Source organism: Hibiscus syriacus, unplaced genomic scaffold (assembly GCF_006381635.1).
Source record: "Hibiscus syriacus cultivar Baekdansim isolate YM2019G1 unplaced genomic scaffold, ASM638163v2 tig00110963_pilon, whole genome shotgun sequence".
Taxonomy (NCBI): Eukaryota; Viridiplantae; Streptophyta; class Magnoliopsida; order Malvales; family Malvaceae; genus Hibiscus; species Hibiscus syriacus.
The window spans coordinates 1-67,086 of record NW_024062936.1 but is presented as its reverse complement, the minus strand read 5'-3'; the positions used below and the strand labels follow the sequence as shown (position 1 = coordinate 67,086).

Sequence of the window (67,086 nt, the reverse complement as noted above, 5' to 3'; positions counted from 1 at the left end):
CTGTGGTTCGACTAACAACAGTTCGAGTAGTTTTGGAAATGTGTGCTACATTGAACTTACATCTAGAGCAACTAGATGTTAAAACAGCTTTTCTTCATGGAAATCTTTAAGAAGAGATTTATATGCTCCAGCCTGAAGGTTTTGAAGAAGAAGAAAAGAAGAACTTGGTTTGCAGGTTGAACAAATCTCTGTACGGTCTAAAGCAGGCGCCGAGGTGTTGGTATAAGAGATTTGATTCCTTCATTATGTGCCTTGGATACAACAGACTTAATGCTGACCCTTGTGCTTATTTCAAGAGGTCTGGTGATAACGATTTTGTTATATTGCTGTTGTACGTGGATGACATGTTGGTTGCAGGACCCAACAAAGATCATATTGAAGAATTGAAGGCACAACTGGCTAGGGAATTTGAAATGAAGGACTTGGGATCAGCAAACAAGATTCTAGGGATGCAAATTCACCGAGACAGAAGTAATAGGAAGATTTGGCTTTCACAAAAGAATTACTTGAAGAAAATCTTGTCACGATTTAGCATGCAAGATTGTAAGCCAATTTCTACCCATCTTCCTATTAACTTCAAATTATCCTCCAGTATGAGTCCTAGCAGTGAAGAAGAGAGGATGGAGATGTCTCGAGTACCGTATGCATCAGCAGTGGGAAGCTTAATGTTCGCTATGGTATGCACAAGACCAGACATTGCACAAGCAGTGGGAGTGGTTAGTCGGTACATGGCGAATCCAGACAAAGAGCATTGGAATACAGTAAAGAGGATCCTGAGATACATCAAAGGGACCTCAAATGTTGCATTATGTTACGGAGGATCAAACTTACTAATCAATGGGTATGTAGATTCTGACTATGCAGGGGATTTGGATAAAAGCAAATCTACTACAGGATATGTGTTCAAAGTTGCTGGTGGAGCTGTAAGCTGGGTTTCAAAATTACAGTCAGTTGTGGCTACATCCACAATAGAGGCAGAATATATAGCAGCTACACAAGCCAGTAAAGAAGCAATTTGGTTGAAGATGCTATTGGAGGAGCTTGGGCACAATCAAGAGTATGTCTCTCTATTTTGTGACAGTCAAAGCGTCTTGCATTTAGCAAGGAATCCAGCATTTCATTCAAGAACAAAGCACATACGAGTTCAGTACCATTTCATTCGTGAAAAGGTGGAAGAAGATACATAAGCAACATGATGGTACAAGGTAGAAAGAATGGTGTGAAGATATGATTGTTCCAATCAAATCTTCAAGTGGGAGATTGTAGAAAGTCAAAAATAATAAATGGGTTGGCACCGAAAATTAGGTGCATAATTTTTTATTATTTTTTATATGATCAAATTACAAACTCTAGTCACTAAAATTTAGGGTATTTACAAGATTAAGTCCTTAAGATTTAGCTATAAATACCCTATCTCATTTAGCTTCAAAACTATCCCAAAGCATTCTAGCTTTTTTCCAATACTAGAGATAATTTAGAGAGTTGTTTTCTCCTTTTTTATCAAGAGAGAATTATCATTGTTTTCTCCTTGGTAGATCGAGAGAGGTTGTAATTCCTATTTTCTCATAGTGAAATTCTTCTACCGTTGCCCGTGGTTTTTACCCTAAATTTTTTAGGGGTTTTCCACGTAAATTTTGTGTCTCTTTTATCTTCACTTTTTTTTTTCAAATTATCAGTTGCGATTTTGCTCTTTTACTCTATCCGATAGTCGTCTTCCGCAACATCTTATATATATTTAATCAATGGATCAATCATTTCACTGTAAATGTGAAAAAGGTCTACTACCCCATGATCATGATGTCAATATATATAAGATAACAAGGATGGGCATGGGTCGGGTTTCGGTCAATCCGACATTACTCAAAAGTTTTACATCCTTCACCTGATTCGACTCGACCCGAAAAATATATACTCTCTACCCGATCTGAATTCGACCCGACTTTTTGAGATAAAATCTGAATCCGATTCGATCCAAAATAATAAAAATATTATTTTTATTCAATAAAAACATTGATTTAATTAAAAAAATTAATATATAGAGGGATATTATTGTAATTATTCCTAAATATATAAGATAAAATTATATTTTTTTGGGTTGGGTTGGGTAGGATATTTTTTACCATAAACCGACCCGACCCACCCCTTCGGCTTGTGGTTTTGGGTTCTCATTTTAGGACAGCTTTGAGGATTAAAGAGGGATTTCATCTCATCCACATCTCTTTCTCTGTCTCTCCCTCTCTTTGTCTGAGTTTCGTGAGTTGATCAGGTTCAAATTTTGTGTGGTTATTGTTAGATTATATTTTTATTAAAAACATGAAGCTTAATTAAAAGCGGACATACATGGAGGATCTGCTTCAGCTCTATATCTGGTTATATATTTGCATGAGTTATAATATATTACTTGCTCTATTTGTTTCTTCTTAAAGTATTTCTAAACAACAAAACAGCCATTGTCTCTTGGGTTGAATCCAATACGATGATTATCGTATGTATTCGTTCATATATGTTAAGCATAGCTAACCAAGTATCAATTTCTTTATCTTTTATCACTTAGTTTTGGTTTTTTATCTTTGGATTTTCTTTTTGTACGTGTACCCAACTTTTTTTTTATTTTTTTGTAAAACCAAGATCCATGGGGCATGATGCCAATTCTGGAGGTCTGATTCATTGGTTCATGCAGTAGAAGATGATGAAGGGCTTATTATTCCACCACCAACAGCAACAAAAACGAGTTTTTGAAGAGAATATGTCGAATTTGACTTCGGCTTCTGCATCTGGTGAAGCCAGTGTTTCATCAGGCAATAGAATTGAAGCTGGTTCCAATTATCCTCAACAATACTTCACCACTCAACAACCTCAAGCTCAGCCGGCCAAGAAGAAGAGAAACCTACCAGGCAACCCAGGTTTGGTTTTTTTACTTGTTTTGTTTGTGTCCTTTTCACTTTTTTTTTTATGTATTTTTGGTGGGTTTTTTTTATGTCTTGGAATCAGACCCGGATGCAGAAGTGATAGCTTTGTCTCCTAAAACACTCATGCTGACGAATAGATTCGTGTGTGAGATCTGCAACAAAGGGTTTCAAAGAGACCAGAACCTTCAGCTTCATAGAAGAGGACATAATCTGCCATGGAAGTTAAAGCTAAGAACAAGCAAAGAGGTGAGGAAGAAGGTGTACGTTTGTCCGGAAGCAAACTGCGTTCACCATGATCCGTCGAGGGCGCTCGGAGACTTGACTGGAATCAAGAAGCACTTCTCGAGGAAACATGGCGAAAAGAAGTGGAAATGCGAAAAATGTTCGAAGAAGTATGCAGTTCAATCGGATTGGAAAGCTCATTCCAAGATTTGTGGCACTAGAGAATATAGATGTGACTGTGGAACCCTCTTCTCAAGGTATAATAAATAACGAAACCCATCTTCCTCCCCATGAACACAATAATGATATCCATTGAAGCACAACAACAATCATCAAATCTTCATTTATTGTGGCGTGCACTCAAGTATAGCTTTGAAACCAAAAAGGTTCTCACGGATAAACTTTAAATTGAAGAATTAATAGCAATATATACATCTGGCAGTTCCTAGTTTTCAAACCCTAGAGATAGAAAGAGATAGAGATGGCAAGAATAAACATGGAAAATTTATTTTCTGCACTAGCCCGAGTGGACAGTTTGTCCTATGAGGGAGAAAAAAATAAAATGAATGGGATGCAGAAAAGAGGGAGAGAAAAGTGTTTCTGCCATTGTCGTAGCACTTTATGATCACTGGTTTAGTTTTTGTTTTGTTGTGTTTATTTTTTAAAACCTTTTTCCTTTATTTTGGGTTCTTCTCCAGGAGGGATAGTTTCATCACTCATAGAGCATTCTGTGAAGCTTTGGCAGTGGAGAATGCAAGAGCAATCAACCCGCTTCTTTCAGCTCATCAGCCAGGTGAAGCCTCGTCTCACATTAGTTTACAAGCGCCACAGTTCAATCCCCATGCATTTTCACTTAAGAATGAGAAGCAAAGTTTCACTCCTCTAAGGGCAGAGATTCCTCCATGGCTGGCCAGCCAAGCAATGCTCGGGGCTGGTCCTGGCCCACAGCACCCTATAGACCTTTCCTCCTCATCATCGTCAATATTCTCCTCGAGATTAGATCATCAAGATTTAACGCTACATGGGAACCCCAGCCCTAACCCTAGTCTTGTCCCCACTCTCCCTCCTCCTCCATACCATGAAACGACAGTGCCTTCCCCTCACATGTCAGCCACTGCATTGCTTCAGAAAGCATCTCGTATGGGTTCGACCGTGAGCGGTAAAATTGGGTCATCAACAGTACCGGCCTCGTTGATGAGACCCCACCAACCTACTCACGTGCCTGCTGATTCTGCTGGCACTAACAACAACACAACAACAGCTGGTTTTGGACTCGACTTGCCTTCACGTGAACAAGAACTCCATGTGGGTAGTAGTGGTGGACTTATCCATGGCTTGCCTCCTTTCGGGAACCGTAAACCTTCTGCTGCCATCGCAGGCGTTCATCATCATCATCATGACAACGTTGTCTCAGGTGCTACTCCTTCCCTTCTCCAAGACATGATTAATTCTTTGTGTTCCGCCACTGATTCCTTCGATGACCTCGCATTCGGTGGTGGCATCTTCAACCTAAAGAAGATAGATGGGAGTTCCATCAACGAATCATTCTCGAAAACAACGACGACAAACGCTACCACTGAGCAGAGTCAAGGCTTGACAAGAGATTTCTTGAGTCTTAGAGGTTTCTCTCATGCCAATATTCTCAACATCACTGGCACCAGTAGTTACTGCATCGATTCTTCGGATGAGCAACGCGAGCAGTCTAAGAAATCATGGCAAGGTTAAGTAATATGCCAACTTTTCTTTCTTTTTTCATTTGAACTTCTTTTCAAACATATCTTAAATTTCATAATCTCTTATGCTACAATCTTTCTAAAGGGAAGAACTTCTTCATATATGATTAGTACATGATACTAATTTAGTCTTTTTGTTTAAATATAATGCTAGTATATTCTAGTTCTACATATAATTTATAAATGCTGACCTACCTAGGAAACCTTAGTTATTTTTTTTTTACAAATTCTAAATCTAATTCTATTTTTATTTAAAAGAGAGAGGAATGAAGGGAAATATTATCTAAAAAGATATGAAAAAATAAAAATGAAAAAGTTTAACCAACTTACTAAATATATTTTTTACAAACTCTAAAAGTAATAATATATATATAATCATATATTGTTAATAGAGAGTGGCCGATGTTTAATATATAAAATCAGCTTCCAAAGAAAAAGAAAAGCAAGGTCACGATGAATAAGACATTGAATTAGTGGCCTTAGTCTTCTAATTTAATCATACTAATGAGGTGTTTTTTAATTCGTAAGTGCCTTATTTAGTTTTTTTTTAAATATTTAATCGATGATTGGGTTAGCGTTTATTTCGAGATAAGATTGTTATGATTGAGTTCAAGACAAATTAGAATTGGTATATATTATTTTATTCATGCCAGTCATGATTTTCAACACATAATCATGGATTTTATTTTTTACATGTCAAGGGTTTGGGAAGAGAATCCTAAACGGTCTCTTATTGATCTGGAAAACTGGACCCGAAATCAATTTATCCGATCCAATATATGATATTAACTCGAACATAATAATTAAATTTGATATGATATCCCATTCAAACCATATTCGATCTTAAATTTAGCGAATTCGAAATTAATCCGAACCCAAACCGAAACTAACACGAACCGAAAGAAACCCGAACAAAATTTTAACCCGATTTGAAAGCAACCCAAACCGAATTTAACCCGACCCAAAAGCAAATCGAACATATTAAAATTGATAAAATTTATTAAAAGATAAAAGTTATTTTCAATAATAAATTAATTTAAATAAAATAGATATTAAAAAAATATTAGATTTATAACAAAATAATAGAAAGTTTAAAATGAATATAAAAATAAGAATCTAATTGTAAGATTGAAAATAGTAATAAATAAAGTTCATTTGTCTTACTTGTTATAAAAATATTATATTTATAATAAAAAAATAGAAAACAACTCAAACAAATGAAAAAATATTAGATTTATAATAAAAATAATATAAAGTTTATTTATGTTACGACTAAAACTTAACAAATAAAGTTATGTATTATTTTTAAAAATTTAATAAAAATATTAAATTTATAATTGGAAATAAATTTTTTAATAAAAAATTATTTCTTTACCAAATAGTTCTCATTATAAACTTTTCATACGAAATCAATATAAAATTTTGATAACAAATTAACACGTAATATAGGATCATATTTGTGTTAAATTATCTATTTATCATCGCTAAATGATGGTTTAATTCAAAATATTGAACGATTGAGAATTGAAAATAAACCTAAATGATAAAATTAACAAATAAGAATACATTTTTTACAAGTATATATTAATTATTCTATATATACTTGATTTTGATAAGACTCATAACCAATTCAACCCGAATTAGCCTGATCTAAAGGTTGACCTAAATCGAAAATCAACTGATTCATATTGACCCGACCTGAAATCTAACCAATCCGGTATTAACCCAACCTAAAAATCAACTGATTTGGTATTTACTCGAACCAATATTGACCCGATCCAAAAATCAAACTATCTGATATTGATCAGAATCGGAAACCAACCGATCCAACAATCACTGAACCTGAAAATTGACCCAACCCGATACCTGACCCGATTTGATTCACCGTATACCTAAACTAGATCCAAATCAGATCCGAACAGAATTAAACCAAATTTAATCTAAACCCGAAATTATCCAACCCAAAATAATCTGATCCGAATGACCTGTTTGCCACCCCTAGTCTCTTAACTAATATGAAATCCAAATTTAAATTGCATCTCTTTAAAAAGATATACCATCGGAATACCCTATTTTCCAACTAAATCTTCGACAATTTGTACACTATAAACAAGGCTTTTCTTTGCCATGAAAGATCTACGGAACTCCTAACCATTTCCCCTCTTTCCAATAAAAAGAAGGTAACTGAAAATTTTCATAACTCCGATTTTATCGTTTTGATAATTGAATTCTATTTTTTAAAATTTAATTATTAAATTTTAACATTATTCATATTTTAATAATTTAATCATTGAATCATAAATTGTGTGACACATAACAAATAGTCTGATAATGCATCAAAACGATGTCATTTGAAATCCCTATAAAAATAAAAAAAGATCATCTATTATTCATATTTTCTCTTGCAATGAATCCCAAAATTTTACACAAAATTCATTTTGTCATCCTAAACGCGAATCTAATGCTTATTTAACCAGCAAATATCCAAACTCGTTTCGATACAATGTTTAAACTAAATAGATTCTTTCTTCGCTTATAAATAAGAAGATACATTCTCAAGTGTATTTAAACTCGTATTCTTATGTATGTTACAACAATGAGTCAATGATGATATAATTAAATACTTTTTAATAAATTATAGATTCAAACCAAACTTTAAAATATATATTCAGTCATAATAACAAATTTATATTTGTTCCTCATTGAACCAAAAATTACATATAAGCATCAGTGTAGGTTGTTACAAATATTTGACATTTTACTATATAAGACGAGTTTCTTTTCTACCATTTTAATATTTACGTGAAAGTGAAAACTTTGCACTACAAGTAAACTCCCTATGCTCACACTAGATATTCGATATATTAAAATTGTGTAATTCCATATATAATAAATGAATTGACTGCCAATACACTGTTATAAAATTATACATTAATCTCATTTTAAAATTATTAGTTAAATTACTATACATTAATTGTGACAATTGATTGTCCATTTTTATTGGATTTCGCTAACGAACGAATTTACCATAGCCATGAAAAGTATCAAATTTGGTTTGGAGTCTAAAATTACGAGTGATTAAAAGAAGTAGTATTCTCTTAGAGATATTGAGTTCGTATATTTGTTTGCGGGTGTGTGTTGTCAATGATTAAAAAAATATTTTAAACAAATATTACCGCATAATCACGTTAAACTATTAAAATAATATTACTTTCCATTCTTCGCCAGTCCATCGTATCATTAATTTTATTGGTTTCCAACAACTTTCCTTAAAGCAATTAGGTTAATTGATATATTATTTAGTCACAATATTGTATTGAGTTTACTAATTAGCTCCATGTCAGCATAAAATAATTTATACTCCTCTATTGATTTTTACATTTGTCTAAAAATATCGATTTTAATTTGAGTGATAAAAGTGAAAATTTGAAAATCTAAGTGATTACAACTTATCTCCTTCCATATTTGTTCCGAATTGAAAAGAAAACATTTCCAAACCTTAATTTTTATTTTATTTATCTATATACTTTTGGTGATGCCATCTACGATTTAGCAAATATGTTGCCAACATTTGTGCCGGGGTGTTAAACTGATTTCTTTTGTATTTTATTTTGGCTTTCATTAATCACCCTTCTAACATTGCCACGGTTAGAAAATGGAGGAAGGAAAGGAAAAGGACAATGCAAACATCCAAATTATTATTATTTTTGGTTTAAGAGTGCAAAAAATATTCAAACTTTTGGGGGGAAAAGAATCAATTAAATTTTATTTTTTTACAATCAATTAAAATTTTAAATTAAGAATTTATTTCAATTAAATCATTAAATTTAAAATTTAAATCAATTAAGTTGTTTGACTAATTTTGATTGTGTTTTTATTAATATGGGGTAAGTATAAGGCAATATCTATTCAAAGATAATATCAGCCATTTGACATTGAACGCTCACACCGCTGTCATTTCTGATGCTCGAACTCAAAACTCAAGGAATAACATTAATTCCTTTACCATTTTACATTAAATTTTAACATTTATTATATTATTATTACATGATACATTATGGTTCTATCACGTTATATATATATATATATATATATATATATATATTAGGAAAACATTAAACTTCTAGAATAATTCTAAAAAATATTTTTAAAAATTAAACTCACTGTTTAATTCTGCCGAGATACAAGATTGCACATAGAGAAAAAGAAAAACCTGATTCGGGTCATCCGTGGGAGATAACATTTTGAGGTAATCCTAAGCAACCTTAGAGATCTCACGGTCTCCTAAAACCCTATCTCCATTCACATTTCCTTCAACAATTAGTTAGCAACTGGATAATGAAATATTTGACTGTTTCAAGGTTCGGTCCAACTCGATTCATTGCATTTTAAGATCCAAATTATCATTTAAAATATATTACAATAAGCTTACAGGTTTTCTTCGAAAACAAAGTATTTTAAATTTTAATGAATTTCAATTTAAGCAAAAAGTGACTTTTGTCCCCCTATAATTTTTTAAATTAAATACATAATAAATTTATATACTAGTATCTATTTAGATAAATATACATACTGAAAAAAAGGTGGTTGAATTATGCATCCAGCAAAGGATGCATGCATGAAGCATGCAGAAATTTTAGTTACCATAGCCATACATTTTAAGTATTGGACAGCTCAAATCAATTACTCTGATCTGTCTCATCCACGGCCCACGGCCTCCTCTCTGGCCAATTGTGGATAACACGTCGCACACGAGACAACCTATTCATCCAGCTGTAAATACTAAATCAACAAGGAAAAGGAAAAAGATGAAGTAAATATCCTCGTAATTTGTGATTGATTTCTTTTTCTTTTCTCTTAATCCGCCTAATTGGGGGTCAAGGTGCTACCAACCTTAGAGCATTAAGTTTTAGTCATTTATGAGTTAGCAATTTAAACAGGTAGGAGGAAAGGAAGGACCCGAGGCTTGAAGAAACAAACTAGTTGGATCATGCAAGCCAGTTTAACAAAATCATAATTATGTTGACGAAGACATATACCCCATGCAGCCTTTGTTTTTACCATTCTAATAATTGGGTAAAAGCACACGTTTGAACAATTACAGGTACTCGCAAGAACAAGTGAACAAGGTAACAATATGATTAAGACCTAATAACTTGGCCAACGTAGAATAAATATAATTAAATATTAAAAAATCTAGGCCCGGGAAGGGGACTATTTGATACGGCTCAATTTCAAGAAAGCCAAGGCCCCTTTGTATAATGGCAATTGCACAAAAACAAATGCCTTCACAAGACGTGCAACCGTCGCATTCTTGGAAGAGACATTTCATGCATGATAAATAACGTATGTGACAAACACCCAACCACGAAAGCGAGCACAAGATGCTCAGTCTTCTTTCAAGGGGCTGGAGTATTCCATGCCATTTCTTGGTGCAGTTACTCCAGATGAAGCAGTTACTCCAGATGAAGCAGTTGACATACTGCTTCTGGTGCTCCCGTTTTGGAAACTCTTAGATTCGGCACCTGGGTTTGTCTGAGGATAGTTAGTTGCTGGACTTTGCCCCTGCTCCGCTAACTTTCTGAGGAGGTTCATGACGGTGGGGAGGAACTTGGTAGATATGGAAAGAAGCCCAGGAAGCTGCAAGCATGCAAAACCATAAATTAGACCCTTTATTTTTCTTTTTTGAATGGCATAAACTAAACCTTCGGTCAAAAGAAAGGGTTAAACATATTAAACACAGAAAATAGAAGAGATTTTAAGGACAGATAGTTTTATAGTTCTTAATGATATCTTGAAGTGAAAGAAGTTTTATTAAATAACTGCATTTGCTCAGAAAACTGATAGCTATATTTTAAAAATGAGCTGCAAAACTGGAGACCAATGGAACATTTTAAGAACAGATATAGTGCAAAGCCGCAAAGCTCTGACTGATAGCTATATTTAGCAAGAAGCAAACCTTCTTTTTATAAATCTGCTTTTGAATTTCAAGTTTACATGCCCAAAAGGTTTTTAAATGCTTTTTAAGTAAATTGTTTGAATGTATTGTACTCTAAAGGTTATCGGCTAGCTTAAAATAACAATAAAAAAATTAGTTTGAATCTTACAACGCCATGGCTGAATTCACCCGAAATGTCAAGCTGCACCCATAGAGCCTTCACGATAAGGTAACCCACAAAGATGACACCCAAATATAAAGGATTTCTGCAATGAGGACATTTGTACTAAGCACAAGCAACAAAGGATAATATCATTGAATACTGACCAAAATTAGTTCAAAGCTACAAGTGCAGCACGCACCTTAGAAGAGTCATAAATTCATTAAATCCCAAGATTAACAAGGCAACAATCGCCCATGGAGGTGGCATCGAGTTGTTGTGACGCTTGCTTGCTTCCTGAATGCAGAAGACATCAGTAAACTCAGAAAAAGTGATGCATTAGCAGTAACATGTTTAACTAAGTCAAAATATTATTCTGAATTCCAGAAAACTCAACAGCAATATTGTACATGCTACAAAGAGGCAGTACACTAGCATAAGTAGAGGAACACAACAGAATTTCAGCGGTCAAGCAGCAATAAATTATTATTAACTAAAGCCTGACAATGAGAATCGCAATTGCCAATAGACTTATTTTTCTAGCTCTTCTTCAGACACCCGTGACTATCACGAAGGCAGAATTGGAATTTGATTTGATGCCAACAGTTCACATCAATATTGGATGGGAAGGAGAGAACGAAATCTTCACAATAACTAGAATTTGAAAATTCATGCCTGAGCAGAAATGGCCTGAGTGACACTGTACTCTGTCTCAACCCTGAATTGTCGCCACAAAGATTTGCACTGAACAGGTGTGATCAACGTCTTGGCAGGTGGAACCTACACCAAAATCAGTAATAAGAATAAATCACGAATGTCATATGGAGGAAAAGACCATGTTCAACTAATGAAGAAAACAATAAGGAAGACCATGTAACGAGACCCTCAGTGATTTTCATGTGAGCATAGAAATGTCGACAAAATAGTATGCAAGGGTCATCCAGTTTCTAATGTAAGTTCAACTAAATCTCATAAACAACCTCAGAAAGAACAAGACTTCACCTGCTCCCACGTGCTTGTGGCCAACAGATCAAAAGTTGTGATGCTCCTGTCAGTTACAGCAGCGTTATTTTTTGTATCCACCAAGGCAGAAGTTAGTGTATTCTCGATATTATCAACATTATCATCCAACCGTATTGCAGCCATAACAGATAACAACTTTAAGGACTGGCAACAGATAACAAACAAGGTTAGAAGAGAATAGATTGCATAATATTTATGAAAATACAACAAACGATAATACAAAAACATACTGCAGAGCGAGCCGTTTTAGTGATGGCTCGAATATCTTCTTTCCCAGTCCAAACCCGTGGCATTGAATCAGAATCATGACTAAACAATGTCGAAAACCTGTATACAGATTTAGAGTCGCTATTGATAATGTATAATGTCTAGCAAATCAAACCGATTAACTCCAGCATTGAAATATGTTATTACCTGTCCTTCATACGAATCAATACCCTTCCAGCTTCTTCTCTTGCTTTTGCTTCAATCACACCTCTTGCATAATCCTGTAGACTAGATAGCATCTTCTCCTTGGTTTCCACATCCATGTCAAAACCAGAAAGGGCTCTGGAGAGTCCAGAAATGGCTGAATCAGTTTCACAGCGGAGAATTTTCTTTATTGAGGGCCATGTCTCATCATTAGCTCCATCTAAAAGTGCTTCAACAGTTCCAGCTAATGCTTCATTCAGCTTTGCCTGCAAATGCAACATAATGATGAGTAAGATTCATTTAACTTGTCATAAACATGTGTCGTGGATGTCACCATGACAAATTCTTCAAAAGGTTATGGAAGTCCTCAACTATACACAACACAGAAATCTATAACTTGAAAATGATACACAAACTCCTGCTTTAAAATTTTGTTAGGTTACACCATCCTAACTTTGCATAAGATTCCTTCATCGGTTAGTTAGGACTGCTAAACAGCAACCTGGAGACTGATTTGTTCTTAATCACCAGGACGATAACTTGAAACGAGAAAATGGTTAGAAGAGACGAAGAGACAAGTTACCATACCTCATATGATGAGATCAGCTCCGAAAGTTTGGCAGCTCGGACTGAAGCAACATGTGCATCAATATCACGGAGTAGCTTATCCCTTACTTTAGAGCAATCCCAATTTGCTAGCTCAACAACAGCATCTGCAAATGTAAAAACTCCACGTGTTCAATCTGCCTCGTTGAGCAAAATGTACCATCATTGACGACAACTACAGTACCATACATACTAAATGCAATCAATATACAAAAGCTCATCATTTAAAATTTCAATTCATTGTAATGGTTTTAAAAACTCAACTTTGCTTTATTACCCAACAAACCTTTTGAAAGATTCTTTTTCCCATCTCATAGCTTTTGAATAACTGTTTTGTAGCTTTTAGTTCTATGCCAGCTTAAAGGCAATATGGTTCATGAATTTCAACCATACCTGCATATCCTTCATCAAACAGAGCCATATAAGATTCAGTGCAGTTGCAAGCAGCCAAAGAGAATCCCTCCCCTCCATTTAAAGCTTTCTCAAATGCTTCCTTGAATTTTTCAAGAGTTCCAGACCTCAAACGCCCTAGCATGGACTGATGGGCTGGTTGGACAAGCTACATCAGGAGTTGAAAGAAAATAAGTTAAGAAAATTCAAATGACAAGAAAAATGGGGCACAAATACAGTTAGTGCTATTACTTGTAGCAGTTTTTCTTCCAGCTGCTTTCGCTTTGCAGATCTGACACTATCATCAAAATATGTAGCCTCAGCATCATACCTAAAATTAGAACAATGAACAAACAACTTGATGTCACTGATGCATGGTAAAAAACTAGGGAAAATAAGTGCAGGAAAAACAGCGATCTTGAAACTGATATGACTCTTATTTGGCCCAGGTATGCCTCAAGAAAATTTTCATTCACCCATTCAGTTGAGAAACATATCATTATCACCATCTAGGAAGCGTGCGCATGCAGCTCTGGTGCAACATGAGACTGACAAGGTGACTGTAATTTCTGAAATATTAGGGCAGGAGTATGGGTAGACACCACAGTGAAATAATTTATTTTTACTAAATAATATGAAAGTAGCTTGTTAATATTTTAATATTAGTTTTGAGTGTAAAAACTTTTAGCCTTTAAAAATCCATTTATATTCAATTAATTCAAACTCGGAGGTCAAGAATGTCCCCATGTCAGAGGTGTCGTGTTGGACATGTATCAGTTACCAGTATGAAGGGAATACAGCATGACCCACAAGCCATCAGGTTGCCAATTAGTAATCACAACATTCTCATATATCCTTTAGCATCATAATTCTGCATCCACTTTGACAGAATGAATCACTTATATAATTTATTCAATGCTCAACTGATCATTGCACAAGTGAGCTCAGCTATGTAGGTAACAGCCTATTTGTAACTTGGGCACTACAAAACTTATATTCTAATCTCATTAAAGTAGTCTTACTCTGATAGAGAAGCATAGAGAATTGAATTCAGCTTCTTCCCAAAGACGGCAACTGGACCAGACTGTACAGCTTCTTCTAATAGACACCAGTTCTGTCATGTGATGTAACAGGTTGGTTCAAGTTTCTAGAACAATAACCAGCTTCCCAGAAGAAAAAAAAGTGCATTTTCGTGTGTGCATGGACATATTTATGAATATTAACAATATTCCATTTACCTCATTTGCAATGAAAGCAGTGAACTTCTCATTGGCAATTTCTTCACAGCGAACCGTAGCCACCATAACCTACAGCAAAATGAAGCACAGACAACAGAAAAATCAACAAGATTTATGAATGTCATTCAAGTTATAGCCATAATGAAATCCAAAAGGTTACCTTATGGGCTGGAAGGTCAAGATCTTTATTCTCCTTAATGACTTTCCAGATCTGCTGTGCACTAAAAGAGAACCCAGAAGCAGGTACTACACCCCTCCGATCTCCAGCAATCCCCCCCGGTGCAATAGAGTGAAAGAATCGTTGTCTCAAATTAGAAACCTTAAAAAATAATAATAGAATCAAACAAACTGCATATTTGCATGCCAATTAATAAAATATTTCAGCACCATTATCCAATACTCGGGCAGAATTATATGGTAGGTAGAGGTATTTTATTTTGTCCATCTCCAAAACAGTAAATTGTAGTGTATAACCAGGACAAGTGAGAAAAAAGACTTGCAACCAAATCAATGGGAAAAAAAAACAGAATCCATCAGACAATCAATAGGGTGATGTCACAAAATGTTGATATTCAACTTCTTTCATCCATTTAAGAAAATTCTAAACAGTGGGAAAGTATTTTTGAATGCTAGGGATTCTGTATGTCCTCATTCGATGACCTAAAATGATACCTGCTCTTTAAATTGCTCCTCCTTTTCTTCATAACTAGAAAGTGCAACCACATCAACCTGGTCATTATCAGCAATAGCATCAAACTGCCAGAAGCAATACTCATTGGGAAAGGTACAGAGAGATGACATTTAAATTTATGTTGCATTAACTCAACCAAAAATCATACATTGAAAAAATCACTTAATGGAGTTTCCTTATGTGCCTGTGGCTTAGGAACAGAGTCCCATATCTGAAGTTAAAGATAAACAGGTCAGAAGAAAATATTACTTGAGTTAATAGAAAAAAGCAAGGAAGCATAGACACCATATATCTGTACCTTCTGAATATCTTCTCTCAAAACAGGTTCTAAATTTTCCAATGGTGTCTGTCAACAAGAAATATCTAAGTAACCACAAACTCAATTGTACGTAGGAGACCCTTAGTTAGATATAGTAATATTATAAAGCTTAGAGGCTAAATAATATCAAGGAAAAGTTGAACAAAAAACTAGCTCTCCAAACACAAAATGCTCACCCTTGTTTTATCACGGATAACAAACATCAAAGTCGTTTTGCGGGGACTAAACAATCGCATCATCATCTGCAACCAAATAAAGGTAAGGACACTCAAAATTCAGGGAATTGCTTGAAAGGCACTGAGATGGTGAATACCTGGAATACAGTCTTAAGAAGAGGCTTGTTTGCAGCTTGCTCACGACCAATATCATGACACCACCTAAAATAAAGTTTTTTTTTTTTTTTTTTTGATAGAAGATTAGGCCCACCTAAAATAAAGTTGCTCAAGAATATCATTTGCATATAGTAACTAAAGCGATTAACTTAAAATGAAAATCCGAAACTACATCTACCACCATGTAGGTGCCATGCCTTACATGTTTATGAGTACTATATCTGAAACTGCCAACGCGAAAAGTGCACTTTGTTTCTCAAATGCTGTGTCATCCTGGAATAATGCAAAAAATAAATAAAAAGCTGATGCAGAAAGAAACTCTAATCCTCCCCATTTTTACATAAAACAAAGGAAGATCATATAAGAGCAACAAATTTTTTTTATAGAAATAGGAGGCCTCATTAAAAACCTCCCTCATAGATAACCCTTTCCTAACAGAAAGGATCAAGTAGTGGAGGGAGGAAAAGAGTGCCTCATTTTATTACTTAACCAGAATTACATAAGCCTTAACAATTACATCCGAAGAGATTACATAAGACTTAACAACTTCACCTACTTCAAAATTCTACTGACCATAAAATGAAACATACAACTAAAATCATATAATCAACCTATCCCCTTCTTTGCTAAACTATCTGCCTCCCCATTACAAGCCCTTGGAATCAACCTAATTAACACCACCTTTTCAGAAATGATCAACAAAATTTCTTTAACTAAAGGCAATATGAAAACTGGAGCCAAAGAGGGGGAATGGATCCACTCCACAGCTGACTTGCAATCGCTCTCAACAACCAACCTACTGACAGCAGACCAATGTGATGCCAAAAAAATTTCAATGCCTCTTTTAATAGCCTTTAATTCAGCAACTGGTGGAGGACCTTGGCCAATATTCTCTGAAAAAGTCAAAAGAGTACAGCTATTCCAGTCTCTTAAAATGCCTCCAATACCTCCAGCCGAGTCATTTAACCTCACAGCTCCATCAACATTCATCTTCAAGAAATCAACAAGGGGAGGGAGCCAGCAAATCATAGAAGAATCCTTAGGTTTAGGAACAGAAATACCATCAGCAAGTGACGGATCCCCAATAAGCAGATCCTCTTGTATATGGAATTTAGGATACTTAGCTAGGAACCATTTGGATAGCCTAAATCTCACGAGGAAAAAGAGAGACAGCCTATCAAGGTTTAATCCTTCAAACACAATCGCATTCCTTGCTTTCCAAATAGACCAAAAAACAACTCCCGGGATAAACTTCCAAATCAATGAATTCACCCTCAAATTCCCCCACGAGATAAGTAAAGAAGCAGGTCCTGTGGTAACACTATCAATTTATAATCTAAATTCCACTATCAATTTGTTTAGCTTGGTTCATCACTCCTTAACCTTCTTGTTAATAAGCAGCAAGATCTCTTCTAAAATCACAAGTACTCAATAAAAAATTCAAAGCAAATTACCAAATATATCTTTCATCTTGATCAAATTGATTCACCAATTTCAAATATAATATACTAATCCATGACCCTGAAAATAATGCTAAGGAACAAATATCACCTACAGTAGAACTTTTACTGAGAGAGAGAACAGAAATTCAGAATTAAAACGTTGACATTAGAAAAGAAAAGAACTGACGACTGATATTTAATTTGATTTTACTATCTGGTAAAACAGAAATTCATTCAATATTAGACTATTTCCTAAAATAATAATTCATTCACATTACTAAGGCATTGAAAACTTATAATTTTTTGGATGTAGTTGATAATTGCCATAAAAGCAGGTCCTAGAAAAAATACCTACTAGATTAATAATCAAAATGCAGATGGAGCATGGAAGGAGGAATATCTGGAATCCTATGTTTTGCAAAATCAGGCAAAAAGATCTTTAAGCTAACAAAGAAGTTGTTATTGGTATATCAAACAATGCAGTTTCAATTTTTAACAAAGTATGTTAAGAGATCAAATGCAGCTATCAACCACACCTCCCCACGTTCTCTTCCATCAGTGCCCTCCAAATCCATTACTAGAGTGCGAGGCTCTATACCAGCACATTTAGCCATCCAAATACCTTTAGTGGTTTTGAGACCTGACAAGACGCACAGTCCATTAGTTTTAGAACCAATTGAAACAAATGCAATTTGCTATTACAGAATGGTAAGTTACCTTCCCTTAAATGCATCCATTTCCCTGAAATTGGTGTGAAACAAATGATTTAACAGTGTGCTTTTACCTGCCAAGATAATGGAAAATTAAGTGAAACTTTTAATGACATAAGCAGCACTTACATAGCTACCATAAAATGATAAAACACCTAAAAAGTGAAATCATTCATAGCATGGGTTAGAATCAAATAATGAAACAGAAAGATAGATATAACACTAACTACAACAGTAAATCAACAATATCAGTAGTAACAAGTTTTGCGAAAGTGAGATATGAAAAATATGCCATTTTTAAAAAACTGACATGACCAGACTTCAAGCTTATCATACAGTTATTCATGTCGCATATTTCTAGCACTTATCATTAAACATAATGCAAAGTAAATAAATAAAGCAGCTTAGTGTGACTAGAAGTATAAACTTAGTAACAGGGAAGGCATAAGTCCAAAGGATGTCTCAAAGATATCAAGGCATACCACTACTTTGTGGTCCCATGATGGAAACCACAGCGTAAGACAGCCCACACTCATGAAGTTTTACTTCCTTGATAAATCGTTCGATTCCATTATCATTGAATGAACCATCTCCATCAATAAGTTGAATTGAACAACATTCATCACCTGTAGCTGAGAAATGAAATGTTCATAGCATGTCTAAGTAAAGTGAAGAAAGCTTTCATAATACACAGAATTAACTGCACTATTAATTACAGGCAAAAAATCTGCCCTGTTCATTTTTACTTGTTAATTTCAAATTAAATCACCATATCAATTGATCAAAGAAAGAAAAATATGTATACCTCCACTAAAATAAAGTATATTTATCTATTTCCATACATAATTTTGGCGTACTAAATAGCTTTAAAAGTTGATCATTCAAAATCCAGATCTTTGTTTTCATTTTACTTGGGTTTCACAGCAACCAGACATGCAATAAGTATGAAATTCATTCCCGGTCCCGATCCAATCAACACAATAAATTTCAGATTTACACTACTAAACAAAACTTTAGAAACCTAAAAATCAATATCGAAACGCAAAATTTCATGGGAAAAAAAACGCATCGCCCTTTAAATAACAATAATAAGAAAAAGTTATTAAGGCGGTGCAGCATGCTCAAATCTTTTCCCGTTACATTAGAGAAATTTAAAAAATAAACCGCAAAATTAGTTGAATAACGGAAGGAAGAAAAGGATCACTGAACAAGCTATAAATAGTGAGGAAAAAAATAAAAAAAAGAGAAAATAGATTAAGATGAAAGGATTAGAGGTTTACCCATCGAATATTCTTTGAAATTGAAAGAGCTCAGAAAATGATGAGATCACTTCCGATGAGACTGACAGAGAAAGAGAAAAACAAAGTGCGAATTGATCGATCTCAATCCAGGGCGTTTTGAATCTCTTCTTCCACTTTAGTTTTTATATCATCGCGTATTTAACTTTTGTCTTCCTCGAACTTCTATTCCCAACAAAGTCAAAAAAATTCCTGGATTTTACTTTTTCTTTCTTTTTTTCCAAGTTAAATTTTACTACTTAGTTTATTTGTAACTTCCAACAATAATTTTTATATTACTTGTATATTGCTAAAAATATTGTATTACTTTATTTGAAAAAAATTTAGCTCACCCTATTCTCATGTGTAATAGGATAAGGGAGATAAGATAATAGGTTATCCCAACGTCAGGTTGAGAGCAACTTCCGTGGTAGACTTCCGACAGTCAGAATTATAAATTGTTTTACTTTATTTGATAGAAATATAAAAATTTAGTTTGTTCGATAAAAATATAAGATTAAATGAAGGATTATAAGATAAAAATGTATATTTTATCAAATTGTCTTTGAGATGTATTTTTCAATAAGTTTAATTCTTTCAAAATATTTACATGAAAATAATAGAAATATAATTTTTTATTATTTTTAATTTTTATAATTTTAAATAAAATTTATACACAAATAACATAATATATATTTAATATTATTTTTTAAATTTTTTATTTCTGTGAAAACATGCAAATAAACTTATACAAATATAATTTTGTGTTTTTTTTAGGTGTGAAGATATTGAGTGATGTGATCGGCTGATCGCAGCCTGCTTTAACAGCAAGTGCGTCGCACGCTAACCTCTGTGATTATTGGTCCGGTCTGTGGAACCCACACCACACGTAAGTTTACTGATTTATGCCGACATTTCCTTTTTATTCAACGTGAAAGAAAAAAGGACGATGATTCTTTGAAAAATAATAGGAAGATAAAAAGCTAGGATGTATATTTATAATATTCATTATTAATTATAAAAAATATTTTAAAATTTAAATCTATTTACTAATTGCATTAATTTGAGTAGTATTAGTATTATTTAGATTTGAAATTAAAATATTGAATCATTTGAAAGATTTGAAAGTAAAGTGAACTTATGTATGATAAACTTTTATATCAACATTTATTATTTAAAAAATAAAGTGAATTTAAATATTTTTTATTATTCTGAATCCGTTGTGAATACTGATTAAAATATTTAAATTTATGTATTACTTAAATAAAAAACAAATAGAAAATCCATGAAAATACAGTTTTATACTATCTATTTTCATCAATGGAGTAAAAAATGGGGGAAGATAGCTTGGTACGGTCGGGCTTGGCGGCAAGTCAGGCGACCAATCTAACTTATAGATATATTAATTTATTTATTGGCAGCATTAAATTTGATTTAATTACTTTTTTGAAAAGAAAAAACATAATAGTCTGGTCTAATTTTTTATTGTTATCAAAGTCACATATGAATCAATATAATATGGTTCATCTGTCTTTTTCCTTGGTCGTAAAACGTTTGATTGCTGTAACTCTATCATTTATCCTTCAAGAATCCAGCCGGACATTCAGAAGGCTGCATCGGAATGGATCTCGAGTTTATGTCTAGGGAGCCATTAGTTTAGCTGATAAGATTTTTTTAATATTAAAGATAATTTTATATATTATTAAACTCATAATTGGACGATTGAGTATAGTTTACCCTCTAATTTTTTTTTCTGCCGAAATTTGAGAGCCATTAACAGTGGCCATGGAGTAAAAACCTCTAAAGGCCGTATCTTTTGGGCCCTACAGCTCTGTACATTTATCAGTTGACAACCAGTGGCCAGCATTGACGACAATTTCCGTGTCGGGGGCGGAGTGGCCCGCCCTTGCTTTGTCTTCATCTTTCTACCTTTGTTAATAATTGATGCATTTCTAATATAAGCTCAAAATCTTTCCTCCAATTACAACTACGAAACTTTAGGCAAATTACACTAATTTACTACCAACCGTGGGCCTGTGCCCCTCCATGTCTCTACTTTTTTTTAATACAAGATTAATACAGATAAGATTAAACTTTGATAATTTACTCATTTTAATCTTTGATTCTACCTCTATATGTATAATATATATCGAAAGGAAATATACAAATATAGAGTGGTAAAATAGATAAATTAAATAGTAAATATATAATCTGGTATACAAATATATTTTGAACTAGTAATATGAAATTAAGAAATTAATTTATGTCAATGATCTTTAAAACATGGGATTTAAAATTTTAGTTGATATCGTCCTAGGATGTGAGTTCAATACTCATTAGGAATAAAAATTCTCCCCTCCTAGGTAGATATTGTTAAGAAAAAATTAAATTTATATATGGAAAATCGTCTTGCATTATCTTCCCTTGATGTTTTAAATAGTAACATTTTGGTTTTAAACTTTTTTCTCTTATATATAACAACCCTACACATAATATACATGTGTATATACTATATACATAGATATTTCAAGAGAATAATTGCCGTTGTATTGATCGAGTGAAACAGTAGAAAAAGTACCTAGCTAAATCCAGTGCCATTTCTATTATAAAATAGTGAATCTGTCCTCCTTAAGGGTCCCAACTTCTTGATGGAAGAGTAGGATTTGTGATATATTGCCCACTGGAAAAAGCTGATAAAGATGATGATGATGAAGAGAAGAAGAAGAAAAAGACGACGATGATGATAATGGCATTGATGTGATGTTTGTTGCCATGTGCATGTCCTGCGAATATGATGAACCAGCAGATATAGGAAAACACGATGAGAGCCTGGAGACTATTGGGTCTATGTTTGGTAATGAAACGGATGTTAGGGGCATGTTGCAGAGGTTTCCTTTAAGGATTTCACAGAGTTTGGGTACTGTTTGGGTTGCCACGATCGTACTTGTAAGGATTGGCGCCAGCGATCTGGTTTACAAGCATGTCACTGACAATATCCTGAATTACTTCATTGCTCAAATTTGGGACGTGATGTTTTTTTTTGGGGATGATCCAGATCATGTTGGGTGCAACAAAGGGAAATGACCACGAAGGGTCGAAGAAAGCTGTATTTGAAAGGGGTGGGAGCATCGGGGTTAATGGGAAATGATGGTGAATCAAATCAACGGTGTCATTGCTTGGGTTGGCTTAAAATCTGCGTCATAAGCAAAGCTTTGTAGCAGTGATGCTGATGGGAAAGATAGAGCTGGTCTCGTTGTTGATCACTAAGGATCAAATTAGGGTTTAAATTTAGAGAGACAAAATCAGCTGCTTCCCCTTGGGGTTTGGAATTGTGAACATCAACCAGAGAGGCGAAAGGTGGAACAACATCATGAGTGATAAACCTCTTCTTGATACTTGAATTCCAAAAGTTCTTCACCTCATTATCTGTTCTCCCTGGTAACTGCTTCGCTATCTGTGCCCATCTGTTCAAAAAATCGTTAAAAAGTACAAAATGAAAAGAAAAGACATTGATGATTACTGTGATTATAGTAAACACTAAGCACTTCCATTGAAGTTACCTGTTGCCCAGAATACTATGGAGTTCAATGATGAGAGCTGCTTCTTGTGGAGAGAAACTCCCACGTTTCAAATCAGGTCTGAGGTAATTTATCCATCTTAATCTGCAGCTCTTTCCGCATCTTTGAAGGCCTGCATCATGAAACAGACCCGAATAGGAACAAACGAGGAATAGGAAATAAACAAGTAATCAAAATTAATGCAATCGGCTTTTGTAGTTTTTGCCGGTGAAAGAAGAAAGGGTTTCTAAAAACTAGTCCAACGTTCAAGAATTGTGATGTAAAAAGAACCACACCAGCAAGTCTAGAGACAGAGCTCCAGCAACCATGGCCATAAGTAGTAACGTAGTTAATAAGTTTCTCATCTTCCTCGGGTGACCATAGCCCTCTCTTCACCTTCTCCTTGTTGCAACAAGAATGGTGCCCCATCTTTACAGCCAATGACAGGCTAGATTCAGTGCTGAGGAGTTGTTTTGATTTTTTCAAAAGTGAAAAAAAAGATTAGCAGGTCCGAAAAGGGGGGAGGGACGGTAAGATATTCAGAGGTAAACCCGTTAAGCTGGCTTAAGTAAAAGAGGTGATTTTAAAAGACTGACGAGAGTGTAGCAGTGAGGGTGTGAATTTAATGCTGGTCGCCCAGTTAGGGTTTGCGGGCAAAAGGTTAAAATCTGCAGTGTCGACCTGTAAGAGTTGCGTGGCTTATAATGGGATCCGTCTCTCTTCATTTCTCAGTGATGTTTGCCTTCTACACGTGGCGTACATGCAGACTTTGTGAGACCCAATGTTATTTCTATCAAAAGCACTTTATAGACTCACTAAGTTCATATTGGATGTGAATCTGGGTATCAGAAACAGTAAAAGATTTGCAGGTCGACACCTTGCATTATATATATACCAGAGGCCTGGCTGGTTGTATATATGTGCATGGTAAAAATTAATGTCATTTCACATTGATATATCAAATGTTTATAGAAGTGTCCCACCATGGATGCTTTGTTATTCTTTACTAAAGTGAATATCATCATATATATATATATATATATATATATATGTACTAACCAAGTTGTTATCATTACTTTCATTTGGTTCTAGAACAATGTGCTGTTGAAATTCTCTAGTGAAACGCCGCATGTAATGAAGTGCATAAAGTAATGGCTTTTTTTCTTCTCAAAGTTCATAAAAGAAATCACTTCAATCAACTGCCCTTCTCAAAGTCAAGCAATTATGCAATGAAACAACAACAAAATAAAATCATTCGATATTCAAAATGTTACTGCGTTTTAATAATATCGTTTCTGAACGAGCAATAAGTGAGAGTACAAGCTTGCTTTAGACTCATATGAAACCTCATTATTACATTTTTTACCAATTGTAATCATAATCATAGCAAGATTCCCTTTCGGTTTTCACTTTTTTAAAGTTATTTTAATATCACAACATATAAGAAAATATGAGTGTAAGCTTTGTTATAGAGAAAATAAAGTATTTATCCTAATTACAATATTCAAGTGTTATTAGTCAGTCGAATACTAGTTTATATGATATTATTATTATAACATTTAAAAGATTGAATTTATTGAGTTGATTCAGTGATAAAAGGAATGTTTTTTCTTGAAGACTCCTTACATGATGTGTTATCAACGAGTTATGAAAAATTTGAATATATATTACATTAGTTATAATCACTCTAAATTATTGTTAAAAGTTTCAAAGTTTGGCAACCAACTTTGGAAAATGTTTTTCAAAGTTTGGTAAATGTTTCTTTGAAAAATGTTTTTCAAAGTTTGGTAAAATTTTGGTAGATGTTTGTTGAAAATAGGAATTGGTAAATTCACTTTAGTCATTGCACTTTAGGGTATTTTCAAAGATTAGTCCCTAAGTTTCTACTATAAATACCCTTACCCATTTAACTTCAAAATCATCCCAAAACATTTCTTTCTTCCTATACTAGAGAGCTTTCTTGTGAGTAGTGAGTGTTTTGTAAACACCTGTAAATTTTCTCTCTTAGTAAAAGATCTTCAGCAGCCCGGAGACGTAAGCACAATTGGCTGAACTCCGTTATCAATTTTTGGGTATTATTTTTCCGCTTTTATTTCGCATTCTCACTAATCTGGTTATAGGGAAATTACTTGTACTCGATTTATTTTCCCAACAACTGGTAATCAGAGCTTTTGGTTGTGAATTTTGTCAAATTTTCTACGAGGTTACTATTTATTACTATTCACATGAATAGTGAATTTCATGAATAGTGAAATTCGGTCGGCGATACGAGTTTGTCGACGGTGGTGTTCTAATACACGGTGATTCGCAAGAATTGTCAGAAACGATCCAAACGAAGCCAGATTCGAGTGGGAGCGATGGACGAAGGGAAGGTGAAAATTGAAAAGTTTGATGGTGTGGACTTTGGCTTTTGGAAGATACAGATTGAAGATTTTTTGTACCAGAAAAATCTATATCAACCTCTCTCAGGAAAGCAACCAGATGGAATGAAGGATGAAGATTGGGCTCTTCTCGACAGACAATCCCTCGGAGTTATCCGACTGACGTTATCTCGCAATGTTGCTTTTAACATAGCAAAGGAAAAGATCACGGCGGGTCTTATGGCGGCTCTCTCCAGTATGTACGAGAAGCCATCGGCCTCAAACAAAGTTCATTTGATGAGGCGATTATTCAATTTGCGGATGGCGGAAGGGGCATCGGTGGCACAACACCTAAATGAACTCAACACAATCACAACCCAGTTGAGTTCAGTGGAAATTGAGTTCGATGATGAAGTTCGAGCTTTAATTCTCTTATCATCTCTACCAGACAGTTGGAATGCTACTGTTACAGCAGTCAGTAGTTCGTCGAGAAACAGTAAATTAAAATTCGACGATGTTCGGGATCTGGTATTGAGTGAAGAAATTCGACGAAGAGAATCGGGTGAAGCATCAACCTCCTCAGCCTTGCACACGGAGTCTAGAGGGAGAACTTCAGAAAGAAATTCAAATCGTGGCAGATCAAAATCCAGAAGGGGCAAATCAAGAACAGGAAATAAAGATTTTACCTGTTATAATTGCGGCAAGAAGGGTCACTTCAAAAGAGATTGTCGAGCACCGAAGAAAAATACCGGCACACAGGAATATGCCAACATGACAGAGGAGACAGGTGATGCCATGATTTTAAGCGTCAACAGTCCGATTGAATCATGGATCTTGGATTCAGGGACATCTTTCCACTCCACCCCATGCCGATAAATCATGGAGAACTATGTCAGTGGTGATTTTGGGAAGGTTCATCTAGCTGATGATGAAACCTTGAAGATCGTCGGAAAATGAGACATCCGACTAAAGCTGCCAAACCAGACCACCTGGAAGCTGACAGGAGTGAGACATATTCTTGGCCTCAGGAGAAATCTGATTTCTGTTGGACAGCTTGATGGAGAAGGATATAGTACAACTTTTTCAGGCTGTGAATGGAAGATTACCAAAGGAGCACTCGTCATTGCTCGTGGTAAGAAGACCGATACTCTCTATGTAACCTCAAATTTAGAGAATATCATTACAGTAGCAGATGCTGATGGAAAATCAAACCTATGGCACCAAAGGCTCGGCCATATGAGCGAGAAAGGAATGAAGATACTTCTGTCAAAAGGGAAGCTGCCGGATCTAAAGAATGTAGATGTCGGACTATGCGAGGATTGCATCTTTGGAAAACAAAAGAAAGTCAGTTTTACAAAGATTGGCAAGACTCCCAAGGCAGAAAGGTTAGAATTGGTTCATACTGATGTATGGGGACCATCCCCTGTTCCATCTCTTGCAGGCTCACTATATTATGTCACCTTCATCGATGATTCAACAAGGAAGGTGTGGGTTTATTTTCTGAAGAAGAAATTAGAAGTCTTTGATACCTTCAGAAAATGGAAGGCCATGGTGGAAAATGAGACTGATTTGAAAGTCAAGCGGTTGAGGTATGACAATGGAGGAGAGTACAAAGATAGTAATTTCAGAGATTTCTGCACAAACAATGGGATCAAGATGGAGACAACAGTTCCCATAACACCGCAGCAGAATGGTGTAGCAGAGCGCATGAACAGAACTCTGAATGAACGTGCCAGAAGCATGAGGATACATGCCGGATTGCCCAAATTTCTATGGGCTGAAGCTATCAACACTGCAGCTTACCTGATCAACCGTGGGCCCTCAGTTCCTTTGGATGGCGGAATACCAGAGGAATCTTGGAGCAAGAAAGAAATAAACCTTTCACACTTAAGAGTGTTTGGTTGTATTTCTTATGTACACATAAACTCTGCTGAAAGAAGTAAACTTGATGCCAAGTCCAACAAATGCGTCTTTGTTGGTTACGGTGGTGATGAGCTCGGTTACCGGTTTTGGGACTACGAAAATTGAAAGATCATCAGAAGCATAGACGTCATTTTCAATGAAAATATGATGTACAAAGATAGGTCAATCGCAGAATCAAGTAATACCGAAGCTGAAACAAAGGAATTTGCTGAGTTCGAGGAGATTTCTAGAAATGATGTTCAGATCAATCCTGAAGCAGTTCAAGAAGAACCACACACACCAGAACTGAGACGCTCCTCCAGAATTCCTAAACCAACCCAACGATATTCGCCTTCTTTGCACTATTTGTTGCTGACTGACAATGGTGAACCAGAGTTCTATGATGAAGCAATGCAGGTGGAGGATTCATTCAAGTAGGAGTCTTCCATGAAAGATGAGATGGACTCGCTTATGTCAAATCAGACGTGGGAATTAGCTGAATTACCACCAGGCAAGAAAGCGCTCCATAACAAGTGGATTTACAGGATCAAAGAAGAACATGATGGGAGAAAACGCTACAAAGCAAGATTGGTTGTCAAAGGTTTTCAGCAAAAAGAAGGTATTGACTACAATGAAATTTTCTCTCCAGTCGTAAAACTGTCTACAATCATACTGGTGTTGAAAATTATAGCTGCGAAGAATTTACATCTTGAGCAGTTAGATGTAAAGACAGCTTTCCTTCATGGTTATTTGGAGGAAGAGATCTATATGAGGCAGCCAGAAGGCTTCATAGAGGCAGGCAAGAAAAACCTGGTATGCAGGTTGAAGAAGAGCTTGTATGGTTTAAAACAAGCTCCTAGACAGTGGTACAAGAAGTTCGATAGTTTCATGAGTAGCAGTGGTTTTACCAGATGCCAAGAAGATCATTGTTGCTACATCAAGAGGTTCGACAATAGTTTCATTATTTTATTGTTGTACGTTGATGACATGCTCGTTGCAGGCTCAAACATACAAGAGATCATAAACTTGAAGCAAAAATTGTCGAAGCAGTTTGCTATGAAGGATCTGGGCGCTGCAAAGTAGATTCTTGGGATGAGGATCAAGAGAGACACAAAGTCAGGGACTTTGATGTTATCACAGGCTTAGTACATCAACAAAGTACTCTTCAGGTTCAACATGCAAGATGCTAAACCAGTAAGTACACCTTTAGGTGTTCATTTTAGACTCTCTAAAGACCAATCACCAAAGACGGAGGAAGAACGTGCACACATGGTGAAGGTGCCGTATGCCTCAGCAATTGGAAGTCTGATGTATGCCATGGTTTGTACCAGACCAGATATTGCTCATGCAGTGGGAGCTGTTAGCAGGTACATGAATAATCCGGGCAAGGTACACTGGGAAGCAGTCAAATGGATCCTCAGATATCTTCGGGGTACCACAAACAAAGCACTTTGTTTCAAAGGTGGAGATATGATACTGACAGGCTATGTAGATGCTGACTTAGCCGGAAATGTCAACATCAGAAGGAGCACTACAGGGTATGTCTATACTCTAGAATATGTCGCTGTTACGGAAGCCAGCAAGGAGATGGTTTGGCTCCAAAGTTTCTTGGAAGAGTTAGGCAAGAAACAAGAAAACAATATCTTGTATTGCGACAGTAAAAGTGCTATCCATCTAGCAAAGAATCCGTCTTTTCATTCCAGGACAAAGCACATACAATTGAGATATCATTTTATCCGGTCTCTTCTGGAAGATGGGATTTTGAAACTTGAAAAGATTAGTGGAGCTCAAAATCCGGCAGACATGTTGACAAAGACGATGACTACGGACAAACTGAAGTTGTGTTCAGCTTCAGTTGGCATGCTAGAATAACAAGACCAGACATGCTGCTGCATTGATCGAGGTGTGAAGACATATTAAAATCAGTCTTTAAGTGGGAGATTGTTAAAAGTTTCAAAGTTTGGCAACCAACTTTGGAAAATGTTTTTTCAAAGTTTGGTAAATGTTTCTTTGAAAAATGTTTTTCAAAGTTTGGTAAAATTTTGGTAGATGTTTGTTGAAAATAGGAATGGGTAAATTCACTTTAGTCATTGCACTTTAGGGTATTTTCAAAGATTAGTCCCTAAGTTTCTACTATAAATACCCTTACCCATTTAGCTTCAAAATCATCCCAAAACATTTCTTTCTTCCTATACTAGAGAGCTTTCTTGTGAGTAGTGAGTGTTTTGTAAACACCTGTAAATTTTCTCTCTTAGTAAAGATCTGCAGCAGCCCGGAGACGTAAGCACAATTGGCTGAACTCCGTTATCAATTTTCGGGTATTATTTTTCCGCTTTTATTTCGCATTCTCACTAATCTAGTTATAGGAAAATTACTTGTACTCGATTTATTTTCCCAACAATTATTACAAAAATAAGACTTAGAGTTTAAGTGTGTTTAATCATAATTACTTTTAGCTTAAAAAATTATGAACAATTTAGTTAAAAAATATTAAGGTGATATTAAATACAATTAGCTGGATCATTTATTGTATCAATATGAGCTGCAATTTTTTATTCATTTCATCATGCCTTAAATATGCATCAAAACTAGTCAATTACCATTAATTAATTATCACACGAAATAATTAACAGAATCTGCAAATAGCAGTTTTGGGAAAGCCAAACTGTTGATTAGCATCTAAGCAATGGTACACAGCAGAAACGAGATAGAGTAAATTAATTATCTTAATTAAGGGACCACATTACATTATGGCAATTCTACGGAATAAAAGTGGTCACCCTTCCATGAAAAATGTAAGCAAATATTAAAGCTGAGGTGCTGAAACCAATTAGCTTTTGAGCTATATTATCGAGATGTAAAAGTGCAATTTTTAAATGCCGAAGAAGAAATTATGCCGAGACAAAATCTAAAGATTCTCCGGAAAATATTAATACATATAAAAATCATGTAAGAAAGGGGGTCAAAAGAATTTGTAATCAAGGGTGTGTTATGATTGAGTATAGGGGTCAGCTTGTACAAAATGTATGGCCCTTTCCAAGTTAAGCAGTCAGTGCTAACATGACAGAAAGGTGGACAAGATTTGCATGGAATCAAAACCTGCCTTCTACTTTCTTAACCTATTCATTTCGTTTTCCTTTATAAGAATATATTTTTATATCCGGTTGGATTTTTAGTTTAATTCACTTTTTCTGATATTGTGAACAATAATTCATGAGCATGGAACCAAAGGCTAAATGATAATGGTAACCAGAGAATTAATGACAGTCTTCTTTTGTAAGTAAACCTCAATCCTTACAGCAGTCCGTAACTGAGGCAGTTGGTACTGTTAATTTGAACTGATTTAAATATCAGTGATAGTTTTGAAACGCGAATTTAATAATTAGCAGGCTTCATGTTCTGATAATTACTGTGATAGGAAAGTGACCGATGCTGAAGAAGAGAATGATTAAGGGATGAAATATGGTGATCAATAATTACATTATGGTGGGTATTTTCTTTTCTATATTATCAGTGGATTTTTTCTGTTCTTTTAAAAAAACATGGGCGAGTCGGTTGGACAGCCCATCATGAAAAAAGGAAACCCTAATCTGATTCACTCTATTATTTTCTCAATGAAAAAACACAGGGATATATGTATTATATCGTTAATATTTTTTGACTTTACATCCTTTTGTATGTTATAAAAATATCGGTATCGATCGAATTAAATTAACATTTGACCGGCGAATAATATATATATATATGTATATTGTTGATTAGTTTTTTTATATACTTTTCCTGGTATTTTGTGGATATATTTTGGTTTTGTTTGAGTGATGACATCTATTTAGGATCAACAGTGAGAAAGTTTTCCCCCTTATTTCCTTGTTTGAGGATTTACTTATCATCAATACATATATTAGATCGGGCAAATATGTGTGTATGTACCTCTGTAAATCAGTAGATACATGCGATCACTGCTAAAATCTCTATACGACTAATTTATCTTAATAGTTAAAGAAATCGTTATTATTTTAGAGATCACATATTTGAGCACCAGCAATCGTAATAAGTTGAATGAACGTTAATCGTCAAATGATTTAATGTATTTAGAATATATATTATTTTGTAATCACCTTAATTTAATAAAAAAAAATACCAAAACCCTAATTTTCTATTAGCTTCTCAAGGGAAACTTTATACCTCCTTGGTTGGTGGGCAAATTCTTAATCATTTTCCTATCAAATAAAAGCCTCCCCCATCTGAAATTCATTCCATTTCTCCAATCAATATAAAATATAAACTAATTTTTGTAAAATTAAAATATGGGGCAACAATATTTGGAATTGTTTTATTGCTTTCAACACCACATCGTTTCCCTCTCCTTTTGATACTTGTCGTCCAAAATTAGTTCAATGAGAAGTTCGGTCTACTAGATAATCACAGGGGCTATAACTATATACTCAATTTTGAAATTGTACTAACGTATCATATCAAAAATAAATTATGTGAGAATTTAATTTCATTCTGATTATATTTTAATTATTTATACAATTTATATTATATATTATCTTAATTAAAATTAAATATATATTTTGAAAATGCTCCTCATAAAATAAATGAACGCCTTATCCCCTAAAGTGCTAGAAATTTTTTTAACGCATGAACATGCGCAACAAGTGAAATATATTAAGTCTTTTTTTTGTCAATAGTTTTGTGGTGTATTCTTCTTTTTCTTTAATTTTTATTTAGTCTGCACCCACACTAATCTAGATATTAATTACCGATCATTAACAATAATTATTTTTTTTGTCCCTTTTAATAATTTTTTAAAGTTTTTTCAATTTTAAATAAAAATCTTTGTCTTCATGACACACTTTTCTCTGATCTTGTATGTTGTTTTTTCTACTTTTGTGACATGTTTCTTATGACTTGGGACATTTTTAGCATACTTCAACGATCGTGTTAGTGCTCTCATAAAGATCCTCACAACATTTGTTTTCTGATTGATTATTGGTGGTCACATATTGTCAGATCCCTTCTTTAATAAAATGTTGTTTGTTGATATAATCATAATCGTACAACGAAATAATATGCCAAATTGTTGTAAAAGAAAAAGAAAAAGAAAATATATACGTGCAGATGTTATTACAAACGTAAAAGACTAACCTTTTTTTTTTTCTAAAAAGGCTCTTTTAAAGGGAAAAGGAAGCCATTAAAGCAAATCCTTTCTTGCAGTGAAACAACTAGGGTTAGGTTTAAAATTTACATGATTAATAGCTGGTTTCTCAAAAGCAAAAGGTAAAAGAGATCAAGGGGATTGGATTGGATTGCTTGCGATGGAAGAAAGTAAAAGGGACCAGACCAAAACAAGATTCTTGATTTATTTCATTTTATTTTATTGTAGCACATGCAACAATTAATAGCTCAAGCTTCATTTGCTTCATTTGTTGAACCATAAGAGGGCACCAGATTTGGCCTAACCCATCCAAATAAGTACGTAATTCTTTGTCCTCTCTCGTAATTTTGGTACGGGTCGTTTTCAATCAATTCTTTTAATATAAAAATTGAATAAAATTATTTCTACATCATTAAAATTTACAACACCAAATTCAACTTAAATTTTATTGGATTTTTAATTTTTTATCTATTCGATCTAATTTAATTTGAAATTAAATTGATTGTAACTGCGGTGATTTTCCTGATAAATTTTTACTTTTTTAAAGGCAGCATCCTTTTACATGCTAAAAATGCCTCGGGACCATGAAAAGGAGTGTAGATATTTAGAGCAATTCGTTAACATCCCACCTAAATTTAACTCTTCCTCACTGTTCTACTCTTTCTCTTCATTATTTCACCTTTTTCACTCTTAAAACCGATTGATGTTCAAATGACCCAAGCTTACAATACAAGAGAAAACAATAAATACTATAATAATTTCTGTGCCTAGTACCTAAACTTTTATTTTTTTTAAATCATACTTAATATTTAATTTTTGTTTCACTTTAGTACTCGTCATTAAAAACTTTATTTTTATTTCATTTTATTATCTTCGTTCAAAATTTAACATTAAATTTTGAAAAAGTTAAAAGTTTAGGTATTAAAACCGACCAAAACTGATAATTTAGGTACTAAAACTGACCAAAACTGATAATTTTAACGGTTGAGCATTAAAATAAAATGAAAACTAAACATTAGGTATGATTTTGAAAAAAATTTAAAAGTTTAGGTACTAAAATAGGCCAAAACTGATAGTTTATGTACTAAACATATAATTTACCCTATAAATTATTCTCACTATGTTACATATCGACTATGAGTCCTATAAAATCCTGGGCCACCTGAATTGCAGTGGAGCTCTCAAATGTTAGAAGGATAATTTATGCCTAGGTAAATTTCTAAATATTATGCAACTTACGACTGTATTTAAGTCTTCAAATTTGACAACAATAGTTAGGGAGTGACCAAAGAAAATTATTTTTCAATACAATGAATATGTAAAATTTCTTATTTTTATTCTTCCCTTATTATATTGAATTATATTTAATAATTAATCTAAAATAATGAGCCTGATTTGAAGTATGATATCACTTTATACAAATTATATGAAGTGAAAAAGTTCATTTTAGATTAAATGAACACATTCTTGAGGAATCTTTATTTTTATTTCTTTTAGGGTTTAGTCAAAAGAATTTTTGTGAATGCAAGAAAATTCGCCGACGCCAGTGGATCAGGGCCCTCACGTGTCGCCTATCTTTGCCCTGGACAATGATCCACGTCATGTGGTCATTGGAGAGCCTTTGCGTGGAGATGATATAGTTATGGGCTATGTGGTTTAATATGTGTTTATTTTGACCCCAAACTTTAGCTTAAGTATTAACTTTTTCTTATTTTGACTTGAGACTGATAATTTTTAAATCTTTCACTTTAGTCCCTGATTAATTATTAGTTTAAGGTAAATATCATGCAATTAATTTGTTTTGGTCGCCATTAATTGTGGAATATATGTTTACTCTTCTAGCATGTTTCATTAATTACAAATAAATATGTAATGTAAATTAACGTATATTTATATGGCATTTGTGTATGTATTCCTTTTTGATTAAGTGTATATATTCCTTTTTTTAGTGTATCTTTTATGAATATTGAATATTTTCTATATGTATAAAATGTCTCCTATGCTTTTAATTATAATTATTTTTTTGTTTGACTATCCATGCATATTAAATACATTTTTTTGCCTAAAATTTAGGATAAATGTACATATATATATATATACATATATATTGTTTAAGGTAGCATTTTTTACTTATTAATTATGTATTATATTTTTAAATATGAGTGTTTGTTTAATATTTTAATTGTTGATGTTCGACTAATCTATGGAAGACTTCTAAAAATCTGGAGTGCCCTTCTAAGGATTATTCGAATAAAATTGATATTTTATTCAATATTTATTTATATTCTATGATTTTTAAAAATTACATAAGATATGTTCATTTTAAATAAATGCATTTTTATTTTTTCATATAGTAAAATTATTTTAATAAATATAAATATTCATTGCGTTATTTTATTTATTTTAATATTTTGTTATCTTAATTTATTTATTTATCTGTCATAATATGTTCATATTTCATTCATCCTTTATATGACATTTATTATTGTTACATTCATAAATCATGCATTTATTTCTCGTTTTCCAAATTGATTGAAGACAATGCTATCTTGCATAATGGGTTAACGAAATTACGTCCAACATGATTGAATTTCAATTTTCATTAATTCACGTATTAAGGGAACATCTTTTTAAATAAAAATCAAGTGAATTAAGTCATTTTATTGAGTCAAATATTTAAAAAAAATCACTCATTCTTAAAAAGATCATAGAAATAAAAAGATCGTAGTTTAAATTTTGAATCTGAATTAGTAAAATTCCACTATTTAGACAATATATAATCGAATGTACCAATTTTGGGCGCTCACCTTTCCCAATCGTAATCGACTCCTGAATCCTTAAAAATGAATTTTTGGTAAATGTAGACCAATTTTTGTCTTAAAAACGATTTTCCATAAATTCTTTTAAAATATGTTTTTAGGTATTCGACCTACCTAACCTAAAGGTATATGACGACTCCAAATCATTTTCAAATTTCAAATTAAACGAAAAGTTAAATTTCCCAAAAATAAAGTCATAATTATTTTAAGGCTTAAGGGTCACATTTGTCTCTATAGTAGAAACAATTTATCATTTTCACCCCTATTGTATTTTCACATCAATTTAGCGCTCAAAGTTGTTTACCTGCATCATTATATACCCTACCCTAACTAAACCCCTAAATTATAAACCTTAAGTTAGGTTTAAGGTTGAGAGTGCATGGTTCAGATGTTATGGGGTTATAAGTTAGGGATTATTGTTCATAATTTAGGGTTTTAAGTTAGAAGTGTGGTATAGAATGATGCAATTGAATAACTTTAAGGGCTAAATTGATGCAAAAATATGATAGGAGCGAAAGTGATAAATTGGGTCTACTTTAAGGACAAAAGTTACCCTTATACCTTATTTTAATATTAATTTGTTTTAAAAAATGATTATGACACCATGTTTACTCAAAATAGAAGTAGGCAATATCCCATAATAGTGACGGATTAACATACTTTTATAAAGGGCGAGTGTTATTCACTTTAAAATCTGAGTTTTTTTCGATTTTTTTTTATTTTCTTGATGATGTTTATTTTTAATTTTTTTTGGATAAGTAAATTTTTATTATCCAAATAGAAAAGTAGCTACAACAATCCCAAAAGGGAGTAAAACCAATACTTACAACAAAAAATGGTTAAACTATACCCCAATTATAGTTTAAATGACAATTAACATTATCATTTCTATTAATATTTTTGCCTCTAAGTTGGATTCAGACAAACTCTTTGATGATAGACAAAATTTGTTCAGTATCTCTTTATCCTCGCTGAAAAATTCTTTTATTCCTCTCCTCCCATATCAGATAGATGGACGAGGTCCAAGCAAGTTTCAGTATAGTTGAAATGAGTGATTTACCTTTCCAATTGTCTGACACCCAGTTAATCATTTCTCCCCAAGTCATGTGAGTTACTCTCAGGTGAGTAAGATTGAGAATGAAACTCCATAGGGTTTTGACAAAGTTGCACTCAATAAAAAGGTGGTCCATTGTTTCAATGGTCTCATTACATAACACGCAGCTTTGATCAAGAACGAATCCCATCCGAGACAGTCTTTCCCAAGTTGGAAGTCTGTCTAGGATGGCCATCCAAGCAATCATACTGATTTTTGGAATGTGGGAAGGAAACCATATGATTTTATGCCAATGAACCTTAATTCTTTTGTCCCTAACTTCTTCCCAAATCTCTTTAGCAGTTTTAGCTCCTGCACTAATAATGGGAAAAGTAATAGTACGAAGCTTCCATATTCTCTTGGTATTCCAGCTGTGTGAATGTTTTATTGCCATGTCTCTAAAGTCTTCATTCTTAATAACATAAGAGTAAAGTCATGCGACCCAAAGAGACCCTTCAGTAGCGAGAATGTTACGGATAAGCTGGATCATACAAGTTGTGTTCCAAGATTTAATGTTTTTAAGACCTAACCCTTCTTCTGATTTGGGGCAACAAAGTTTCATCCAGCTGACCCTAGCTCCAGAAGCAGCTTGATCATTTCCTTTCCATAGGAACCGAGAACAAAGCTGGTTAATACGATTGATAATAGCTTGAGGAAGATTAAACTGCCTGCACCAGAAGTTAGTCATGCCGTACAATACTATTTTAACTAACTCAAGCCTGCCTGCATAGCTTAAGAGCTTGCTAGACCAGTGATAGAGTCTGAGTTTAATTCAATCAATAAGAGGCTGGCAGTCTTGTTCTGTTAGTTTTTTGTGACTAACGGAACCCCCGAATATCTAACAGAAAGAAGACCCTGTTTAAATCCAGAAATAGTTTTGATAATTTGAAGGATTCGAGAAGAAATTCCTACTGCAAAGAGTTCAGTCTTGCTAACATTAAGCTTTAGCCATGACATGAGGTAGAAGTGATCTAAGACAGAAATAATACCAGCAATAGAGTCAGGATTTCCCTTGCAGAAAATTAGAAGATCTTCAGCAAAAGAAAGATGTGTAAGGCCTAACGTTTTGCATTTAGGATGGTACCCAAAAATCCCTTTGGCAGCAGTAAGGTTAAGGGTTTTAGAGAGTATGTTCATAGCAGACACAAAAAGGGTAGGGGATAAATGATCACCCTGTCTTATTCCTTTTTGGCCTTTGAAATAACCAACCAAACTACCATTGAGAGATATAGAGTACTTAGCTTCAGTAAAACAACCTTCAATCCAGCTTATGAAGATGCTTGGCAGCCCTATAGCTTCGGGGATGCTAGAAATGAATTCCCAATTAAGAGAATCAAAAGCTTTTTGAAGGTCAATTTTAAGGGCAAACCTTGGGGATATAAGCTTCATTCCATAACCTTTTACAAGTTCTTGAGCTAGGAGAGTATTGTCAATGATAGATCTTCCTTTAACAAAGGCAGACTCATTAGGAGTAATAATTTCTAGCAGCAGCATGGTTAGTCGTTTAATAAGGATTTTGGTGATGATTTTGTACAACACAGAGCAGCAAGATATTGGCTTGTAATCCTTAACAGTGCTGGGGTTCTGGAATTTAGGAATCAAGGCTATTATTGTGGCATTGAAGGCAAGCAGAATGAAAGCTTCTTGAAAGAAAAATCGGATAGCACTGATTATATCATCTCCTACCACATGCCAAGTTTTTTTTTTGAAAAAGAGGGGTGTGAACCCATCTGGTCCTGGGGCTTTGTCAATTCCTTGACTAAAAAGAGCTTCTTTGATTTCTTCATTAGAAACAGTTCTAATAAGATCAGTGGAAAGTTATGCAGGCAGATCGTAGTGGAGCATATTTTTCAAAAACTGAATATCAGTTTAAAGAACCAAGCTGCATTTTAAAGAACTCAATAACTTCAGTAGCCATTTGATCAAAGGATTCCATCCTTTTGCCTTGAGAATAAATAAGGACTCTAATGGTATCTCTTTTGTTGTTGGAAGCAATAACAGAGTGGAAGAACTTGGAGCATTTGTCTCCCTCTTTGATCCAATTAATTTTGGCTTTCTGCTTAAGGAACTGATTTTCAGCCTCTTCAAGATTAGTGAGATCATTTTTAATATTAAGCTCTTCTACAATAGTGCTAGCTCCTCTGAGAGTTTGAATTTGTATGTATTCCAGCTCAGCTCTCTTGTGTTTAACCCTGTCAGACAAGTTACTGTAGGAATCCTTATTAAGAGATTTTAAGCAAGGCTTAAGTCGTTTTAGCTTGAGGAACAGAGCTTGCATAGGGTTGCCTTTTACAGGCTGCTGCCAGGAATGAGTGACAATATCAAGGAAGGTAGGATGATTAGACCAGAAGTTGAAGAACTTGAATGGTTTGGGTCTGTTAGTTTGGATTTCTTTGTTTAACCAAACCAGTGCCATGCAGTGGTCAGAAGGACAAGGGGAACAGAATTCAACAAAAGATTTTGGAAGACAGTGGCCCAGGAAGAATTAATTAAAACTCTATCTAGATTCCTTTCTAAGAATGTATCCTTTTATTTATTACTCCAAGTGAAGGAAGGGCCAAAGTAGTTGTGATATTGTAGGAGGAGGTCTTGAGCCAATTCTTAAAAATCCCTCATATCAGAAGATTGATAAGGACTAAGAATATTTGAATCAAAACTTTCAGAGTAATGTAGATAGGTGTTGAAATCCCCTCCTAGAATCCAAGGAGTAGAATTGAGTTGAGAATCAATGCTTCTAAGGTGCTACCATAATTGTCTTCTGATAGTTCCGTTGTTACTGCCATAGTCTACCATTAGAGGCAAAATTATAATTTGTAATCATCTTCCAGCTCCCAAAAGTAGAATGCAGGATATTGTCAGATTTTCCAGCTTTAATACGAGTTTCCATCAAACAAATGATATCAACTTTGTGAAGATTGACCCTTTGAAGGACTTTTATTTGCTTATGAGGATTGTTTAATCCTCTTATATTCCAAAAGCAGACTATCATAGTGAAGAGGATTTTGAAGTTTCTCCTTTATCTACAGGAGTCTTAGTTTTAACTAGATGCTCTTTCTTTGTAGTCTTTAACTCTTTAAGGAGATTAGCAACTCCTAAAGCAGCAAGCCTTGATTTATTTGGTTGGATTTCAGTATTATGGGAGTTTTCATCAATTGAACTCTGGATTTCAAACCTGTTAGCAGATCCTTTAAGAGGGACTTTAGTTTTGACCTTTAGGGGTCTGCCTCTACCTCTTTTAGGAATTGAAGGGGAAGATTTTTATTTTGTTGGGGGAGAGAAGAGGCTGAGAAAGAGTCTCTATTGGAGCAGATTCATCATATAGAGGAGAGGGAGCTTTATTAATTGGAGAATTCTCTTCAGCAGGGAGCATGATAGAGGAGGTTGTTAAGTTATCATTGGGAGTGTGATCAGAGTGGGTTGGAGGGTGACTACAGTAACAACTTCTGAGTGAGAATCAGAAGGTTCAGGGAGATTTTGCTGTAATTCATCAGAGTTTTCAAGAGGTTTTGTTTCAATACTTATGTTAACTTCAGCCTTTTTTCTCCAAATTTTCATTGGAGCAGTTGAATGTTGTGATGGGCAATTCTTATCAGAATGTCCAAATTTGGCACATTTTTTGCAACTATTCGGAACCAAGGAACTTCAACATAAATAAGAGTTATGTGACCATTTGCAAGAATTACTTCTACAGAATCATAAATTTTCTGCTTAACATCAACCTCAACACAAACTTTAGCAAAGTGCAATCTAGTTTTAGAAGCAGTGAAAGAGTCCATGGAGATTGGTTTCCCTCAACACAAACTTTAGCAAAGTGCAATCTAGTTTTAGAAGCAGTGAAAGAGTCCATGGAGATTGGTTTCCCTAGTGCACTGGCAATAGAGCTTAGGCCATCTTGAGTATATAATTCTAGAGGCACATTGTAAAGATGGATCCATATAGGCAGATGAGCAAAATCAAAATCAAGCTTTTGCATGTTAGCCTCCCAAATTCTTAAGATTAAAGGCTTGTTAAAAACATGCCAAGGTCCGTTTTCAAGGACCCAGTCTCTAACAGAATCATTAGCGAATGAAAAGATGTAAACATTGTTTCCGGCGTAACTGACCTGAACTCCTTCGCCTTTCGCTGGATGGTTCCATAGGGTTTCAATGATTCTTTGCAGTGCATTGAAGTTTGGTGGCGCCCCGAGAAATTGACCCACCAAAGATGATTTCCAGACTGATGTTCCAGCTTCGAAAACCTCTGGTGGAGGACAAACAATCGGATTACTATCGATCGATTTTGGGGGGGGGGGAAAGATCACTTTTGGCTTTCTTGGCATTTAAAAAGCTTTCTCCAATCCATCTCGCGAGACAAGAAGATGAGTAATAAAGAAACCAGTAGAAACGAATCGATTGACGAAGAAGAAATCACCGGCGATGGAGGGAATCTCAGGCTCCATTAGCCCCGCTAACGTGTGCGCAGAGAGAAACACAAACATACACCATTCAATTTTTTCAAATTATGTTTTTTTATTTTTTATTTTGTTTGTGTCAACTCCATTCAAAAATCATGTTACTTACGAATGTGTTCACTCTCAAAAGTATTGTTTAGATCCATGATTGTGTTATAACTTTTCTTCCTCCCTTTATTAATTTCCCCTTTCATTTTGAGAATCTTTAAGCCTGAAATCCACGACTTCTTGCATAGCTTTTTCGTTGCATGTCCTTATTTATATAGCCTTTGGTAGTGGACACATCCCCCACGGCGAGATGCTACTTTGATCTTAGTGATCTTTTACCAACAGAATGATGTTAAAAAAAATTATGTACTACTAAGAATTCGGAACATGTACTTTAAAATATCTCAAAATATGTCTATCACTCGAGCATAAAGATGAACCATTAACCCCTCATTGCGTGTGGTGTATTCAAAATCCTTAGATTTTAATTATTTTTATTTCAATTAAGTAAATAAATTTGAGATATTTTTCTTGTTCAATTATTTTCCAATCCTTGAGTTAATTAATCAAATTGAAATTGGATTATATAACCCGACTTGTTTATTGATCGATTTGAATTGCTACCTCATTAATGATTGAGTTTTGCTGAAATGATGCAATGTCTGATAAACCTTAATTATTGTTAATCACATGTTTACAGTGTGTCTTAATCACCATTTAAGACGAAAGCTTTTTGCTTGTCCACTGAATTTAGAACCACTCATTATTTTCCAATCCTTGAGTTAATTAATCAAATTGAAATTGGATTATATAACCCGACTTGTTTATTGATCGATTTGAATTGCTACCTCATTAATGATTGAGTTTTGCTGAAATGATGCAATGTCTGATAAACCTTAATTATTGTTAATCACATGTTTACAGTGTGTCTTAATCACCATTTAAGACGAAAGCTTTTTGCTTGTCCACTGAATTTAGAACCACTCATTATTTTCCTATCCATTAGTTATCATCACCATGCATATACTTGTTCAACGATTTTTCTCGACAGAAGTGAAAATATATAATACTTAATCGTTTATATAAGACCACAAAAAAGTCATTTGTAGAATTGCAGCATAGGATAACTCAAGGTTAACGTAGAAGAATTTCATTGTGGCCGAGACCACTGATTTTTCCTGGGGGAATCTTGTCTCGGTCGGCACAATTCCCTGGAGAAATTAAATGATGGGTTGGAATCAGCACAACTCCTGGTGTCTTCACAAGAGAGTGTAGTCAATGTCTTGTGAAAATACTTCACATCATCACTATCAACGACGTGTCCCCGCAAGTTATCCGAAGAAGAAAACCTGAAGGTCCTTTGTCTAGCTTTGATAGACTGAGTAGGTTTCATGTAGCTGGGTTTTTTAGTATGATTATCTTCTAATGTAGTGGGAGACACGGATGCTGATGACGAGCTTGAGTCGGTACTAGGGGAAGACAATGAGTCCCAAGTATGATTGACCATAGGAGGCCTTGCAAGAACTCGGGCATGGTTGCTGGCATCTGCACTTTCCCAGGGCTTGGTTGCCATCCAACGATCAACCCAATTCCAATCTAGCTTTTGAGGCGATGGTTGCTTGTTTCCTCTCAAATTTGGGTTGCCATTGCCACACGATCTTGACTGCTATTAAGAAGAAATAAACAGGCAATCAGAACTCTGGCACCTCACTTTTAAAACAGAGTATGCCAATCAAAGGTTATTTCAAGCTCTATTACCTGTTTTAAAACAGAGTATGACATCGCTCTCTCCCTTTTCATTGCACCTTCTTGCCTCATTTGTTGTTTTGCTCGTACTTCTTCTAAAGTCCCGGGACTGTCACACCATCCTTTCTGGAAATTTGTTTAGCATTTCATCATATTAGCATATTGTTAGTGTCAAATAGTTGACAGTAAAATTATGCGGAAGATGAAAAATATATATAAAAAACCTGAACATCCTTGATTGGATCATTGGGTTTATGCACAGCTTCTTGTTCTGAAAATATCAGACATTGTGCTCTCATTCGAGTTTGTACCCTTACAAGAGCTTGCATGCACCTTAATGTCACGGCAGCTTGATTCCGAACTTTACGACCGCGGAAGATGGCTTGAATCCTTACTACTGCTTTCAAGGCCCTTAAGCTCGTCTTGCCTACCATGAAAAAGAATGGCAATTTAAAGCAGATAACCAAGAATTTTCACCAAAATCATTCTTTTGTATCAACAACAGAGCAAGTTTATATCAAACCGATGAGGCCTAATAAGGGTAAAGTGCGATGAGCCCACTGAATCATATCCTAAACTTATCCAGCTGAATGGAAAAATATTTTCTAATATCAAACAACAACAACAAGGAGATTGATACCAGCAGGCCTCGAAATGCAGTCTGAATTCGGATGGCTGCCCATTCTCGCTTCACAGCCCTAAAATCCTTGGGTTGAGCACGGACAATGGTGGCCATAGCAGCAGCGAGCGCACCATCCGCTTCGGAGGTCTCTGAAGGAGCCACGTGACGCATTTTGAGATCCCTGGATGAGGATGATCGGAACCCTTCGGATGAGCTCCTCCAGAGCTTCCACTTCTTTTAGACTTATTATCTCCCATTTTCTCCTACAAAACGAATAAACGATAAAACACCTCAAGCCGAAAGAAAACAAATCAGAGTTCCAGGAAACGAGAATCTTAGTTCAGCGAAAAATACTTGGTTGCTGAGGTCCTGAAGTGGTTTGGGAGTTACAACTGACTTAAACCATTTTCCTGAGGCACCCATTTTAAGGAATTGTAAAGGGCAAAAGAAAAGGGGTCGAGAGGGAGAGGGAGAGGGAGAGGTGATTTTGAGTTTAGGGACCGTTGGTTGTAAGAAAAAAGATAAAGGTTTGAATTTCGAAACAACCATAAATTGTCTCAACGGATACATTCACTTCAAAAATTCAAAACAGATCTTGTAATTTCTGAAAAGCGGGACCTTTTTTAAAGTGATCCGTTGGCTTCAACATCTTTTATAATTTAGAAATTCATTAATGATAAAATCAAAATTTAAATTATATCTTAGAAATAAATTTTATTTAAATTTTAATTGTTATCTTTAAATAGTAATAATATTAATAATTTATATTTTTAAGTTAAAATTATATTAACTAATATTTAATTAAGTATTAAAATTAAAATTATACTAGCGGTTTAAATTAGATAAGATTCACGATAGTATCAAATTAATACATGTAGATCAACACCTTAAAATGCATTACAAAATTTAATATTTTTCATGCAATAGAGATGTGAATTTTAAATTAACCTAAACCAAAGTATGAGAACATAAATGAAGTCAGAGTTAAAAATGAATTATCCTGGCATAATATGCACATTAAATGATCCATTAAGATTCGACATAAAAAATAATATGAGAAAACAATCAAAGCATAATATGATGAGTGCAAAAAATAATAAATATATAAAAAAATTGGTAGGGGAAGTGATTATTCGTTATCAAATCTAAAATTTAATATTGATCATACTAAATTAATATCTCTTGCTAATATTACATGTTTGGTTTGCTGGTAATGTAAATAATGAGAACATTTTTTACCTTATATCTAAATCAACTGCCAGTAGAATCAAGTGTCAATGCAATTAATGATTCAGCTGAGAATGAAGACATAAATTCTATAGCTTGTAAGGACCCTTAAATATGGGCTGGGGACCTTCTTCCACGTTCAACCTAAAGTCTTTTAAGTGGAGTGGGGTGAGCACTGTTTGCGGTAAAGCTCAATCTAGAAACACTCATTCATCATCACCATTAAGCTCAGTCTTTCATCTCAAACCACTCCAACTTTGCATTGATGTCTGCAAATGCAAGACTACCATTACAAACTGTTGAGTTGAGCCGAGTTAAAATAATCTTTCATGCTTTTGGGTGTGCATGGTTAAAATCAGTGATAAAAGTAAAAATTTACTCTCAGCCTCATGTCTGAAATCTGAACATGTTCATGTTTTTTACAATTAGCAACAGATAAAAGTACTAGTCATAATCAAAGTGAAGTTTTCCTCGCTATAACTCAGACTGAGTTGGTGTTTTGCATGAACAAAGTGGTGTTTTAATACCGGAGGGGGTGAGTCTCTCTTAAGTCTTAAGAGCAGAGACCTGTCTTTATACTTACAGTGATATTTGAGAAAAAACACCAATGCTCTCTCTTAACCCATTTTTGGAGTACTCTCTTACTTCTGTACATAAAAAAGGTACAGACCGGGGATAATGCAGTACATTGAAAGATCATGTCACTATACTCAGACACCAATCCACAGTGCTTACTTTCATTGTTGATGATAATTTTGACTTATGTTTCGAGATTTCCCATCCCCCAAAGCCTTTGATTGTGGGGAAACTATTTTTGTCTCCAAGGTCAGAAAATCAGCCAGCACCAGAGCCTAATGCCCAGACTAGTATAAAAGGAGTTTGAAAAGTGCAATGAGTGAGTGGTGCAATCAAGATTTCCTTATTTCGAGCCTTTGCTTCCTTTTGCTCAGTTTCACAGATATCACCTCAAAGTTCAATAATATATATATATATATATATAACATTAAATGAATATCACCACCCTTGGGAAGAAAATAAATAAGATGGGGATACTGCATTACTGTGTGTCTGGTAGGATTTACTACACCTTATTAATGCGCGCATCTGCAGATCTAAAGAAGAGAATCAGGGACCAGAAAATCATCTTAATTGCCATCTTGGATGATTGTCCAAATGGACGACCAAGATTTAATCAGGGGTACATTAGCCTGCGTGCTTCCCATTGACCAACCTGTGGAAAAAAGTTGTAGTCATTGTTTTTTTTTTAACAAACTCATCTAAGATTGCTGCAGTCCTGAACGTGTCAGTCATTGATGTGCATAAATGGGACTCCTGCCACTGGATTTTCCTTACCCTTAATAAGAAATGGAAACTATCTGAGGTTAAAAGGCACTGTAGTCTAGGACAAAAAGCTGAGATTTCCATTGATTTATAGGTCTCTTAGACCTCCAAAGAGGCAGCTGTTATCCGGGGCTAATACACCACTTCAAAGAGTATTATATTGCTGGAACGACTTGAAGGTGAGGGGAAAGAGATGTTAGCTTGTGAAGAGAAGCAAGACTGCGATAGGCTAGATAGGGGAAAGAGTATAATCTCAGAAAAGGGTTTTTTCTTCTTCTTTCTTTTAACCATATGTCAAGAAACCAGAATCACTTGTTTGTGAAGCAATATCTCCCCCCATCCATGTCAATGCACAAGATAAGCAGGAGGTAGGGTTTAAGCCTTTTTGGTTTTTCAAACTTTGGGAAATGGGATTTTGTGTTTTTCCAGGCTTTCCCAACCACATTATATACCCACCAACACCCTTGAGGTTTCTCTCAGATTGCCATCATAATTAGTCAATCACCATTTGAGGGTTTTGAAGATATGCAGGGATGGCTGTATTGTTTTCTGTTGGCTCTTCAAATAGCAACGAGCAGGCCATTAGCACCAAACGATGACTTGGGTTATCATCAAACAGGTCAGCTAATTAAGCTAAAACCAATGATTATGTCTATTCAATTACCTTAATTAGCTTATTACCGACATGTCATCACCTTTTGACTGAATTAATTTTTCTCCATTTTGATCAATCACAGGCCAGAAACCAGAGGCTTTACAAGTTTCCTTGAGCTCAAGCATGGAAAGGGCTGGCGCCACAACTAAGGAAGAGAATGGTGAAAGGGGAGTAAGGTGGGAATTGGGTCGAGTCCTCCAAACTGTGAACACAAATGCTATGGGTGCACCCCGTGTGAAGCCATTCAAGCGCCTATTACCACAAGCAAACGAATCCGTGTGGGTCTGCAATATGCAAATTATGAACCCGAGAGTTGGAAATGCAAGTGTGGTCCGTCCTTTTACAGCCCATGAACTAAGCCACAATAGACCTTGATGTGAAAGCTGCTCACTACTCTGAGTTCACCATATTTATCCTCTTTCAGTTTGATTCAGATCATTTCTTAACCATTTGTACAAAAGAAAATCCAAATTCAATTTCTTCCTGTTGCATTGTTCTACTTGCTGATGATTTCCTAAAATTTGACCGAATTCCAAGCCATTTGCATGTTTGAGCAGTTGAAAATTTGAAACATTGACTTATAACTTACATGTAGTAAATTGCTAATCAATAAATGAGTTATCATTTCACGCATCTACATTGAGAAGAATATAATTTCATAAATTTATTATTTGCATAATATTTATCATTTAGATGACATTAATTTCTAATTTGTAACTTCTAAACTTAAGGGTAAACTACATCATTCATCACTAAATCTTACTATCTTTATCCTATTTCACTATTATACTTTCAATTCTTTCAATTTACTCAATAAATTTTTGAATTGCTCATGTTTTGGTCACTTTAAATTATTTTATTATTATTTGATATGACATTACATTTTTTTTTTATTTAATATAAAAATAATTTAAAATATAAAATTGAACATAAATGGTGATCTACGATGAGGAGAAGGGACGATGATTATTTTAAATAATTTTAAATGTAATAATATTAAAATATTATTTTTATTATTTATTTTAAAATATTTTTATATTTAATAATATATAAAAAAAATCCATGTCATAGAATAATAATAATAAAATAATTTGTAGTGACCAAAACAAAAGCAACTTGAAAGTTCAGTGAATAAATTGAAAAAAATCAAAATACAATGAGTGAAATATGAGAGAGGGTAAAGTTTAGTGACAATGGTGTAATTTACCCAAATCTTAAAATATATAAATTTTTATTAAACTAAGGTGATTACAAAATATATTTGTTCTAAACATTATATCTCTAAAAACTAGAACGATTCCTTTAACCACTAAAGTAAGTTGATTGTTACTAAAATATATAATTTTAAAATATAAATAAGACACGTGATAACATTAAAACCATGTTTTCTACTATTTGACTTATTTAGATTTTAAACAATGGCAACTTGATTTTATTAATATTGGAAGGAATCAAAATTAGAACGCATCAAAAAATGAAAAAAATTAGAGACAATAGTCACCAAAATACTCATACAAAAATAAAACGTTAAACATAAAATACGGAAGAAAAAACATTCCATAGAGAATGGGTGACCAAATCAAAACCTAATAACCTTCATAAAAAATTTCTTTTATCTGTTGAATGAGATGCTTTACGAAATGATAAAGGAGTGGAGAGTGAACCATACAATCTGGCAGGCTACTTTGCTATACAATTCTGATTACATCGACAAACAGCCTTTTATCAAAAGAGGGGATCTGACTATACGTGACTACCTATAAACAAATAAAAAAACAAATGTCATGATGTTTTTTGTGCGAGAACCAAAATGACCGCAAAGGTATGCGAAAAACGTATAAAACCATAAGTGTCATGCCGCAAGAATAGAGAAAACGTGTCATAAGAAAAATATTCTTATTCAAAATTAAAAAGACTCAAGAAAAAAGAAAATAAAAGACATAGTATAAAAACAAGAGAACTAATAATCATCGCGATCGACAATCAATATTAAGATTAGTACAGCCAACAACTAAACAAAAATCGAAAAAGAAGAACAAGACGGTACAAAAATATTGTTTTCTCAGCCTGCCTTCAATGTGTAATGGGCCCTTTTGGGCATCCAATCAATCAAAAAAACGAAAGAGATTGCAATTCTGTCTGTTATAGGCTCAATTATTGATTTAGGCTTAATTTCACAAAGCCAGTTTGCTTTACGGACCATAATGTGCACGAAAGGAGAAGCAAAATCTTATCTCTTAGAGAACGAGTTGGATCTCATATAAGTTGCAACTCAAACAAACCATGGCCCTTCAGTTCTCTTTTGCCTTGGACATGAAGCTTTGGATTGCAGTAGCATCATGTCCTTGTCTTTTAAGGATTGAAGTTCTAGCAGCCCACAGTGGTGTCTTTAAGGATTGGGTTGCGGAAATAAAAGAAAAACTGAAACCCTTTTGGTCCATTTACTTTGCACCAATTTCCTCTAAAGTGGAGGATGAAATTTTATACATGCGCGCGCGCGCACACACACAGACACACACAGACACACACATTACAGCTTAGGAAAGCTTGTGATTTTCAGATTCGGTTAATACTTGATAAAAAATCAACATCAGAAGTTATTTCATTTGAATAGGTTATCACTGTTGAGCACTAAGTTGTTAAAGTTGAACGCGTCAATAAGTAGGTATGTGACGTTTATCGATAATATTTCATGCAGATACTTTTTGTTTGTTTAATGATTAATATTGAATATTAAAAGTTCACAATTCTTCTGGTTAAACCTTTAATGTTTGACAGTGAATGTTAAAAGATCTTGACAGTTCTGCAGGTGGAACTTTTTTGTGTTATACCGATTTACTGTATAAAATATAAATCTATGAAATAACTGTTCAGATTAAAAAAATTATGATGTGCTTGTATTTATTGCAGAGAAAATAAAAATGTAACGGGAACTGCAAGATACAGAAGCATATTCACCTTGGAATTGTACGACAACATGGAGAGTAATTGTGTAGTTGCATCATCCATAATTGAACCAACTGTATTCTATTTTGTAAAAGCTTATGAAAATTTGAGAAAAGAGAGAGAGAATCACCTCCAGGAATTGAGAAAAGTGTTTTTGAGCCACATAAAACTCTTGCTCATCTTGCCTTGAACCGTATAAGCCTTGTAAGCAGCAACCCTCTTCTTCCTCTGCAGCTCGGGATGATTGGATGTCCATGTTTTTGATGTAGAAGAGGAGCTTTTGCTTTTCTTCATCTTATTAATCTGATTTGGTTGAACCGAGTTGGCGGTGTAATTGGCACTGTAACATCTGAGGCCTTGCATGTTACTTGGACCTCCTCCTTCAATCTGCCGCTGCATCTCTCCATCCCTGAATGACTTGCATCTAAATCCTTCCATCAAACATACACAAGGGTTGAAGTTGAGGCAGTGGAGATATTAAAATACCAATGCTTAGTGGAGGTGTACTTTTAGCCTTTAGTCTACCGGTTATTTCTATTTTCGTAAATTACAGCATAAGTCATTCTATTATTAATACAATCTAATTTCAAAAAATTATAAATGAGTTATTCGATTAATTCATTATTACAAACAATTGTTTGACGCAAAATTTTACTCATTCAAAATTATTAGGATTTATAGAATGTCAATTAAATCAATTAATTTTTTAATAGTTGTGGTAATTATAATGAAAATATGTTTAGAAATTTCTTAATCAATTGACAATACAAATATACCTTACATACGTAACTATTCAAATTTAAAATTTTTAGGGATAAAAACATTTTATTACAGAGGTCACTTGATGGGTTTAATTTATAATTTATTCAAATTAAAAAACTCTCATTTGTAACTTTACTAATAACAAAGTGGACTTGAGGGATAATTTAGACTTATTTTATCTGTAGCATTGCTTTTCGTGGGTGGGAAGAGATGTGACAATTTTACTTTATATTCACGCTACATGTCTCCAAGACAAGAGACGGCTTATTTGAAAGTTCATTGATGAGGATCTGACACGTGTAATGGTTGCCAAATTTTTACTTGATAAATGAAATCTATAGGAGCGTCTGGATGAGGACATTCTCTGACGTTGAAATTGATTAAGGATGGACATGGACGAAGATGATGCCATGGGGGTAGTTCTGCGGTGCGGCGCTTAAAAAACGGCTAATATACGACGTGACCGGTTAAATAAGTGATCGGTTAAAATTTATACCGATTATGTTATTATTTAACCGGAAATATTATAAAGTACAATAACATACTAGGTAACGCTTATATAATGTAATAGGTAGTGCTTATATTTACATATTTTATAAGTAAACCGTATATTTATACCGATAGTATTGCAAATTTACCTATTACATTATATTATATTGAAAGTGTCCATACTTTTTATAAAAAGGATCGATACTTCTTTTAAAGTTATGTAATTTATGTTTCAATTTTTTAATAGTGTTTCATATTCCACCTACAATATTAATTTAATAATTTCATTTGCACAAAAAATATTTGATTATTTGATATTTAAAATATTATTTAGAATTTTTAATTTAATAATAATATATATCGTAACGTAAAAATAAATCATTAGACGCCTATAATTACTAAATTAAAATCTTAAAACTCACTCAAAAGATAACCTTAAATTAATGTTTTCCACAGTGAAAAAAGTATGGACACTTTATAAAAGGATAGACACTTTACAATATAAACTACATATTACATATATAAACGATACCTATTACATTATATAAGCGCTACCTATTACATCATATTTTTACCTATTATATTGAAAGTGTCCATACTTTTTATAAAAAGGATCGATATTTCTTTTAAAGTTAATTTATGTTTCAATTTTTTTTAATAGTGTTTCATGTTTTCCACCTACAATATTAATTTAATAATTTCATTTGCACAAAAAATTATTTGATTATTTGATATTTTATAAAAATTATTTAGAATTTTTAATTTAATAATAATATATATAACGTAAAAAATCATTAGACGCCTATAATTACTAAATTAAAATCTTAAAACTCACTCAAAGATAACCTTAAATTAATGTTTTCCACAGTGAAAAAAGTATGAACACTTTTATAAAAAGGATAGACACTTTACAATAAACCACTACCTAACATTATATAAACGATACCTATTACATTATATAAGCGCTACCTATTACATCATTTTTTACCTATTATTGAAAGTGTCCATACTTTTTATAAAAAGGATCGATACTTTTTAAAGTTATGTAATTTATTTCAATTTTTTTTAATAGTGTTCATGTTTTCCACCTACAATATTAATTTAATAATTTCATTTGCACAAAAATTATTTGATTATTTGATATTTTATAAATATTATTTAGAATTTTTAATTTAACAACATTAACCAAAGATAATAATAATATGTAATATATGTTATTGTTTTTAATTTAATAATAAATATACAACATCAAACACATTCCAAGCTATAAATTACAAGCTAAGGACACTTGAAGCAAGAGAACAACTATCCAAGCAATCAAAAACGAGAAAATCCCAACATGATAACAACTGAACATATCATATCAAGTTCAAACTCAAGTTGTAGATTTTGATTTCCTTTTGCTTGACATCATATGAGATTTGAATTTTGATTTCCTTTTGCTTGGCACCATATGAGCTTTGGATTTTGATGAGCATCGGAAGTATTTCATACTTATGATTTGGGTGGTACTCAGAAGCATTTCGGACTTAGATTTTAGTTGCTATTTGTTTACCACCCAGATCATACGCCGAAACGTTTCTGACGCTTTAAAGTTGACCAAAAAATACAATGGTCTGGATTTCCCTCGCGTTTAAACGTTAGAAAAAAACAATGGAAATTAGGAATAATCAATGATAACATGCATATTGGCTTGGGCTAATATTTATAGTGGAGCCGAAATATATATTGAAATTCAAACTCAAATTGAAATTTAAATTCAAACTCCAATTACATATGAAATGAATTTGAAATGCAGTGTTAAATTGAACATGAAAATTGCATAATTGATTCATACTGTTCAAGTAACATGCTTTATGAACCATCAAGCTAAAAGACAATATTGATTGAGTTCAAAGCTGAGTTGTGAGTTGATGGAGTTGTCACACTTGTCACATGGTTGGGAATAAAGTAATTTGATGTAATAATTTTATTTGCACAAAAAATTATTTGATTGTTTTGATATTTTATAAAATAATATTTAGAATTTTTAATTTAATAATAATATATATCGTAACGTAAAAAATAAATCATTAGACGCCTATAATTACTAAATTAATATCTTAAAACTCACTCAAAAGATAACCTTAAATTAATGTTTTCCACAGTGAAAAAAGTATGGACACTTTTATAAAAAGGATAGATACTTTACAATATATAAACGATACCTATTACATTATATAAGCGCTACCTATTACATTATATAAACGATACCTATTACATTATATAAGCACTATTACATTTATAAACGATACCTATTATATAAGCGCTACCTATTACATCATATGTTTACCTTATATTGAAAGTGTCCATACTTTATAAAAAGGATCGATACTTTTTTTAAAAGTTATGTAATTTAGTTTCAATTTTTTAACAGTGTTACCTATTACATTATAAAAGGATCGATACTTTTTTTAACGAGTTGAAAGTGGATTACTTAAGTTCCCATACGAAGCCCTTCCAGATCACAAAACTGGTCGACCTTGAAAGCCATGCCACTGCGATTTTTACCCGCGAATCTTTTCGTGTGTTCCAAGATGAACTTATACGGGAGACATTGTACCGGATTGAGGCAAAGATTAAGTCCTTATCAGATGAATGTCAACATTATATTTTGTCAAAGTACGCAGAAAAAAATAGGAAATTTGAAATTAGTTTTGATTCTCGTACGAAAACTCTAATTTGCTCCTGCAAAAAATTCGAGACCGTTGGACTTCCGTGTCGCCATCAACTTCACATTTTGAAGGAATTGGACTACACATATTTTCCGGGACTTTGATTCAAAGTAGGTGGACTAATGATGCGAAGGCTTCTGCACCCAGCTATGTTGATTTGAATGTGTCTCCAGAAGTGATGCAAATGGCAAGGTTCGCTGCTCTACGTTCAACGTCAAGTAGGTTATGCTACATTGCATCAAAGACAGACGAGTCTTTCAAAACCGCAAGAGATGAGATGAAAAAACTAATAGAAGAATTAGAAAACTCGTTTGGTTTGAATCATTCAGTCAACCAGAGCATTGTAGTAAACAATGTTCGTGACCCTCAACGAAAACAACGCAAGCGAAAAGAAGTGCCGAAGAACAAGGTCGAGAAGAAAATTAGGCGATGTGGGTACTGCAACGGTGAGGGGCATAACAAACTAACATGTCCTCAAGTCAAGCTAAGTTTGAGTACAAGCACACAGCCTACATCAACTGATTTTTTCGAATACGGAATGGAATGACAACGATCTCCATATAATATATCGTAAGTATCAACATGACTCCTATGTATGTACATATAAATATTTTGAATGAAGGAAGAAAAACCGCGTTACTTAAAATTACCGACACTTTTTTAAATGGTATCGACACATTTTTCTTCCAATCTGGACATAAAGTACCGACACAATATTATAAAGTGTCGATATAGGTTGTAGACCTATTCGCTCATAAAACCGGTATTTATACCGGTTATATTACAAAATTATCTATTACATTATAAATCTGGGTTCCGATGTGTAAATGTCGATACTTTAAATCGTATCGACACATTTTCTTCCAATATGGACATAAAGTACCGACACAATATTAAAAAGTGTCGATATAGGTTGTAGACCTATTCGCGCATAAACCGGTATATTTATACCGGTTATATTACAAAATTATCTATTACATTATAATTATGGGTTCCGATGTGTAAATGTCGACAGTTTTTTAAATGGTATCGACACATTTTCTTCCAATATGGACATAAAGTACCGACACAATATTAAAAAGTGTCGATATAGGTTGTAGACCTATTCGCGCATAAAACCGGTATATTTATACCGGTTATATTACAAAATTATCTATTACATTATAATTATGGGTTCCGATGTGTAAATGTCGACAGTTTTTTAAATCGTATCGACACATTTTTCTTCCAATATGGACATAAAGTACCGACACAATATTAAAAAGTGTCGATATAGGTTGTAGACCTATTCGCGCATAAATCGGTATATTTATACCGGTTATATTACAAAACTATCTTACATTATAATTATGGGTTCCGATGTGTAAATGTCGACACTTTTTAACAATGTATCGACACATTTTTCTTCCAATCTGGACATAAAGTACCGATACAAGATTAAAAAGTGTCGATATAGGTTGTAGACCTATTCACGCATAAAACCGGTATATTTATACCGATAGCATTGCAAATTTACCTATTTTATTATAATATGTTGAAAGTGTCCATGCTTTTTATAAAAAGGATCGATACTTTTTTTAAAGATATGTAATTTATGTTTCAATTTTTTTTATGTATGTTTCATGTTTTCCACCTACAATATTAATTTAATAATTTCATTTGCACAAAAAATTAGTTGATTGTTTTGATATTTTATAAAATAATATTAAGAATTTTAATTTAATAATAATATATACCGTAAACGTAAAAAATAATCATTAGACGCCTATAATTACTAAATTAATATCTTAAAACTCACTCAAAAGATAACCTTAAATTAATGTTTTCCACCGTGGAAAAGTATAGACACTTTTATAAAAAGGATAGATACTTTACAATATATTAAAAAAGTATAGACACTCAAATGTATATGTACACATAGAAGCAAATATGGAATAATTAATGAAAATATACACACAATATAATCACACCAAAATATAAATACACAAGAATGTTCAAATAATGTACCGACAAACAAAATTAATCCGATGAAAAAGGGTTGTTTCTAACGAAGTCCGGAACATTAGAGGCCTTCAACAAATTTTCCAAATACTCTCGTATGTTTCCGCCTTTTTCTGAGGACATACATAAATAATTTCAATTATCAAACTAATGAGGTGCAATTTTACTAACATAAATAAATTCGTATAAGCATGAATAATTTGTGTCATACCTAGAGCTTTGTCGTTCGAATGGAAAGCAGCGTCAAAGGTATGTGGACATATGTAATTGTATTCTATATAAAAACACATAAGTTGTTAAAATAATCAATGTCTGAACACCTGTTCAACTGGAAAAACATATTGCATAAATGCAACTTACCGGATTATAAATCATTTTTTCCGCTGAATCATCGACCAAAAGTATATTTAGCTCGTTAAAATCTGGACACGCGTTCCAAACATCATTGAGATCTTTACAGTAGGTAACAGAATCGTATGTTTTGCATTTTTTTTGATCCTGTTCACAAACAGTCGAACATAAATATGTAGGAATCATAGACAACGAAAAGTCAGCAAACTGTAATGACATTCATCTTACCCACGAATAGAAAATGCTCGGAAAATACAGGTAGTTTCTCAAGTACGGTCGACGTTATGCCTGAGATTGTAATCAAGTTTGAATGTTAACATTCAAATGTATATTAACGATTTTGACTACAGTAATTCAATTGCCTCAATATTTTCTAACCTCATCTTTGAAGACCAAAGGGCAACAACAAAATTGTCGACACAAAATTGCTAAATTCAAATAATCCTCTGAGGACAACATCTACAACATGAAGAAAATGAGATTAAAGTTCTACGCTTATATGTTAAAATAATGGATACAAAAGAATAGAATTAAAACCTGCCGGCAGTCTTGGGATGTAGGCAAGGACACCATTGAGATCAAAAATTAAAAGTTTTCTTGAAGGCGGCGTTGCAGACACGATATACTTGTTTGGATCATCATCTTCATCATCATCATCATCATCGTCATCATCTTCATCGCCAGCTTCATCGTCATCATCATCGTCATCTTCATCGTCAGCTTCATCTTCTGCGACCGCTTGGTTGTCCACATCTGTTAAAAGAAAATAAAATAAAGTTCAGAACGTGTAATGTTAAGAAACATAGATAATGAATTACCTAACTCGTTTGATGTCGTTGACGTAATTCGTTACGCAACATGGAGACTTCACGTTGCAATGATGAAATATCGGATCGCATTCCACTCACAAGGGAATCAATATGCTCCCGAAAATTGACCATGTATTCCATCACGGTCTTAATTGTGACATCCTCTGCAACTGGAGCTTCTTCCCATCATTGCGTCTCCTTGGTTGCTCTTCTTCATGGCCAACGGGGTCCATTTCCTCCCTCTCTTGATCTAATCCGACCTCCTTGACACGCTTCCAACCGAGTTTTTCAACAAAATCATATCCCGTTTTTAATAATACCATGTCAATCTGCGGGTTAATCGAACAGGGGCGTCATGCGAAAAATCAACTTCCTTCTTCTTCAACAGATGGGTGATGACACATCCATATGGTAGTGTAGTTGAAATTGTTGCTCCCTTTGTGACCATATATACAGTTGTATTAAATATGAGTTTTGCAATGTTTGGAGCCGTTTTGGATTTATACTTTGCTATCCACCAATAATCGCTGTCTCGAAGCGTTGAATGTTTTCCCCACTAGGCCGGATACCATGTGAGCATTTTGTGAAACACTCTCGACTCTACATCGAGGTGAATTGGGCTTTCTAGTAACCCATTTAATTGTAGACCAATCTACACCATTTTTATCTGAATCCCCTGTATTCGCTACACCTAAACCTCCGCAATAGTTTCTGGAGATATATATATATATCCTTCCCCATGACATGTGTTTAATTCCTATTATATTAGTCTTATTAGGCTCGTGCTGTAAGGAAGCATTGTTGTAGAAGACTCTAACTAGGTTGGGATAATATCTTGGTTTACACCAAGGAATTCAAGCCAACCCCAAGATGTAAATGTGGATTTAAAACTAATGCATATTTATCATCAAACAAGAAACCCAGGTCAAGACACGTTCGGGACGAATCTTCCTTACTTTAAAACTCGTCTGCCATCTTTGTTTCTCCATGTCGGATCTAAAGTTCAGAGTTTCGAAGGACCTGATTTCCTCAGAAGATCGTTTGTTACAGAAGGAGGTGGTTGAGAAGAACTGGGTTGAGAAGAGCTTTGAGAAAGACCTCGCTTCTGACGCTGACGTTTTGAAGCCATTTTGGTTGGATGCTACCCTATTACAATGGAACACAAACACATTCAGGATAAAAACTCCAATATAGAAATCAATCAAACCCATAAAATATCGATAATTTACCTGAATATCTGCTCGTCACTTATGATAACGGTAGAAGAAAGAGGAAGATCTGCCTGCTTGCCTTTATGTTTAGGGTTTCTCGATTAAAGTACTATATATCGTAAACGGTGGAAAACTTGATATTTAAATTAGTATCGACACAAACTATATTAGTGTCGACACATTATTTATACATATTCTCTCATAAAACCGGTATAATTGTACCGGTCAGATTGAAAAATTACATATTACATTATACTTTTGGGTTCGATGATTTTGGGATCGACACTTTTTATATATGGATCGACACTTTATGGTGCACGCTGTTTTCCATTCATTCTGGGGAAAAAAATATCGACACAAAATATTAGTGTCGACACATATTTTATACATATTCTCTCATAAAACCAGTAATTGTACCGGTTAGATTGAAAAATTAATATTACATTATACTTTTGGGTTCGATGATTTTGGGATCGACACTTTTTATATATGGATCGACACTTATGGGTGCACCTGTTTTCCATTCATTCTGGGGAAAAAAAATATCGACACAAACTATATTAGTGTCGACATTATTTAGACATATTCTCTCATAAACTGGTATAATTGTACCGGTTAGATTGAAAAATTACATATTACATATACTTTTGGGTTCGATGATTTTGGGATCGACACTTTTATATATGGATCAACACTTTATGGGTGCACCCTGTTTTCCATTCATTCTGGAAAAAAATATCGACACAAACTATATTAGTGTCGACACATTATTTAGACATATTCTCTCATAAACCGGTATAATTGTACCGGTTAGATTGAAAAATTACATATTACATTATACTTTTGGGTTCGATGATTTTGGGATCGACACTTTTTATATGGATCGACACTTTATGGGTGCCCCTGTTTTCCATTCATTCTGGAAAAAAATATCGACACAAACTATATTAGTGTCGACACATTATTTATACATATTCTCTCATAAAACCGGTATAATTGTACGGTTAGATTGAAAAATTACATATTACATATACTTTTGGGTTCGATGATTTTGGGATCGACACTTTTTATTATGGATCGACACTTTATGGGTGCACACTGTTTTCCATTCATTCTGGAAAAAAATCGACACAAACTATATTAGTGTCGACACATTATTTAGACATATTCTCTCTTAAAACCGGTAGACTTGTACCGGTTAGATTGAAAAATTACATATTACATTATACTTTGGTTTCGATGTTTTTGGGATTGACACTTTTTTATATATGGATCGACACTTTATGGGTGCACCCTGTTGGCCATATTGTAAATTTGCCTTTTACTTCCAAGTATCAACATGACCTTAATGTGTATAAGAACATGTACAACAACATACTGCTAACTTCTCATCTCATTCATAATATATCACATACAAAATATAATCGTATACAAAATTATAAATATAAATCTATACAAAATTAACCCTACATTTACATCATTGCATCCTTTTGTTATTCTTATGTAATATTGCAGCTTTTGTTATCTCCTGTCTTCGTTCATTTTGATTGTGGCTTACGAGATCGTTTAATATTCGCGATCGATCCAGTCTCCAACAACCTATATTCAAATTGTCAGAACGTTAAGTATTGTCAACTACAGCATTCAATCTACGACTTTTAACAATTTTACCACAAACGATTTTTTCTATCCACTTACAAAATCACCAGTTGCCCTTGTAGAACCGATCGATTCCATCACATCATCACATACATGCCGTAATCATATCTGTTACAAAATTGAAAACCACACATGTCAATTATGATGAATACTGCATAAATTAAGCTTTCTATTTGTGATAACATCTCATACCCATTCAATGCTTATTCTTCTTATGCTCCACAAATTTGAAATTTTTCAAGGGATACTTTCCTAGAGATCCACAGGACTCAACCCAAATGCGTTTCTTATTATAGAATCTAATATTTTAATCTGCATTAAAATAGAAGAAGTTATGCACTAAAAAAATTATGCATTATAATTTACATAATGTCCTTTCATATACATACATACCAATCTCTTAGCATCCTTCACTCTCTGTTTAGCTGCTTCAGTTGTAAACATACTATCATATATTGTTACACATGATCTACCATATCCAACACCAATAGATACCAATGTGAATTATGGTAGTTTATTGTGATCATGATCTGCAAAAATTTCACACCCAATTTGACAAATTCAACATTCTATATCCAAAAACATCATTTGCAATTGGTATGGTGTCTTACCTTCTCACAGTCGGTGAATTTCACATAGTTATCCAATATGACACCCCAGAAGGTAGAAATACTCTCAACACTTTCTTTGTGTTGGCATCCAACGCCTGTTGCTGTAATTACGCAACAAACATTATTAATTTACCGTCTATAACATACTTTCAATATTTATTAATTTAACTCACCACTAAGAGGTATGGAAGGTAGCCAATCCTCCGGAGTGACTTTTGAGAATCGTAACATATGGTCCAGGCGAGCAAATCGATAACCTAACAAAATTAATTACACAATCAGAACATATTCAATAAGTTTTAACTTTCTACTTTCTACTTACCACCGCCAAACCCATTCCGTAGGCTTCAACATTGCAACGTCGTATACAGTAGCGAATTGATTTCCCATTGAGATTACAGAATATCTGTATAAATCATTAGGATTAATATATTGTCATGAAATATTTAAATATCACTCACAAAATATATATTCACTTACCCCGATTCTAACTCGCTATTCCATAAATAATCACAAATTGCAGCTTCGATGTCATCAATTCCGCTTGGAATATCCGCTTTTTCAACCTATAATTTTGCATACAAATTTTTGTCACAACATAATAAAAATCAAATTAAGTATTCTTTTATTAAACTTACCTTCTGCTTCTTCTGGGGTGCATGACATTTCGAATCCTAAATGCTATAACACTCTCCGGTGTATAAATGACATCGACTTCCTTCCTCCTCATTTCTTCCATCTCTTCTTCCTCCTCCCTCTTTCTTCTTCATATTTTTTCAGTTCATCGTACTTTTTTCTACATAGCTCTTCATCTCTTTTATTTCACCCTTCAATTGAGCTCATTCATCCGAGTATTTATCAACCACCCCCTTCACCCCCGTAAGTTCACTCCAAATCCACAACCTCCTTCACCACTCCCTCAAATTTTTCTCCCGTCACCATCTTAATATCACCCCTTAACACCCAATTCTTCAACACTTCACCCCTCAACACCTCTACTTCTTTCACCACTCCATCTTTTTCCTTCCACTACCCCCTTATGCCTCTCGAGTGTATCTTCGACTCTCTCGAGTTTCTCTACGACCGATCAAGTTCTCTTCGACTCTTGATTGTCTTTGCATGATTTCAAATTGGATTTTTTGATATCAGCCAATTCAGACATCAAAAATGTCGAAGTTACTCTGTTTTCCCTCACCGTCGTCCCACTCACCGTCATCCCCCAATACAACCATCCTCCTTTCTTCTCTTCTGCCTCCTCTACATCCTTGCCAAAACCTTCAAAATTAAATTACAATATTAAGACATTGATTATATTCTTAATATTATTTAATTACATTTATTACCATTTCTGCTTCTTCCCTCTATCCAACTTCAACTTCACCATCACTCTAACCACCTTCCTTCCCATGCACGGATGCGTGCCACTCCGGTTCTTTCATAAGCCGGCACTGCCTCACAGCCCGACCAAAAATCGAACAGTGCAACCTGCATTTATAATAAAATTTATATTTTATATAAAAACACAAAAAGTGATTCAACTCATTTACCTCTAAGATTGCTATGCACCCTTTGAGGTATCTCTGGCTGCCCTTTTTGAAGGTGATTATTGATTCATCAATCTCGAATGGATATATTCAGCCCAATTGAATTCACCCTTCAAGCCTTCATCGCAAATGAGCTTCATATATTCCTTGTTCGTTGACGTATCACCCGTTAGACAAAGAAATATCCCGACAAGGTACAATAGAACGGGCTTCAGCTCATCCCCCCAGTAAGATCCACTTTTGATATCCTCTTCAACTTCAGCATATGTCACCTTATGATTCAAACCATATTTGGAGGCAAGTGCTTTCCAGTTCTTACTCCTACAGACTCTATAACACTTTTGCCTTTGTTTTGTACCCCCAATACGGCTGCAGCAGTCGATACCCCCAGAGGGAATGAATAATCACCATACTTAGCCATACATTGACTGACGTCAAATTGTGCCATCAAGGATCGACACAATTCCCTCCGAATAGGTCGATCCCTTACTCCGATCAACGATCCAAAACCTATTTCTCCAGCACATTCAAACTGACCCTTCTCCTTAAGGTGTTTAATTAATAAATTCACCCTTTTAATGCTGCATCTTGTCGACACTTCCTACATTTTTTAACAATATATAATGTTATAGTTCTTATATATTGTATCAACGTATTTACAAGTTTAAGGAATATCTTATTTTCATGTGCTTTCCTCCGTTCTTTGTATTCTTTACTATCATTCCTTGACTGTGTGATGTAAGGTTCCTTTTCAGCATCACTCATTGAATTCCATTTGGACCTCACATCTTTTTCATAATATTAAACATAAAGTTCTTAATCAATACATTAACACTAAATACTAATACTACTCAATGTCAATTCATTTACATACCGAACCGCTCTGTGTGCCATCTCCCTTCATCCTTTTGCATTCGGCCATACTGTTAACATTTAAAATTTGTAATCAATTTAAAGTTTATCGATACTTTAATCCAATTACCATTTCAACAATAATAACAAAAAGACATTGATACTACTAGAAGTACATATATCCACCCTTTGGTTGCTTTCGTCTCGGCCTCAATTTCAAAGTCATCTGCTCCACCAACAATTTTCCAACCCATTGACTCCATTTTCCTTCATATATCAATTACGAAATCAAATTATTTTGTTACATACACTTTATTCAATATACAAATATAGATAACTACTCTTGTGGTAAAACGGTTTCTTCAAAAGAATTGAATGGCCACACCAAAATGTGTGGCACATTTATACAACCTATAATCATTTTCTACCTATAATTTAATAAAAGTATCGACATTTATATTTTTCCTTGAATATCTATTTCTACCTGCAATCGGTCCCAAATGCTTCCTTACTCCAAAACCCCAAACAACACATAAAAAACCCTATCGCGATTACTGTAATAATAAAAAATTAGGGTTCGACAACAATACTTTTCGATTCGACTGCAGCAACAAACAAACAAACTTCGCTTTAGAAACGCCTTCTGAAATGCAGCAACAATTACTCTTCGATTTCAAAAACTCGTCCGTTCTATCTTTTTTCAGAGGATATTTAGCTATGGCCTTTATATTTTCATCGGATATGTTATTTATATTTAATCGATACAAATAAAAAGTGTCGATACTTTTATTAGTCAGGTGATACTTTCGAAAGGATAATTACCATTTCTTTGAAAGTGTCGATAATTTATTACACGTACTTACGAAAGTATCGACACTTCAATATATCCGGTATCATTTTACCGGTTTTATCATTTTGATACCGGTTTTATCATATTTTTACATGTATATCGTTGTGGATCGATATATTTTTTTAAAGTATCGACACATATAGGCGCTATAACTGCTTCTCTTTTAAAATTCACAAAGTGTCGATCTTATATAAAGTATCGACACTTTTAAATTTACCGGTTTTATCATTTGTTACCGGTTTTATCATATTTTTACCTGGTATATCGTTTTGGATCGATACATTTTTAAAAGTATCGACACTTTATAGGATTTAAAACTGCTTTTAAGTTATGTAATTATGTTTCAATTATTTAATAGTGTTTCATGTTTTTCACCTACATATTAATTTAATAATTTAATTTACACAAAATATTATTTGATTGTTTGATATTTTATAAAATATTATTTAGAATTTAAATTTAACATATTAACCAAAATATAATAATAAATATTTTTCAACAGTGAAATAAGTATGGACACTTTTATAAAAATGATATATACTTTTTTGAAAGTTATGTAATTTATGTTTCAATTTTTTTTAATAGTGTTTCATGTTTTCCACTACAATATTAATTTAATAATTTCATTTACACAAAAATTATTTGATTGTTTTGATATTTATAAAATATTATTTAGATTTTAAATTAACAATATTAACTAAGATAATATAATATATTTCACAGTGAAATAAGTATGGACACTTTATAAAAAGGATAGATAATTTACAAATAACAGGTAAAAATATGACAAAACCAGATTCATTATGACAAAACCGGTAAAATTTACTTGATATGTTAAAAGTATGAACACTTTATAAAAAGGATAGATACTTACCGATAACCAAAGTTTACCGGTTACCAAATTTTTAATAGTTTTCATATTTTATACCTAAAACATTATTAGTTGTCAACATAATAGGTACCGCTAAACCGAATTTATTAAATACATTTTAATGTATCCGGTAATGCTGTTATTAACGTATATTAACCCGCCTTTCCTGAGACATTCCCTGCCATGGGAGTGCAGAGCTGCTGTGGGAAAGACGGACAAGTGGACCAAGTTTGAGTGCCCAATACATATTTGACACTTCCTTCGTATAAATTATTCTATTAAATTCTCTTGCACTGTAAACTTTATGATTCTATTAAATTCTGCCTCCGATTACGGTCTCTCAACACATTCACCAATAGCCATCTAGCTAGACAACTATATCTCTTTGATTTTCCAAAGATCCAAGGATAGTATAGTTCACCAACAGGTGTGTACCTAAAACACATCATAGGAAATACTCTATAAAATCGGCGTTATTACTTTAAAATCTCAAAAATTATTTTTTTGTAATACCTCAAACCAGATTTGTTAGAAAAATATCATCAAAATACACACGTAAGACTACCTTGCATCCTAAGAAAACGAGTAAATGTCTCGTGTTATACGTGATTCGAGCTTCCTCTAGCGTGAATACACTTTCAGATAATGAAATTTAATATTTCAATGAATGATCTTACATTATACAAATGCGAGGTTCCCGAGATATTAAAACATCTCATGAAATTTCAAGTATCGTATCTTTTGGACGGGCCTCACTGTTCGCAAAACGTGAGGTTCTTGACCTTTTCGAGTTTAATTTAATCATATTTTTATTGTATAATATATAATAAAAGAAAAGAAAATTGTATCGTTATAAATAGACAACACTTATTAAAATTAAAATTCATATCTATGTAAAATGTTAAAAAACAAAATTACTTCATGGTTCCAAAAACTAGAATCATAACAAGTACATAGATTGTTATAGTCTTTGTCAAACTTGGTGGTATGAATTAGTGGACAGTTAGTAGGACAAGTACAAGCTTCAATTTGTTCTGAAAAGGTAATGCCATGGTGATGCCATAATATTAACCGTAAAAACGAATTCATCTCTGTACGAATAACTTCTAAATTTATTTTCTTAGAATTCGCAAGATCGAGGGTTTCACGATTCAAAGTTCTTCATCCCTTAATTCTCCTCAAAACAAATTAGAATAAAAACCATAAACATATATGACATTGATATCACCTTGACTGATTTCTTCCACTAAAATTATACATGTCATTTTTTATATGAAACTTTATGATTATTAGTAGCAAGACATATTTCGTAAAAAATTTCTCGGCTTGATTCCACAACATGATAGGGTAATTCTTCATTAAACGTTTTGAAAAATATAATTCTGATCCCCAACTTCATGAAAAAATCTTGCAACTCAACTGTGTGTGATGAAATCGACGATAGAATTAGACGCCACATGCACAATAATTTTTTTAACAATTCTCTTGGAAATAACTCCACAATATTAATACATAATTTCTTTGCAATTTTCTTTGAATATGTTTAGGAACCTCTAAATGGGCCCATATTTATAATAGTTCCCCGCACCCATTTCGAAGTGAGGAATCGATGGAACTTGTGTTTGGCAGGACGCGAAGTCCGTTGAAAAGACGCGACACTTTAAATCGAATAATATCCAAGTGTCAGAAATGAACTCATGTTACATAGGACGCGAGGTACATTGAAAAATCCCAACTTTTAATTCGAATAAAATCCAACATGTTAGAAATAATCTCGCTGGTTTAATAACACGAGGTCATAAATTGTAAATTCCAACCCACATTCCTTTTCTTTATATCCATGTTCAAGCATCTCCTAATTCGTAAATTGTAAAATTTTCGTAATTTATAATATTAAAGCATAATATTTGAACTTATTTTTCAATTTAGTCTAATATCAACACATACAAAAACATTATAAGCAGGGTAAAAATCATGTTCAAAATGGTAGCAAAGTTTGGTTTGTGCATGAAGAACAAGCTAAAATGGGTTTAGACATGTTCGTTGAGTATTTCCGGGAAGTTAATAAAAACATTTGTGTAATATTTGAGCTTAGAGGCGTAGTATTGCAACTTATCTTTCAATTGAAACTAATATGAGCACATACGAGAAATTGTAAGCGGGTTACAATTGCGTTTAAATGCTTTTAAATGAAAAGAAATTAAAAACTAACAAATATATTTTTGTAAATAACTAGTAGTGGTGTAAACAACTCCAAATATTATCTGAAGTTGTTAATATGTGTTGTATATCTTAGCACACAAGACAAGTAGTGTTACCACCAAAAGAGGATACCTTCTATAATAAACATACTAATACGCCAGAGAAACCCAAAGGAAAACTTCGTCTTAGATTCGTGTTCTTGGTACTGTTGGTACAAAATGCAAAGGAAAAAACTTAATAACTTTCTCAAAGGGTGTTCGCTTGGACCTAATTGAAAGAGCAAGAGTTTCGAGAGGCCCAAACGAAAATCTAGATACCACCAAAGATACATATATAACGAATACAAGACCCTAAAAATCTCAAAAGTTTTCGAAAAGTAGAGGCACTTATGGTGACTTTCTTAACACGAAGAAGAAACGATGCCACTAGAAGAGGATGCCTGTTCTTGGTACCGTTAGTACAAAAATATAAAGGAAAAAAACTCAGTAACGTTTCTCAAAGGTGTTCAGTTAGACCTAATTAATGGAACAAAAGTTTTCTCGAGAAGCCCAAGTGGAAATCTAGATGCCATCAGAAGAGGATGTCTTTGTATAAATGGATACAAGACCCTAAAAACCCATAAGTTTTCCAACTATGGAAGAACCTCTCATCGTGCAGATTTGTCTGACCATGTAGAACATATCATATATATCTGATACTGTAGAGGATTATCATGCCTATCTTAGTGCGAAGAAGAAAATGACCACCATGAGAGGAAGTGTTTTTTTGAACTAGAAGTTATCCGAGAAGGGATAAATCATTCATGAAGGAAAAAGAAGGTTTTATGGAGATGGTAGGTTCGGTGGAACAAAAGGATTTAAATAGGCAAGAAACTCGAGTGTGCGAATTCGTC

The 67,086-nt window shown here is 33.7% G+C and overlaps 4 protein-coding genes and 2 pseudogenes across 8 annotated transcripts; 1 reads left to right on the top strand and 5 right to left on the bottom strand.

Moving 5' to 3' along the window:
• Positions 1-2,339: 2,339 nt before the first annotated feature.
• Positions 2,340-4,938, top strand: LOC120148613 (protein indeterminate-domain 7-like). 4 transcript variants are annotated; one of them, XM_039161691.1, is made up of 5 exons: positions 2,341-2,903; positions 2,992-3,388; positions 3,830-4,545; positions 4,650-4,660; positions 4,718-4,938. In XM_039161691.1, exons 1-5 carry the CDS (start codon positions 2,687-2,689, stop codon positions 4,748-4,750), a joined length of 1,374 nt encoding a protein of 457 aa, XP_039017622.1. In that variant the 5' UTR covers positions 2,341-2,686; the 3' UTR covers positions 4,751-4,938. The 4 variants fall into 4 exon arrangements, with proteins under 4 accessions (XP_039017620.1, XP_039017619.1, XP_039017622.1 ...); XM_039161690.1 differs by having other exon boundaries at positions 4,647-4,660; XM_039161689.1 differs by having other exon boundaries at positions 2,340-2,903; positions 4,650-4,938.
• Positions 4,939-10,242: 5,304 nt separating this feature from the next.
• On the bottom strand, positions 10,243-19,561 carry LOC120148620 (protein ROOT HAIR DEFECTIVE 3-like). 2 transcript variants are annotated; one of them, XM_039161695.1, is made up of 22 exons: positions 18,607-18,756; positions 18,132-18,198; positions 17,951-18,054; positions 16,175-16,245; positions 15,954-16,017; positions 15,817-15,882; positions 15,620-15,667; positions 15,470-15,532; positions 15,303-15,359; positions 14,791-14,949; positions 14,631-14,699; positions 14,415-14,506; positions 13,645-13,723; positions 13,396-13,561; positions 12,985-13,109; positions 12,400-12,662; positions 12,216-12,312; positions 11,965-12,129; positions 11,638-11,742; positions 11,165-11,259; positions 10,972-11,068; positions 10,243-10,504 (listed from the first exon to the last, which is right to left on the bottom strand). In XM_039161695.1, exons 2-22 carry the CDS (start codon positions 18,145-18,147, stop codon positions 10,253-10,255), a joined length of 2,253 nt encoding a protein of 750 aa, XP_039017626.1. In that variant the 5' UTR covers positions 18,148-18,198; positions 18,607-18,756; the 3' UTR covers positions 10,243-10,252. The 2 variants fall into 2 exon arrangements, with proteins under 2 accessions (XP_039017626.1, XP_039017627.1); XM_039161696.1 differs by lacking the exons at positions 10,243-10,504; positions 10,972-11,068; positions 11,165-11,259 and adding an exon at positions 19,405-19,561 and having other exon boundaries at positions 11,632-11,742.
• A 2,391-nt stretch (positions 19,562-21,952) lies between these two features.
• Positions 21,953-23,693, bottom strand: LOC120148585 (annotated as a pseudogene).
• A 15,585-nt stretch (positions 23,694-39,278) lies between these two features.
• On the bottom strand, positions 39,279-40,611 carry LOC120148544. The gene is made up of 3 exons (XM_039161636.1): positions 40,025-40,611; positions 39,726-39,915; positions 39,279-39,452 (listed from the first exon to the last, which is right to left on the bottom strand). Exons 1-3 carry the CDS (start codon positions 40,609-40,611, stop codon positions 39,279-39,281), a joined length of 951 nt encoding a protein of 316 aa, XP_039017567.1.
• A 1,012-nt stretch (positions 40,612-41,623) lies between these two features.
• On the bottom strand, positions 41,624-43,546 carry LOC120148574 (annotated as a pseudogene).
• Positions 43,547-49,394: 5,848 nt separating this feature from the next.
• On the bottom strand, positions 49,395-49,706 carry LOC120148612. Its single transcript, XM_039161687.1, has one exon. It carries the CDS (start codon positions 49,704-49,706, stop codon positions 49,395-49,397), a length of 312 nt encoding a protein of 103 aa, XP_039017618.1.
• Between the last annotated feature and the right edge of the window lie 17,380 nt (positions 49,707-67,086).

Bases quoted from the DNA above. Each gene is read 5' to 3' on its own strand.
- LOC120148613 (XM_039161688.1), top strand. From the start codon at position 2,687: ATGATGAAGGGCTTATTATTCCACCACCAACAGCAACAAAAACGAGTT. The intron at 2,904-2,991 runs GTTTGGTTTTTT...TCTTGGAATCAG, and splicing joins AAACCTACCAGGCAACCCAG to ACCCGGATGCAGAAGTGATA. The intron at 3,389-3,829 runs GTATAATAAATA...GTTCTTCTCCAG, and splicing joins TGTGGAACCCTCTTCTCAAG to GAGGGATAGTTTCATCACTC.
- LOC120148620 (XM_039161695.1), bottom strand. The intron at 14,507-14,630 runs GTAAATGGAATA...ATCACATGACAG, and splicing joins CTGCTTTCATTGCAAATGAG to AACTGGTGTCTATTAGAAGA. The intron at 12,663-12,984 runs GTATGGTAACTT...TTGCATTTGCAG, and splicing joins AGCTGATCTCATCATATGAG to GCAAAGCTGAATGAAGCATT.
- LOC120148544 (XM_039161636.1), bottom strand. From the start codon at position 40,611: ATGCCAAGAAAGCCAAAAGTGATCTTTCCCCCCCCCCCAAAATCGATC. The intron at 39,916-40,024 runs GTTTGTGTTGAG...GGTTCCGAATAG, and splicing joins CTAGATTGCACTTTGCTAAA to TTGCAAAAAATGTGCCAAAT. The intron at 39,453-39,725 runs GTAGTCACCCTC...TTTGAAATCCAG, and splicing joins CTCACTCAGAAGTTGTTACT to AGTTCAATTGATGAAAACTC.
- LOC120148612 (XM_039161687.1), bottom strand. From the start codon at position 49,706: ATGGAAGGATTTAGATGCAAGTCATTCAGGGATGGAGAGATGCAGCGG.